We start from the raw sequence: 72,089 nt of genomic DNA on the forward strand, positions 1-72,089 counted from the left end.
CATTCCATCCAGTCTAGGTGCAGAGTAGAAGTGAGGTCTTAGACGAAACAGGCTATCCCATGTGCGCCGGTGTCTAGTTGCGTCTTTAGTTTCCATGGTTACCACAGGTGAGAAGCACATCAAAAGCAGCAAAAATGCAGCTGAAAGTCTTCTGATTGCAAAAACCCTCCATCCATCAGTTGAAGCAACCATTCCAAAGCAATGTACAGAAAACTGCACACATGAAAATCACAATTGTCCTTGGCTCCAGAAGATGAAATGATCTAGCTAGTCAAAACAACTAGCTAGTTGATTGCAGAAGTACTGTAGTTTGGAGAAGTTCTCAAATGTCCAAACCAATTCAATGTTGATGGTGATAAAAAAAGAAGATTTACAGTTGGAGTCGTAAGTTTACATACACCTAGGTTGGAGTCATTAAAACTCGTTTTTCAACCACTTCACAAATTTCTTGTTAACAAACTATTGTTTTGGCAAGTCGGTTAGGACATCTACTTTGTGCATGACACAAGTAATTTTTCCAACAATTGTTTACAGACAGATTATTTCACTTATAATTCACTGTATCACAATTCCAGTGGGTCAGAAGTTTACATAAACTAAGTTGACTGCCTTAAACAGCTTGAAAAGTTCCCAAAAATGATGTCATGACTTTAGAAGCTTCTGATAGGCTAATTGACATCATTTGAGTCAATTGGAGGTGTACCTGTGGATATATTTCATGGCCTACCTTAAAACTCCGTGCCTCTTTGCTTGACATCATGGGAAAATCAAAAGAAATCAGCCAAGACCTAAGATTTTTTTGTTTGTAAAACTCCATAAATCTGGTTCATCCTTCAGAGCAATTTCCAAACCTCTGACGGTACCACGTTCATCTGTACAAACAATAGTACGCAAGTATAAACACCATGGGACCACGCAACCGTCATACCGCTCAGGAAGGAGACGCGTTCTGTCTCCTAGAGATGAACGTACATTGGTGCAAAAAGTGCAAATCAATCCCAGAACAACAGCAAAAGGACCTTGTGAAGATGCTGGAGGAAACAGGTACAAAAGTATCTGTATCCACAGTAAAACGAGTCCTGAATGGCTGCTCAGCAAGGAAGAAGCCACTGCTCCAAAACCGCCATAAAAAAGCCAGACTACGGTTTGCAACTGCACATGGGGACAAAGATCATACTTTTTGGGGAAATGTCCTCTGGTCTGATGAAAATTAAATAGAACTGTTTGGCCATAATGACCATCGTTATGTTTGGAGTAAAAAGGGGGAGGCTTGCAAGCCAAAGAACACCATCCCAACCGTGAAGCACGGGGGTGCTTTGCTGCAGACGGGACTGGTGCACTTCACAAACTAGATGGCATCATGAGGAATGAAAATTATGTGGATATATTGAAGCAAAATCTCAAGACATCAGTCAGGAAGTTAAAGCTTGGTCGCAAATGGGTCTTCCAAATGGACAATGACCCCAAGCATACTTCAAAAGTTGTGGCAAAATGGCTTAAGAACAACAAAGTCAAGGTGTTGGAGTGGCCATCACAAAGCCCTGACCTCAATCCTATAGAAAATTTCTGGGCAGAACTGAAAAAGTGTGTTCAAGCAAGGAAGCCTACAAACCTGACTCAGTTACACCAGCTCTGTCAGGAGGAATGGGCCAAAATTCACCCAACGTATTGTGGGAAGCTTGTGGAAGGCTACCCGAAACGTTTGACCCAAGTTAAACAATTTAAAGGCAATGCTACCAAATACTAATTGAGTGTATGTAAACTTCTGACCCACTGGGAATGTGATTAAAGAAATAAAAGCTGAAATAAATCATTCTCTTTACTATTATTCTGACATTTCACATTCTTAAGGTTAGGAAAAGGGCTAGGGTCAGGGTTATAGCTAAAATGAAACCAAAACAATCTACTTCTAGTCATGGCCCTTCTAGCCCTTCTAGTCATGGCCCACCCCCTGTTGGCTGTAAAAACTATGCGTGTCACACAGAGTTGTGTGCTAGCTAGCTGTCTGCATCGTGTCACTGAGGGACTATGGTAACAGCACATAATGATTAATCTGACAATTTATTACATTCTCAGCAATGTCATCAGCAGCCATCTAGGTTTATACAAATGTTTATGATAAACTGACAGTGTGAAAATGTGGCACCATGTGATCACAAAGAGATGAACTGCCCTGTGGTTAACAGTGAGAACAGTCTAGCAGAGATATGATTGGCGGTTCATTATACAAAAATGGTGGCTTTCCTATCCTGGCCTTAACCACCAGGAAAAACATTTAAAAGTGTCAGATAATGACACAAAATATGTGTTTTTGTTCAAATGTAAGTTTTTTTAATTTTTTTAATATATAGTTATTTTTGTTCATTATTTGACCCCCTTTTCTCCCCAATTTCATGGTATGCAATTGGTAGTTAGAGTCTTGTCCCATCTCTGCACAGACTCGGGAAAGGCGAAGGTCGAGAGCCGTGCGTCCTCCGAAACACAACCCAGGCAAGCCGCACTGCTTCTTGACACAATGCCCACTTAACCCGGAAACCAGCCGCACCAACGTGTCGGAGGAAACACCGTACAGCTGGTGACAGTGTCAGCGTGCATTGTGCCCAGCCCGCCACAGCAGTTGCTAGTGCGCGAACGGACAAGAACATCCCTGCCGGCCAAACCCTCCCCTAACCCAAACGACGCTGGGCCAAATGCATGCCACCACACCGTGCTCCCAGTCGCGGCCAGCTGCGACAGAGACTGGACTCGACCCAGGATCTCTAGTGGCACAGTTAGCACTGCAATGCAGTGCCTTAGACCATTGCGCCACTCAGGAGGCCCCTCAAATTGAAGTGTTTTATTGTTAATAAAACATATGTAAGACAGATAAATTGGCAATCATTTTTACAAATATATATTGAAGAACACGGTCAGTAGCACGAAATTGGGTTGTCCCTCGGGTCATGAGTCAAGGTTAAGTGACATATTTTGAGTAAAACAATATATTTTTGTTCACACTTTAAATGTCATTATGCAAAAGAAAGTATTAACTTTGCATAGTTGACAACTTAAAAAACTAAAATATCAACTAAATATGAACAATCTTTTACAGGGAATAACTGTCCTTCCACTCCATGTCACTAGTGTTACCCTTTATAAAAAACAGTGCTATCCGTGATCCTTAGGACGCCTCTGTAATATTTGTGTTGTGGAGAAATGACCAGGCAGGAGACGGGAGTACAGTTAGTTTTCGTTTAGTCAAAACCTCTCGTGCTCTACAGTTTCCGGGCACACTAGTGCGCATGTGCATTTCCTATTAGGTGTAGTAACGTAACACTGTCGTAATACATCACCGCTTAGTAACAGTATAGTAACTAATATAAACAGATGTAGATCCCAGATACTACAGCCTCTACCCGAAACCATAACCGCTTTACATTTCAACGGGGTAGTATAATTTAGTAGAGTACAGTAGAGTATAGTTTAATTCAGTAGAGTAGATTAAAGTACAATACACTTTACTGTTCTCTACTTTGCACTGTAATGTACAAACCTGGCTGAGACCTCATCTAGAGGGCAGTGCAGACCTGTGTAATGTCCTTCGATTCAGTATGTGGCAGAGTTGAAGTGAGTGTTCCTTCCTCTTTATAATTCATATCATCAGAGCAGCACTGTGTGAAGTATCACTGCATGGAAGGAGAAAGAGAGAGAGAGTCTTCTTCATTTCCTCAACTTACTGCGCATAGGCTGTGTTACTGCCAGATATTCAGTAAGGAGGAGTCCTTTGTCTTCCAGTCTTTGTCTCCACTGAGAGATTTTTCGCTGCTCAGCACCCTGTATTATTTAACACTTGTTCTACGTCTCAAATGGCACCCTATTCCCTATATAGTGCACTACTTTTGACCAGGGCCCATAAGACTCCGGTCTGAAGTAGGGCACTATGTAGGGAATAGGGTGCCATTTGGGACGTCCTGAGCAGTTGGCTGCTGTTAGAGCTGGTCTTGGATTAGTGGAAGGGGAGGGCTGTCCTGCAGGAGGGAGGGGTTAATGGTCAGGTCTCTGTTGAGTTTGCATCCCAATATTACACTTTATATACATCACAGAAGATTGAAATATAACAAAACAGTTTGACATAGAAACACAGAACTTTCGTTGTAAAAAAACTACAAGTCTTTAATTATGACATTTTGAATAATATTAATAACATTCCAACCATGAGATCAGAGGGCGCTTTTGGTCATTGACTGCAGGAAAGGGCTACAGAAACTAAAGAATTGCTGATCAATCATTCTCCACTCTCTCCACAACAAAGGAAAGGATATCAAATTCAGGTCAGCAAACTGTTTTTGTGTTTATGGTCAGATGCTGTTATTTTGCTGCCAGGACTACGCTAAGGGAAATCAAGGTAAATCAATACCTTTCTCATAATAGAGGTATAAATGTAAAAATAAATTTGAATCATAATTCTTTCCCCTTTCACAATTTCATATTACATTAAATACAGGAGGATAGCTCTATTGAGAGTCTAAAGAATGATAAAGCACATTGCAGTGGGTGGCAGTGAAAGGTTGTTGTTCTACTTGTTGTCCTTGCCCTAGGCCAGAGAAGACAGGAGGAGTGCTATGGTCAGGGGTCAAGAGCTGTGGAGAGTGTCTGGAGTCTGGACCACACTGTGCCTGGTGTAAGGAGGAGGTACTGTAAGCTCTTGTAACAGAGGGTTCAGTCATCTGGCCTATTTGCTACTTAAATTATTGGAGTACATTAGTCTTAGAAAATATTTATTTTTCATATAATGTCCAAATAGCATGATACTTTGTTTTACTGTTCTTCCATGATGTGTAGACTTTCATAGAACCAGGTTAGCAGACGTGGGAGCATTGTGACACCCCCAGGGCTCTGCTGGAGAGAGGCTGCCTGGTGGAGGTTCCACAGGCCTCCTGGAGATCCACAAGGTCACCTCCAGACCCCAGGACCAGAAACACCAGCCCAGGCTGGACCCCCACCACTTACCCAGTTATAGCCCCAGAGAGTCCTGCTGCACCTGTGCCCTGGTAGGCCATGTGTATATATAAATTGTATATATAAGTCATTGGTCATTATAGTGACATATAAGTAATACTGTATGTCAGCAAAGGGGACATATAACTACAATGGTTAAATTCCATTATTTTCTAACCATTCTGATGAGACCATGAGTTGTCTATGTAAGTATTGGCTACTTGACTGACTGAGTATCCACCTCAACTCTGACAAGCAGATAGATGTGCTAGGTTTTTCTGGGGGTAGTGTGTGAATGTAATAAGTGGCTTCCTCTTGGTACAGGCGAGCCCCAGACCTTTGAGGTGAAGTTCAAGCGCGTGCAGGACTACCACATAGACCTGTACTACCTGATGCACCTCTCCTTCTCCATGAAGGACGACCTGGCCAACGTCAAGAGGCTGGGGACACACCTGATGGAGGACATGAGGAACACCACCAGCAACGTCAGAATGTGTGAGTGTGTGTGTTTGTTTGTGTGCGCACATGTGCCTGTCTGCGTGCTTGCCTGGCTGCCTGCCTCCCTGCCTGGAGAACTGACTGGGACAGATTTGTATATTCATTACTGTTAAACCGTATATTTTATTATTTCTCTGAAGGCTTTGGAGCGTTTGTGGACAAGACAGTGATGCCCTATATCAGTACCATTGAGGGGATGCTCCAGAACCTGTGTAAAAGGATGGAGTCCTGGCCTTGATCCCCTCCCTTCACCTACCACAATCTCTTGGGCCTCACAGCTGGTGGTGGTGGTGGGGGGGGGGCAGCGAACTCCGGAAACCTTGACTCACCAGAGGGGGGCCTGGATGCCTTGACGCAGGCCGCCATGTGTGAAATAAAGTGAGGTTGGATACACACCCAGTAGGGGGTAGAGCTGCTGTGTTGGATTGTTATGTTGTTTTGTCTGGGTTAGTGTGTTTGTGTTACCTTAACTCCTTTTGGGATCATTTTTAGACCAATGGGCTGTGCTGGCTTTCACTTTGCTGGAGACGGGGAACCTGGGAGCGATCGTTCTGCCCAACGATGGGAAATGTCACCTGGAAAACAATGTGTACACCAGAGGTAACCTCCAGGTACAGCTATGCTCTATCCAGAACCCCTCAATAAACACAATAGGATTTGCAAGTATAACAGAGTTCCTTGAGCTAATTCCTAGGCTAAAACTCAGTGGGATAACACCGCCTTGTAGAGTGCATGCAGGAAACCCTGGTTTGAATCCCATTGGTCACACTAGCATGTCTCTAACGGAAGACTAAATAGTAGTATCTTCCTTTATATTCTTACAGTAGCTAGTGTGAGAGGATATTAGGGAGTGGCAGTAACTCCATGCAGTACAGACTGCAGAAGTACAGAAGACAGACAGAAGTCAACGGCAGTGATTTAAAGGTCAATATCATTTGTAAAGAGGATACTGACAGGCACTTCCTGATTTGAAACAGCTGGGGTCACCATGGAATAATCCTGACAGAGCCTTTTTATCTCCTAAACTAAGTCTGTGTGTTTGTGTCTATGTGTGTGTGTGTGTTATATCGAGCCTCCCTCCACACTGTGCTACTGAGTGTGTTACAGACCATTTCTGTTTGGATAAGTGCCCACCCAGGGTGGGGAATGGACATGTGAAATATGGATCCCCACACTCCTTCTTAAATTGGATTTATTTATCCCTTTTCAGAGAAGGAAATGGAATGTTTGTCTGATAGAGTGGGGGGTAGAGATAGAAATAGAGAGAGTGTACTGTCTGTCTTCCTGTTAGGACTATCCCTCTGTGGCTCACCTTGCTGAGAAGCTGAGAGAAAAAAATATATCCAGATCATCTTTGCTGTGACCGAGGACGTCACACACCTGTACGAGGTATAAACCCATCTTTGTCTCCTCCTCCTCCTCCTCATCCATTCCTCCCTCCCTCCAACCACAACATTACACTAAATATATTTGACAGCACAATACAGTATATATAGTTTAACAGTAACGCTGTATTTTATCAAGATGGATGTAGTGTTGTTTTATTCTTCTGGCAGATCCTGAAGAGCACCTTCTCAAAAAGTGCTGTCGGAACGCTCTCCAACAACTCCCAAAACATCCTGCGTGTAATAGGCATATAACGTAAGTGCAGCAGAATACTCCCTTCCTACACAGGTCATTATTTCTGTGTGTATGAGGCTGCTGACGAACTGCTGACACCTCCTCAGCTACAGAGGTTAACTGTCACACACACATGCACACACACGCACGCACACACACAGACCCACACAAACACACACTCCTCTTCAGCTAAAAAGGTTAACTCTGTTATTGACCCCAGGACCTGACCTCTGAGGTTGTTATGGAGAAGAGTGAGCTGCCTGCAGGCTTCCAGATATCATACAGCTCCCACTGTAAGAACAATGATGAAGAGCTGCTGGAGAGAGAGGACCAGGGAAGGAGGTGCTCCAATATATCCATTTGTGATGAGGTGTGTGTGTGTGTGTGTGTGAGAGAGAGATACATACAGTTGAAGTTATATACACCTTAGCCAAATACATTTAAACTCAGTTTTTCACAACTCCTGACATTTAATCCGAGCAAATATTCCCTGTTTTAGGTCAGTTAGGATCACCACTTTATTTTAAGAATGTGAAATGTCAGAATAATAGTAGAGAGAATTATTAATTTCAACTTTTATTTCTTACATCACATTCCCAGTGGATCAGAAGTTTACAAACACTCAATTAGTATTTGGTAGCATTGCCTTTAAAATGTTTAACTTGGGTCAAACGTTTAAGGGTTGCCTTCTACAAACTTCCCACAATAAGATGGGTGAATTTTGGCCCCTTCCTCCTGACAGAGCTGGTGTAACTGAGTCAGGTTTGTAGGCCTCCTTGCTCGCACACGCTTTTTCAGTTCTGCCCACAAATGTTCTATAGGATTGAGGTCAGGGCTTTGTGATGGCCACTCCAATACCTTGACTTTGTTGTCCTTAAGCCATTTTGCCACAACTTTGGAAGTATGCTTGGGGTCATTGTTCTTTTGGAAGACCCAAGCTTTAACTTTCTGACTGATGTCTTGAGATGTTGCTTCAATATATCCACCATCCACAGAAAAGCATCCCCATAACATGATGCTGCCATGGGATGGTGTTATTTGGCTTGCAAGCCTCCCCCTTTTTCCTCCAAACATAACAATGGTCATTATGGCCAAACAGTTTTATTTTTGTTTCATCAGAACAGAGAACATTTCTCCAAAAAGTATGATCTTTGTCCCCATGTGCAGTTGCAAACCGTAGTTTGGCTTTTTTATGGCGGTTTTGGAGAAGTGGCTTCTTCCTTGCTGAGCGGCCTTTCAGGGACTCGTTTTACTGTGGAGATAGATACTTTTGTACCTGTTTCCTCCAGCATCTTCACAAGGGCCTTTGCTGCTGTTCTGGGATTGATTTACACTTTTCGCACCAAAGTACGTTCATCTCTAGGAGACAGAACGCGTCTGCTTCCTGAGCGGTATGACGGCTGCGTGGTCCCATGGTGTTTATACTTGCGTACTATTGTTTGTACAGATGAACGTGATACCTTCAGGCGTTTGGAAATGTCTCCCAAGTATGAACCAGACTTGTGGAGGTCTACAATTTTTTTCTGAGGTCTTGGCTGATTTATTTTGATTTTCCCATGATGTCAAGCAAAGAGCCATTGAGTTTGAAGGTAGGCCTTGAAATACATCCACAGGTACACCTCCAATTGACTCAAATTATGTCAATTAGCCTATCAGAAGCTTCTAAAGCCATGACATAATTCTGGAATTTTGATACAGTGAATTATAAGTGAAATAATCTGTCTGTAAACAATTGTTGGAAAAATTACTTGTGTCATGCACAAAGTAGATGTCCTAACCGACTTGCCAAAACTATAGTTTGTTAACAAGAAATTTGTGGAGTGGTTGAAAAACAAGTTTTAATGACTCCAACATAAGTGTATGTAAACTTCCGACTTCAGATGTATATCAGGGCTACATAACTATATTCAGGCTATTTTCACATCTCCCGTCTAGGAGAAGTTTAATGGAACCATCACTGCCCCTCCATATCTGTCTGGTACCAGTATGGGACAGTTGCGTGGGGTCATCAAGCCCCAGGGGTATAGTGAGGAGCTGGAGATTTTGCTGAAGCCCATATGTGACCGTCCATGTCAGAGGGACAGGGTTCCACACTGCCCAGCCTGTAGCCATGGTAACAGTGCCCTCGAGTGTGGAGTGTGCAGGTAAGAATCTGTGTCTCAAATGGCATCATATTCCGTATATAGTGCTAGTTGCAAATCCTACCCCATTGAATATGAATGACGAGGTCATCATGTCTCTTACAGTTGTAGGGAGGGGTGTGTCGGAACGTTGTGTGAGAAAGTAAAGCCGGGCAAAGGGGATCATGGGAGACACCTGTGTTGCCATGACAATGCCTCAGAAGAGTGCAGTGGGTATGGGGAGTATGTTTGTGGAAAGTGTTTGTGCCATAATAGCCACAAAAATCCCACATTTCATGCTTACTATGTGCAGTTCTGTGAGTGCAGTGACTTCCGCTGTGACCAGTACCGGGGCTTACCATGTGGAGGTAGGTGTGTGCTCGCTCTCACATCTGACATACAGTTGTTTTCTACTGCTTTACATAGGCAGGTCAACTGTAACGTTGTCTTTGTAATGGTCAGTGTGTGTGTGCAGGTTCATTCGTCTCTGTGATTCAGGGTGGGGCAGGTGTGTGTGTGCCAGTGTCTTCTAGGGTTCAGTAGCAGTGCGTGTGAGTGCCCACTCAGCACGGACAGATGTTTGTCCCATAGCAGCCTGGCCTGTGCAGGGAGGGGCGTCTGCAGCGGCGGTGCCTGTCTTTGCCAGGACGGACGTTACCAAGGGCCCTACCTGTGACCTGTGCCCCACCTGCCCTAGCGCATGCACTGCACACAGGTACGGAGTGGCAGCCAAGTGAACATTAATATCTAACATTTGTAAGAACAAGTGCATAAATTGGAATTTGACTGCAAGGAGAGTTCTACACTCACACTTGACTTTTTCCTACAAGCACCAACATTGCTGATAGCTAATTTATTGAGGAAAATGTTACTTACAATAGCTAGGTTTCCATCCAATTGGCGACAGATTTTCATGTGAATATTATAAAATCTTCATCAAAACAATATGGGCATTTCCCCACCAGAGATGTGTTTCCATCAAAATTACTTGTGGAAATAAAAGGCTGTGCGTGATGACATAGTGCACATACACATGTTGTGGTTCAATTCTCATGTACTGAATAAAAAGTTGGGGTTGGGGTTCCATCACATTTTCAACTCAACTGATGGTTTTCTCACAAAAATTGTTGCGTCACTCTGGTATTGGCACGCGCACTCTAGCCAACAGCTTTGCAGGTACAGCGCGGGTATAGCCTACATGATGAGATCATTATGGACTAAAGAGCGAGATTATTTGTATTTGCCAAACCGCAGCCGAGCATAGATGATCATATCACCAGAATAAGACCATGGACATTTATTGGAAAGGAGCATCAAGCTCAGCACCTTGCACTTTCACCACCTGTCAAGGGATGACGCTGGAGAGGCGAAGCAGGTACGGGGACTCAAACATTTAATATGGAACGGACATAGAACGAGACAGGAACAGCGTGACACACGGGTAACACAGACAAATAACAATCAATGCAGCAGCCGGGAACAGAGCTAGGGAACTGACAAATATAGGGGAGGGAATAAACAGGTGATGTGAGTGAGTCCAAAATCGCTGATGCGCGTGACGAGGGTAGGCAGGTGTGCGTAATTGATGATGGCAGGAGTGCGCAATGCAGGGCAGCCTGGGGGGGAAGAGCGGGAGCAGGTGTGACACCACCCTGTGAAATTCATCATCATTTATTTCATCTGTAGCCTAATAAACTGCATGCTTTCCACACAACATGGACCACACAACATGTCATCGCGTGACGCCAAGTTGACTTTGTTATGATGGTTATTATATCAATATTTGCGCACAGACATTTCTCGCATAAATCATTTTACCGACACGAAAAGAACCCACCTTGTCGAGCGTATTTTGTTTTGTCGACATTTGGAAAGTTTACCAACAAATGTTCTGTTTCCATCAGGCCTGTCGTGACATTTTTATCCGACATGTACTTTACTCGCATGAAAAGGTTGGATGGAAACTTAGTTTATGAGAGCATCTCCTAAATGACAAAAATGTTAAACGTTTACATACAAGTATTCATGAAAGAGAGACACATCAAACATTATACATATAATCACATAGCAATGCAGAAAGAAAAAACGTAAGTGAAATAGTTCCTCAGTCAGGTCAACCATCATGCTTTTCAACTTTGCATCGATCCTACTTTCCTCCCTCCACAGGGATTGCATCCTGTGTCTGGCCTTTTACCAGGGTCTGTCAGAGGAGATGTGCCCACCTGAACCTTACCCTGGTGGGGAAGCAACCTGGTCAGCCTCCCCTTGTCTCTGACCCTGGCCAGACAGAGACAGGGCTTTGCCCACATTCACACAGCCCTAAAGCGAGGTACTAAAACCTATATTGTCAAAGATAATAATCATTTTGCACTCATGAATGTTCACTCATTTGATTGTGGTTAATTTCTCCAGCCCCATACCTCAGTTGTTTACCAAAAAAGTGCTGGGTGACCAGTTTGTTGCTGTTTAAATCCCAGATTTAAAGCCACACTCTGTCATAATTCCTGCTGTTCGAAGGTAATTTGAATTAATGACACACCAATTGCTTCTTCAAAGTGGCAAAAGTGAGGCTGTTGCAATGGGAGGTTGTGTCTTTAATGTTTGATCTTATTTTCTTCCTCCCAGAGTGCCTGTCAGGTGCTGATGTAGTTCTGCTGACTGCAGTGGTGTCTGGGTCCATGGTTTGGTCTCTGTACTGCTCTGCTAACGACTCACCTCCATCCACAACCAGAGAGAGTTTGCCCACTTCCACAAAGAACTGGGAGGGATGACCTGGCTAATTGCGAGTCCTGCCAGCCCTGCTATACCCTCTGACCGCAGGCCCCGTTCCAAATGGCACCCTATTCCCTGTATAGTGCACTACTTTTGACCAGGCCCCCTAGCACTATATAGAGAATAGGGTGCCATTTGGGACGTAGACCTATTCTCAGTGTCTAGCTTGCCCTGATGTGGCTGTAGACACCATGGAGGGTTGGAAGCTACAGGTCAGACGTATCAGGGAAAGTGTTTCACCAGACTCACAAGAATATACAGTACATTAGCTGTTTTGTCTCTTCAATGTCTGTGAATTAGGATTGTGGTGGGAGAAATCATTGGGGATCATATATGTACCGATAGTGTTCCTCTATTCCATTACAGGGTGAGAAGCCAATCTACAAGAGTGCCATCACATCTATTGTCAATCCAAAGTATAAATGATGGACGTGCTTAAACCAACTCAAGAAGTCTACTCACTCTTAGACCCTTGAGCCTGTGATGGGAAAGATAAATCAACACCAAGGGACAATAGAAGAACACACATTAGTTCCTCTCATCATTTCTATTAAGGATGCATTCATTCACCCATGCCACAGGGTGCTCACCGTGTGGACAAATAATACAGATCATTATATATCATCAAAACATGGTGATGAAAAATGTTCATTTGATTAAAAACGTTTGTTACATTAACTTGTTGGAGTAATATACAGTTTATTTCACCTTACGTCGGAATTAGAGAAAGGATGCAGAAACTAAGAAAACAAACATGCAGGTGGCAGGCAGATTAGATTTCATATTTATATTTACAACCATTCACTGGCGTAAAGAGGTGATGTAGGGAGGCCTTTCCACACAAATAGGCGATATGTTACATCTGACTCCATCATTGAACCAGCATCAGTGGTAAGGACCCATTGTCCTCTATAAGTTTTACTATCACGTCTCCTCTCCAAAGTGGAAACTAGCCAAGTAAGTCAGACAGCAAGTCTAAGTCCCTAATGGCACCCTATTCCCTTTATAGTGCACTGCTTTTGACCAGGAACCATAGGGCTCTGGTCAAAAGTAGTGCACAATATAGGGAATAGAGTGCCATTTTGCACGTACCCCAAGTCATCTTCAACTGAGAACATGAATCACCAAGATTAATACAAAACACAAAAAATCATGAATATAATTTGTGATAATGCCAGATGAAATGGAGCAATTATTCTTCCCATCCTTTTTGCATTTTAATGCACTTTCAAACTTTGATTTTATTTTTTGTTTTCCTCTCCTCATAGCCTTTTCCTAGAACGTTTTGGATTTGAAATAAAGTTTTCAGGTACTCAATTTAAATATTGATGATGGTTTATTACACTGTTACAGAGCTGGGTGTTTAAAGAGGTAGCGTCCCACTGCCTGTCAAGCCTCATCCCGCAGAGTTTCACTCATACTTATTTACTTAACCCTTTACTCTCCTGAAAGAAAATAGGGCCTGTACTAGAGTTTCACTTATATGACACCTTAAAAATTATCTGATGTTTTGCCTATTCTTTAAGGCAAAGTCTGATCATCTCTGCTGGGGTTGGAGATGGTACTGTCTTAGGAAAAGCCTCAGTCTGTGTAGCGTGTTTGTGAGCAACCAAGTGTTGAGGTAGCCTGAGAGGGATCAGAGTGTATAGCTGAGCATGGGTCTGTAACTAAGACAGAGTGGCAGCAACAGAACAGGCTAAAGCTTTCAGCCTGACCCACAGACACCACTGGTCAAAAGTAGTGCACTAAATAGGGAATAGGGTGCCATTTGGGAGACACACCGATGTCTGCAGCAGTAAGACAGCAGACTTAGCCTGAACAGCTGTTGTGCTGCTGATATTAGCCTGACTGTGACTGGGATTTTGTCAGGGCGACCCTGGCTGGGTGGTGGTGGTGGAGCCCGCTGGCTGAACCTGCTCAGGGGGCTTGTTGGGCTGGGAGGTGGGTCTTAGAGACTGGGTCGTAGCCTGGTTCCCTGGCTGTCGTCTCTGGTTCTGGATGGTGGGTCTCTGGGTTTGCTTCTTCTCCAGCAGATCTTTCTCCCACTGATGTGTAAATCGACTGTGGCTGGCCCCGGAGCCTGTGCTGCTGGGGCATTGGGAGGATGACGAGGAGGAGGGTACGGAGGCCCGAGACGCCCGCCGCCGGAGGTTCTGGGAGATGGAGCGATGCAGGTTGGTCATGGACGAGGAGCTTGCTGACAAAGTGACCACCCAGGGGTGGTGGAGGGCCTGGATGGCGGTGAGGCGAGATGAAGGGTCCACCCCTAGGAGGCACTCGATGAAGTCCTTAGCCAGGTTGGAAACAGAGGGCCAGGGCTATGATGGGAAGAGGAGAGGAGAGAGGTAATCATTCACACTATGTATACCAGGGGTGTCAAAGTCAAATGGACGGAGGGCCAAATAAAAAATTTAGCTACAAGCCGAGGGCCGGACTGTTCGAATGTTCATTGAAAAATTTTTAAATGACGCATATAGTCTAGTGAACCTAATTGAACCTACTGAAAACCTAACAAATATATTCCAATATGATCAGATAAATAAAGCAATATTTTCTTATGGCTCTGTCAGTAATCTTTAATTTTCAACAGACACAAAAGACAAATTTCCTTTATATAAAAATCCCCATAACATGAACATTAAATGAAAGAAACCGGTATTCAAGGCACCATCAGTAGCCTATATTTTCTATTTTAGCAAAAGTGGGCTAAATTTACTTCAAAGAAAAAAACAATAATAGCAATTTTCTATCATCCACTCAACTGAAATATTTTTAAAATATAATTGGATTGAAATACAATAAAATAAAGTGCAAAAATCTATTAATCAAAAACAACACTTTGTTTAAGGAGAAGTAACATGCAGTGAAAACAAATATTAAACTTTAACTTTTAAACTTGAACTGAGTAAAAACTCTAAATATGTGATTGCACAGTAATGTTCACTTGTTTGAGGTTGAGGGTGATACTTGGTGGTGTCCCATCTTTTCCACAAGTTCATCAATGTTCGGGGTAAGGCTCTGAGCTGAGGAAATCCTCAGAATTGAGTGGAGGTGTTCAGCAGTAAGTCGACTTCTGTGTGATGTTTTGTTCAGGTTCATCAAAGAAAACAGTTGTTCACACAGGTATGTGCTGCCAAACATAGACAACGTTTGAGCAGCCTGGATGCGCAGCTGGGGCATTGTGTCGGGGAGGAAACGGGCGAACTCCGCAGCACCCACTGCCGCATATTTTGCCCTCAGTGCATCATTGCATTGGAGGTCAATCAACTCCATTTGGAGGTTTGGTGGTGAGCTTTCCACGTCAACAGCAAATGGGTTACCGAGCAGTTCCAACCTGCTTTTTTGTGCTTCAAAGTCAGCAAATCGGCGTCGAATCGGCGTTTTCAAATCGGCGTTTTCTGGGCAAACTTCGTCACAAACTTTAATCATGCAGTTTTTGATGAAATCCCCCTCCGTAAATGGCCGGGCTGATTTAGCGATCTCTTCTGCCAAAATAAAACTGGCCTTGACAGCAGCCTGGCCTTGTGATTTGGCTTTTTTGAACAGAGCCTGTCGAGATTTGAGGCCTCGTTTTAATTCCTCTGCCTTTTGTAGCCTTTGTTCCATGTCCATATTCTTGTTTTTGTCCGCGTGTTTCGTTTCATAATGTCGTCTCAGATTATACTCTTTCAGTACCGCCACACTTTCTCCACACAGAAGACACACAGGTTTTCCAGCTACCTCCGTGAACATATACTCCGACTCCCACCTTGTTTGAAACCCCCGGTTCTCAGTGTCCACCTTCCGTTTTGCCATTTTTGATGGGTATCTGAAAGTTAATTTTACTGTGATGCTGACGACTGCTGTGCCAATAAATATTGAAATGAAGCAGCCTACTGCTCGGTGCGTCACCGTTGCATTGTGGGAAATGTAGTATTGGTGCGTGTAAAAGATCTGCGGGCTGCCGGCTTGCTGCGGTCTGCGGGCCGGTTCTAATAATAAATCAAGATCATCCCAGGGGCCGTAAAAAACCTTCTCGCGGGCCGGATGTGGCCCGCGGGCCTTGACTCTGACATATGTGATGTATACAGTAATACGACTTACAGTACAGACCTGTTATAAAGATTAGAAATGAAAGGTCAACTTTCATAATAATTAGCTATCTGTCCTACTGCCCTTATTATTGTAAGTAGGACTTACCTCAACTAATTTACTTTAGACTCCACTGCTCACATAAATTGATGTAATTCTGTCCTTGAGCTGTTCATGTCTATTACTGCTCTGTATTATGTCATGTTTTGTGTGGACCCCAGGAAGAGTAGCTGCTGCTTTTGCAACAGCTAATGGGGATCCTAATAAAATACTAATACCAGATGGTCTATTATACTACATTTCTAAAATAGCAGAGTACATTCTCACTATTCCCTAGATACCCTTAAAGTGTAACAGCCCCTTGATTCGGTGAATCTAGTGTCTAAATACTTGATTGGAAGACAACAGGATGATCTCAAAGTCCTGTTCAATCAAAATTGACACCAACTTCCAGGTATACATCCCAAACTGCACCTTATTCCCTTTATAGTGCACTACATATGGGACACACAGACCAAGATTTGATTACATAGGCCTCTACGAGTGTGTTCCCTGACCTCTGCTGCCCAACAGTTTAGCACAGCTAAATGTCACTGGCTAAATGGACCAGTCTTGGCTGAATTACTTTGAAACCTGAATATGACAGAACTGGATTTAGGTCTATGTGGGAATGGGTCCTAGGATAATTATTATATTTACACTAGCTTCACAAAACAACCCTGCTCCACACCACATCTATGGGGTCTTTCAGTTCATTGTTAATTCAAATATCAAATTATTCCCCTTTGTAATGAATAAAATTACACTCATGAATAGACCGTCATCAACATGCAGTGTCTTTTCAATAAAGAATATATAATCTGTTTAATAAATCAGAATCCTTTTGGCATTCTGTCATAGAGACAATGATCCTCATAATCAAGTTGTTCTTAAAAGTAACCCAAATTGTGCTAAAAAAGCCTGAAGTGCACTCTGACTTAGTAACCTTTGTGTCACCTCTCCACATTCACAGGTGCAGCTGGCAATAATGCAATTGTTTTGGTATTAGAAAGTATAGCATGCTTAGCATCGGCTTGACAACAGTGACAGGTGAAATCCATATTAATAATACATACAGTACCAGGCAAAAGTTTGGACACACCTACTCATTTAAGGGTTTTTCTTTATTTTTACTATTTTCTACATTATAGAATAATAGTGAAGACATCAAAACAATGAAATAACACATATGTAATCATGTAGTAAGCAAAAAAGTGTTAAACAAATCAAAATATATTTTACATTTGAGATTCTTCAAAGTAGCCACCCTTTGCCTTGATGACAGCTTTGCACACTCTTGGCATTCTCTCAACCAGCTTCATGAGGTAGTCACCTGGAATGCATTTCAATTAACAGGTGTGCCTTGTTAAAAGTTAATTTGTGGAATTTCTTTCCTTAATGCGTTTGAGCCAATCAGTTGTGTTGTGACAAGGTAGGGTCCATATTTTGACAAGAACAGCTCAAATAAGCAAAGAGAAACGACAGTCCATCATTACTTTAAGACATGAAGGTCAGTCAATACGGAACATTTCAAGAACTTTGAGCGTTTCTTCAAGTGCAATCGCAAAAACCATCAAGCGCTATGATGAAACACGATCATGAGGACCGCCACAGGAAAGGAAGACCCAGAGTTACCTCTACTGCAGAGGATAAGTTCATTAGAGTTACCAGCCTCAGAAATTGCAGCACAAATAAATGCTTCACAGAGTTCAAGTAACAGACACATCTCAACATCAACTGTTCAGAGGAGACTGCGTGAATCAGGCCTTCATGGTCGAATTGCTGCAAAGGAGCCACTACTAAAGGACACCAATAAGAAGAAAAGACTTGCTTGGCCCAAGAAAAACGAGCAATGGACATTAGACCGGTGGAAATCTGTCCTTTGGTCTGATGAGTCCATATTTGAGATTTTTGGTTCCAACCGCCGTGTCTTTGTGAGACGCGGAGTAGGTGAACGGATGATCTCTGCATGTGTAGTTCCCACCATGAAGCACGGAGGAGGAACTGTGATGGTGTAGGGGTGCTTTGCTGGTGACACTGTATGTGATTTTTTTAGAAGTCAAGGGACACTTAAAATTAAAACTTCTTAGGGATAGGCGACCCATCAACGGGAAAGTTGTAAATCATGCAGAGCCTTGTGTCATGATCGTAGATTTTAGAGAAACAACAAATGTCCGGTACATATAAGTGTCTTATATCGGCTGAAAGCTGAAATTATTGTTAATATAACTGCACTGTCCAATTTACAGTAGCTATTACTGTGAAAAAAATGCCCTGCTATTGTTTGAGGAGAGCTCCTAACAACAAAACACTTTTTTCACCATGATAGGTTTGATAAATTCACCTCTGAAGGTGAAATGTGTACTTACATTCTGAAATCTTGCTCTGATTTATCATCCAAAGGGTCCCAGAGATAACATGAAGTGTAGTTTTGTTAGATAAAATCCTTTTTCATTTCAGAAAAAAGTCCATATAGCATGCACAATCGATTTTGTATTTCCACTGCAAAGAAAGGAATCTGTGAAAATCGAACCCTAAACGTTGTTTCAACCAGTCAAATCACGTCTGTATGTATACCTCAGCGATCCTAGAACGTAACCAGACTTCACTATATCATTAGGGGTGTAGTATATCCTATAGGACACCAAATTTGGTCAGAGAGCGACGCCTTCATGGCACGCCGATAACGCGGGCAGTCTTCACTTGATCGACTGTAACTTTGTCAAATAAGCACCAATCGGGGTCAAACAAAGCTAGCTAGATAGCCAATGAGCTGGGATTTACGGGAGTATCCGGAAACCACGTATTTGTCGCAAAATGTAGCTGTGCGACAGCAAGCCTTTTCCTTTTGGACAATAATGATTAGAATATGGAGAGTTATGAAGTTATGAAAACTGGATGTTTTGCAAATGTTGAACTTATAATATGGCTACTAATACTGGAAAAGCTAAATAAAAGACCATGTATTACGATTTGACGATATTCTTGCAGAAAAATGTAATGGGGCGGCAGGTAGCCTAGTGGATAGAGCGTTGGGCAAGTAACCGAAAGGTTGCTAGATCAAATCCCTGAGCTGACAAGGTAAAAAAATTGTAATTCTGCCCCTGAACAAGGCAGTTAACACACTGTTCCTAGGCCATCATTGTAAATAAGAATTTGTTCTTAACTGACTTGCCTGGTTAAATAAATAAAAAATGTCTTCTTCACGATTTGCCCAAATGTACCTGGGTGACTTTACACTAAATGTCATGTAGTTTGCTCATACTTCAAGTTATCCGTTTGCACACACACTGCTGCCATCTTGTGTACACCATCAGAATTACAACCAGAGTGATGGCTAGATGTGGGACCTTTCTGTTGCATTTCAAAGATGGTGGTAGATTTTTTTTTTTAAATGGTTGTTTTTTTCTTTGTATTTTCTTCTACCAGATCTATTGTGATATATTCTCCTACATTTCCACAAACTTCAAAGTGTTGCCTTTCAAATGGTACCTAGAATATGCATATCCTTGCTTCAGGGCCTGAGCTACAGGCAGTTAGATTTGAGTACGTCATTTTTGGCGAAAATTGAAAAAAAGGGAGCTATCCCTAATTAACCAGCATGGCACCACAGCATTCTGCAGCGATACGCCATCCCATCTGGTTTGAGCTTAGTGGGGCAATCATTTGTTTTTCAACAGGACAATAATCCAACACACCTCCAGGCTGTGTAAGAGCTATTTGACCAAGAAGGAGAGTGATGGAGTGCTGCATCAGATGACCTGGCCTCCACAATCACCCGACCTCAACCGAATTGAGATAGTTTGGGATGAGTTGGACCCCAGAGTGAAGGAAAAGCAGCCAACAAGTGCTCAGCATATGTGGGAACTTCTTTAAGGCAGTTGGAAAAGCATTCCAGGTGAAGTTGGTTGATATAATGCCAAGAGTGTGCAAAGCTGTCATCAAGGCAAAGGGTGGCTACTTTGAAGAATCTCAAATATAAAATATATTTTGATCTGTTAAACACTTTTTTGGTTACTACATGATTTCATATGTGTTATTTCATAGTTTTGATGTCTTCACTATTATTCTACAATGTAGAAAATAGTAAAAATAAAGAAAAACCCTTGAATGAGTAGGTGTCCAAACTTTTGACTGGTACTGTATATTGATTATAATACTTTAATACCTTAATAGCTCAAGAACAAAATCTACAAAATCTACCTGTCGCCTAAACAACCAAGACTCAAACTCATCAATGTCATTCAACAGAGAAAATAATGTCATAAACCCAAAAATAATGACTAATTTCCTTCCCACTAAGCTCTCTCTATAAATACTTTTGAGGCTTTGATTATTTGTAATAGTGTAATCATTTGTTACCTCAGGCTAAGTGCCATTTACTTGTATTATTACTGTCAATGCACAATGCAATGCATGATAAGCTTTTCTCACTTTACTGCTAAGTAGAGCATGATACCTTTAATCAAAATATATCAAACATCTCACTTTAAAATGTTCTTCTGTACAATAAGGGCTACAACAACAACCCAAGGAAAACAGTGGATGAATGAATGTTTCTCTCTTATTCTTAATTCAACCTTGCAAAAGCAGATGAGCCTCGCTCTTCGGGGAAGGTCTCGCTCCTCTCCATTTTAATCCAGAAATGCATTTCTCCTTTTGTGTCTCTCACCCAGTAATGACAATTAATCAACCATGAAATTGACAATTGCAAAACTGTTGCCAGGGAGGTGAATTTAAAGAGAAGCAGGTCTCACTCATAGACACAGTGTACTACACTAGAGAGAACTGAGAGAGATGAAGAGAAAGAAGGAGAAGTCAACTGTCTGTCTGTAACTGAGCAGAAAGTACTGCACACAAAGCACCATAAACATGCTCCTCACAGACTCCCTTCACTGTGTTATTTCACACCTGAGAGAAGCAGTATTTGATTGAGCTCCACAACCACATACCAGTGTTTGCCTGTCCTTCAGAATCATAATGTTCTGACTGATGACTGCTTACAGTGCCTTCAGAAATCATTCATACCCCTTGACTTATTACACATTTTGTTGTGTTACAGCCCGAATTTAAAATTGATTAAATAGATTTTTCTCTCTCACTCATCTACACACAATACCCCATAATGACAAAGTGAAAACAGGTTTTTATACATTTTTGCACATTTATTGAAAATGAAACACAGAAATATCTAATTTACATAAGTATGCACACCCCTGAGTCATACTTAGTAGAAGCACATTTGGCAGCGATTACAGCTGTGAGTGTTTCTGGTTATGTCTCTAAGAGCTTTCCACACCTGGATAGTGCAACATTTTCCCATTTATTATTTAAAAAATACTTCAAGCTCTGTCATATTGGTTGTTGATAATTGCTAGAAAACCATTTTCAGGTAGATTTAAGTCAAAACTGTAATTCGGCCACTCAGGAACATTCACTGTCTTCTTGGTAAGCAACTCCAGTGTAGATTTGGCCTTGTGTTTTAAGTTATTGTCCTGCTGAAATGTGAATTAATCTCGCAGTGTCTGGTGGAAAGCAGACTGAACCAGGTTTTCCTCTAAGATTTTGCCTGTGCTTAACTCCATTCTGTTTATTTTTTATACTGAAAAACTCCCCAGTCCTTAGCGACTACAAGCATAAAGTATTTACCCCCTTGGCACTCCACTGACCTGGAGCCAGTGGGTTTGGCAACGAATACGTAGCGAGGACCAGCCAACAAGAGCACACAGGTCGCAGTGGTGGGTAGTATATGGGCTTTGGTGACAAAACGGATGGCACTGTGATAGATTGCATCCAATTTGCTGAGTAGAGTGTTGGAGGAAAATTTGTAAATGACATCGCCGAAGTCAAGGATCGGTAGGATAGTCAGCTTTACAAGGGTAAGTTTGGCAGTGTGAGTGAAAGAGGCTTTGTTGCAAAATAGGAAGCCGATTGTAGATTTAACTTTGGATTGGAGATGCTTAATGTGAGTCTGGAAGGAGAGTTTATAGTCTAACCAGACACCTAGGTATTTATAGTTGTCCACATATTCTAAGTTAGATGTCCAGAGTAGTGATGCAAGTCGGGCTGGCGGGTGCGAGCAGCGATCGGTTGAAGAGCATGCATTTAGTTTTACTAGCATTTAAGAGCAGGTGGAGGCCACGGAAGGAGTGTTGTATGGCGTTGAAGCTCGTTTGGAGGTTAGTTAACACAGTGTCCAAAGAAGGGCCAGATGTATACAGAATGGTGTCGTCTGTGTAGAGGTGGATCAAATAATCACCTGCAGCAAGAGCGACATCATTGATATATACAGAGAAGAGAGTCGGCCCGAGAATTGAACCCTGTGGCACCCCCATAGAGACTGCCAGAGGTCCAGACAACAGGTCCTCCGATTTGACACACTGAACTCTATCTGAGAAGTAGTTAGTGAACCAGGCGAGGCAGTCATTAGAGAAACCAAGGCTGTTGAGTCTGCCGATAAGAATACGGTGATTGACAGAGTGGAAAGCCTTGGCCAGGTCGTTGAAGACGGCTGCACAGTACTGTCTCCTATCGATGGCGGTTATAATATTGTTTAGGACCTTGAGTGTGGCTGAGGTGCACCCGTGACCAGCTCGGAAACCAGATTGCATAGCAGAGAAGGTACGGTGGGATTCGAAATGGTCGGTGATCTGTTTGTTGACTTTAGAAAAGCAGGGCAGGATGGATATAGGTCTGTAACAGTTTGGGTCTAGAGTGTCTCCCCCTTTGAAGAGGGGGATGACCGCGACCGCTTTCCAATCTTTAGGGATCTCAGACGATACGAAAGAGGTTGAACAGGCTAGTAATATGGGTTGCAACAACTGCGGCGGATAATTTTAGAAAGAGAGGGTCCAGATTGTCTTGCCCGGCTGATTTGTACTGGTTCAGATTTTGCAGCTCTTTCAGAACATCAGCTGTTATGATATAATGGAAAGGTATCAAACACATGAAAAGCAAACAAAATGTGTTTGATACCAGTGGTGTAAAGTACTTAAGTAAAAATACTTGAAAGTACTACTTAAGTAGTTTTTTGGGGGTATGTGTACTTTACTTTACTATTTATATTTTTTACAACTTTTACTTTTACTTCACTATGTTCCTAAAGAATATTATGTACTTTTTACTCCATACATTTTCCCTGACACCCAAAAGTACATTTTGAATGCTTAGCAGGCGGTCACTAAACACATGCTTTGTTTGTCAATGATGTCTGAGTGTTGTTTGCTTAATATAAGGAATTTGAAATGATTTATACTTCTAAGTACATTTTAGCAGTAACATTTACTTTTGATACTTAAGCATAAAAAACAAATACTTTTGTTTAGACTTTTACTAAGAGTAGGATTTTACTGGGTGACTTTCACTTTTACTTGAGTCATTTTCTATTAAGATATTGTCACGTTCTGACCATAGTTATTTTGTGTTTTCTTTGTTTTAGTGTTGGTCAGGACGTGAGCTGAGTGGGCATTCTATGTTGTGTGTCTAGTTTTCCTGTTTCTGTGTTTGGCCTGATATGGTTCCCAATCAGAGGCAGGTGTTAGTCATTTGTCTCTGATTGGGAGCCATATTTAGGTAGCCTGTTTTGTGTTGGGTTTTGTGGGTGGTTGTCTTCTGTCTTTGTGTCTATGCACCAGATACGACCTGAAATACAAGTATATTTTCTTGTTTTATTTTGTACATTTTTCACATAAAAAAACAGTGGCTTTATTAGGTTTGGTGGAAAGGGACAAGAGCCTGAACCATATATCATTGCTGAGGAGAAAGTCAGATTAGGAGAGAAAGGGAAAGGTATTGGGCAGAGGAAGAAGGAGAATAACACTATGTCCCAAATGGCACCCTATTCATTGCCTACATAGTTCACTACTTATAGGGCCCTGGTCAGAAGTAGTGTACTATATAGTGAATAGAGTGCCATTTGGGGACGTAACCTTAGAAGAGAAACCACTACAGGGTCTGGTTTATTGAGCAACATGCTGTTAGCTGTTAGAGAGACAGGAAGATGTGAGGCGTCAGTGACTCGCTTCGCTCCGGCTCTGTTAGCGCCAGGATCCATCCTCACCTGACAAACATATAATTACAACAAATAAAGAAAACGCTAGAGGCTAGGATTACAGCTCTAATGTGATTGTGTGGATAATGCACTCTGAATAATGTAAAACTGCACGCAAGCCTCTCAGACAGTCACTGCTAAAGATTTATTAGCTGCTGTTATGGGAAGTGGAACTCCAGCAGGGATTTTCCATAGCAACAAAGACAACCTTATATAACATTAGTACATACAGTATATACCACTATAATAGCACAGCTATTAAGGCCAATGGAAGAATGTAGCCGGGTGTTTTAAATCAACCAAATAACTGGCCTGCATGTATATTGTAATACCAAACATAAATGACCAGTCAAAGTCTAAATATCAAATCCAGGTGGTAAACAAATTTAAATGTCATGACTCAAGTGGAATATAAAGAGGAGATCGTTTTTCTATATGGACTGCTGAGTTCATTCACAGTCCCCTCACTAGGTGGCAGACTGGGCTAACTATTAGAATCATGCATAGCTCTTGCTGCTAAATCTACCATGCAGATGCTTAGGTCAATATTGTGTGGCTTTTGTAATTTGTTCAAATGCAGAAAAATCACCATGCTAAGGCAAGTTCACAATGAACTCATGCTTGCAGTGAACAGGTTGAGCGATAAGGCTCAAAAAGCCCAGAGGCAACTTCCTCCCCACCCCCTATCCCCCATCCCTCCTCCTTCACCTCTACAGTTCAGTAGTGTATACAGTACATGAGTTTCTACCACACAGCCTGAGGCCAGGGTTGTGACACCTGTGATGCTGTACTGCAGTGGGGGAAGGAGAAGTGGTGTGTGTGCGTGTGTGTGTGCGTGTGTGGCGTCATGCCCATAGGGGGCACATGCCCCTCAGATGTGTCCCGTTAAAACATTTTTGTTGTTGTTTCTCTGTAATACTACTAGCCACCTAGCACTTTTATAAAGTTGGCTTTAGCTAGCCCAGATAGTTTCCCAATCTCCTAACCTCATAACTAGCTACCAATCAGCCATTTTAGGCTATCAATCAAGCTAGAGTAGCTAGCTTGTCTAACTATGTTAGCTGGCATGCCTGCTGGCAAGGTTGGTAGACTTTAGAAAAGCAAGCAATTACTAAATGTACCAAACAACACTCACATTTCTTTCAATCCTTTACCTAGATTTAGCAGAGATGCAGAGAAGCATATTTAGTTTGGTTAAAAAAACACCAGTCAAAAGGATACAGACAGCTCCTATATAATATTAGCTCAAAAGTATTCACTGCAACTAAAGTCACTGCAACTAAATATAAAAGGTACCGGCACCCAAAATGAGTACCGGCACATATAGTTCATTAAGAAATTATTCAGACCCCTTGACTTTTTCCAAATTTTGTTACGTTACAGCCTTATTCTATAATGGATTAAATTTAAAAAAAAGTCTCATCAGTCTACACACAATACCCCATAACGACAAAGCGAAAACAGGTTTCTAGAATTTTTAGCAAATGCATTAAAAATAAAAAACAGAAACACCTTATTTACATAAGTATACAGACCCTTTGCTATGAGACTCAAAATGTAGCTCAGGTGCACCCTGTTGCCATTGATCATCCTTGAGATGTTTCTACTACTTGATTGGAGTCCACCTGTGGTAAATTAAATTAATTGGACATGATTTGGAAAGGCACACACCTGTCTATATAAGGTCCCACAGTTAACAGTGCATGTCAGAGCAAAAACCAAGCCATGAGGTCAAAGGAATTGTCCGTAGAGCTCCAAGACAGGATTGTGTCGAGGCACATATCTGGGGAAGGGTACCAAAACATTTCTTTGAAGGCCCCCAAGAACACAGTGGCCTCCATCATTCTTAAATGGAAGAAGTTTGGATGACACCTGGGCTATCATTCCTCCGCCATTTCCTCCTCCACTCTTTCGCTCTCCTCTCTGTCGCTCTCTATCTCTCTCTTTGTCTTTTTCTCTCGCTCTGTTTCTCTCCCATTCTCTTTCTCGCTCTGTCTCCATTAATCTCTCTTTCATTGTCTCTCTCTCCCTCTCTATCTTCCTATCTCTCTCCCTCTCTCCATCTCTGGCTGGCTCCTCACAATTTACTGTACTGTAGGGCTCCTTAAACGCTTTTAGTGGAGTATGTAAGCCAAAGCTTTATAGCCTAACTGTATGCGCCAAATACTCGCCAATGGCCAAATGCTTTTTGGGAACTTGGCCAGAAAAAGTTCATGGCGATCCACTGTGGCAAAAAGGACAACGTCGAAGTTGAATTCAATGAGAGAAAAGGAGAGTTTAAAATAAAGAGAAAGGAGGGCCATAAAAGTCATGTTTGGGAATGATTTTGTGAAGTGGTAAAAGAGGATTATAGCAGTGTGATTATTGTGAGGCGCTATACACATTCGAGAGTTACAAGACGGGGACTTCAAATATGGCAAGTCAAGGGAACTGTAGCCTACTGTTTAGATGGGTAAATTGATAAAATCCTAACTGAAATCTGGACACTGCGTGTAGGTCTATAACCTCTCACATAGCCAATATAATACAAACTCCTGCAGAATTAAGCATATTTTGCAGTAAAATGATACACCAAATGGACATTTTGACTCGGGAAGAGGAGTGGAGAAATATGATTTCTTTCTTTCAGCATCTTGAGAGAATGAATGTGTGGTTAGGGACTGTCTGTAAAGGCGCTATCTCTATCAGATTCATAAAAGCTGATAGTATTTGAACCATATAAAATATTTGTATTTATTTTTATTTAACCTTTATTTAACTAGGCAAGTTAGTTAAGAACACATTCTTATTTACAATGATGGCCTATCCAGGGCAAATCCTCCCCTAATCTGGACGATGCTTGGCCAATTGTGCGCCGCCCTATGGGACTCCCGATCACGGCCGGTTGTGATAGAGCCCGTGATCGAACCCGGGTCTGTAGTGACGACTTAGACCGCTGCGCCACTCAGGATCCCATAATATGCATCCAAGCAGAACTGAAATCTTATCAGAAACATGTTGGCTTTTTCCCACTGCTTTTAATTTCCTTAAAACCGGCCAAACTGATATCATTTGAACATTTTGCACGAAAAATCTTTCCCATTTTTTTTAGTTATTGCATTTTCTCCCCGGTCCCTAAATGTCTGTTGAGCGAGAGAAGCAGAGATGAAAGAGAACTTTACTGATGTCAACTATATTGAACAAAAATATAAATGCAATATGCAACAATTTCAAAGATTCTACTTAGTTACAGTTCATATAAGGAAATCAGTCAATTTAAATAAATTCATTAGGCCCATTCATCTATGGATTTCACATGACTGGGAATACAGATATGCATCTGTTGGTCACAGATACCTTAAAAAAAAGTAGGGGCGTGGATCAGAAAACCAGTGAGTCACTGGTGTGACCACCATTTGCCTCATGCAGCGCGACACATCTCTTTTGCAAAGAGTTGATCAGGCTGTTGATTGTGGCCTGTGGAATATTGTCCCACTTCTCTTTAATGGCTGTACGAAGTTGCTGGATATTGGCGGGAACTGGAAAACACTGTCGTACATGTCGATATAGAGCACACCAAACATGCTCAATTGGTGACATGTCTGGCAAGTATGCAATTGTTTACAGATCCTTGCGACATGGGGCCATTAACATGCTGAAACATGAGGTGATGGCGGCGGATGAATGGCATGACAGTGGGCCTCAAGATTTCATCATGGTATCTCTGTGTATCCAAATTGCCATAGATAAAATAAAATTGTGTTTGTTGTCCGTAGCTTATGCCTGCCCATACCATAACCCCACCACCACCATGGGGCACTCTGTTCACATCAGCAAACCGCTCGCCCACACGAGCCCATACACATGACATGGTCTGCGGTTGTGAGGCTGGTTGAACGTACTGCCAAATTCTCTAAAATGACGTTGGAGGTGGCTTATGGTAGAGAAATTAACACAAAACTATCTGGAAACAGCTCTGGCGGACATTCCTGAAGTCTGCATGCCAATTGCACGCTCCTGCAAAAGTGAAACATCTGTGGCATTGTGTTGTGTGACAAAACTGCACATTTTGGAGTGGCCTTTTATTGTACCCAACACAAGGTGCACCTGTGTAACAGCACAGCACATTTTCTATCGGCCTATTTGCGAGTTAGGGTCAGGTGCGGGCCTCAAATTTTCACATTATCACAGATGGGTTATTAGCTATTGCAGGTGTGTGGTTGAACAAACAGCTGACCTGCGCATCACTAGTATGCGCGTGTGTAGATTTGTGTGTGTGTGTGTTCATGGATGTACAGTGGCTTGCGAAAGTATTCACCCCCCTTGGCATTTTTCCTATTTTGTTGCCTTACAACCTGGAATTAAAATAGATTTTTGGGGGTTTGTATCATTTGATTTACACAACATGCCTACCACTTTGAAGATGTTAAGTATTTTTTTTGTGAAACAAGCAAGAAATAAGACAAAAAAACTGAAAACTTGAGCGTGCATAACTATTCACCCCCCCAAAGTCAATACATTGTAGAACCACCTTTTGCAGCAATTACAGCTGCAAGTCTCTTGGGGTATGTCTCTATAAGCTTGACACATCTAGCCACTGGGATGTTTGCCCATTCTTCAAGGCAAAACTGCTCCAGTTCCTTCAAGTTCGATGGGTCCGCTGGTGTACAGCAATCTTTAAGTCATACCCCATATTCTCAATTGGACTGAGGTCTGGGCTTTGACTAGGCCATTCCAAGACATGTACATGTTTCCCCTTAAACCCCTCAAGTGTTGCTTTAGCAGTATGCTTAGGGTCATTGTCCTGCTGGAAGGTGAACATCCGTCCGAGTCTCAAATCTCTGGAAGACTGAAATAGGTTTCCCTCAAGATTTTCCCTGTATTTAGCTCCATCCATCATTCCTTCAATTCCTACCAGTTTTCCAGTCCCTGACGATGAAAAACATCTCCACAGCATGATGCTGCCACCACCATGCTTCACTGTGGGGATGGTGTTCTCGGGGTGATGAAAGCTGTTAGGTTTGTGACAGACATAGTATTTTTCTTGATGGCCAAAAAGCTACATTTTAGTCTCATCTGACCAGAGTACCTTCTTCCATATGTTTGGGGAGTCTCCCACATGCTTTTTGGCAAACACCAAACATATTTGCTTATTTTTTTCTTTAACTTCTCACGAGTCACCAACCCTGATCCGGTAGCACCCCCCACCCCCCCCCCCCCCCCACTGAGTAGCATAGCTAGCATAGCGTCACAAGTAACTTGTAGCATCTAAATATCATTAAATCACAAGTCCAAGACACCAGATGAAAGATACAGGTCTTGTGAATAAAGCCACCATTTCAGATTTTTAAAATGTTTTACAGGGAAGACACAATATGTAAATCTATTAGCTAACCACGTTAGCAAAGGACACGATTTTTTTACTCCCAATAGTTTTTTCCTGCGTCAGTAGCTATCACTAATTCGACTAAATAAAAATATATATAGCCACTAACCAAGAAACAACTTCATAAGATGACAGTCTGATAACATATTTATGGTATAGCATAGTTTTTTTTTGGAAAAATGTGCATTTTTCAGGTATACATCACAGTTCTACATTGCAGCTGCAATCTGAAATAGTGCTGACCCAGCCAGAACAATTACAGAGACCAACGTCATATAACGAATTACTCATCTTAAAACATTTCAGAAAAATACACAGCGTACAGATATTGAAAGCCCAACATCTGGTGAATCCAAACAATATTTCAGATTTATTAAATGTTTTATAACGAAAACAAAATGTAGCGCTAAATTAGCATAGCTATACCAGGCAGATTCGGCTAGGCGCCCACGGCCAGTTCACATGCACAACAGATATGATATAACATCGTAAATTGGGTCTTACTATGGCTGATCTTTCATCAGAATGTTGATCAAAGTGTCCTTTGTCAAGATGAGTCGTTGGTTCCGTTCAGAATTGTTCCTTTCCCACTCCATTTAGCACAGGTACTGGTCGAGTGGCACGGATCTCTCAAACGTAAATAAAATCAGACAACGGAACACCACAAAACTCCCGAAAAAATTCAAATAATCTGATTAAACTATATTGAAAAAACATACATTACGATGATCTGGTCACATGTATCAAACAAACTTCGAGACGGAGATAGTTTTCATCCATAATGGCCGCACAACAGAAGACAATCGCAGCTACAAGTCGCACGATTTAGAGAACCGGAAGTTGTCGGTCACGCCAAAGAATTAGCTCTCATTTCACGTCAGTCCCAGATAAACAAGATATTTTTCCTCTGACGTCCTCTTGACACCCAGAGGAAGGCCAATGAGGTGTGTTTCGGGTCATAGGGGGCACGACCATATATAGGCAGAGCGTTGAAGCTGGCATACACATCTTGCTTTTTTCTTCTTGGTCATGGAAAGTGCTGTCAAATGACTTCTGTATCACTCAGAGACAAAATTGAAACGGTTTTAGAAACTAGAGATTGTTTTCTTTCCAATGGTATTATTTATATGCATATAGTAAGAGCAATAATTGAATAAGAGGCAGTTTAATCTGTAGAGCAAATTATGCTAATGGGAAAATAGCACCCCCTGTATTCTCAAGAAGTTAAGCAATGGCTTTTTCTGGCCACTCTTCCGTAAAGCCCAGCTCTGCGGAGTGTACGGCTTAAAGTGGTCCTATGGACAGATACTCCAATCTCTGCTGTGAAGCTTTGCAGCTCCTTCAGGGTTATCTTTGGTCTCTTTGTTGCCTCTCTGATTAATGCCCTCCTTGTCTGGTCAGTGACGTTTGGTGGGCGGCCCTCTCTTGGCAGGTTTGTTGTGGTGCCATATTCTTTCCATTTTTTAATAATGGATTTAATGGTGCTCCGTGGGATGTTCAAAGTTTCAGATATTTTTTTATAACCCAACCCTGATCTGTACTTCTTCACAACTTTCTCCCTGACCTGTTTGGAGAGCTCCTTGATCTTCATGGTGCCGCTCGCTTGGTGGTGCCCCTTGCTTAGTGGTGTTGCAGACTCTGGGGCTTTTCAGAACAGGTGTATGTATACTGAGATCATGTGACAGATCATGTGACACTTAAATAAAGTCCACCTGTGTGCAATCTAACTAATTATGTGACTTTGAAGGTAATTGGTTGCACCAGATCTTATTTAGGGGTTTGATAGCAAAGGGGATGAATACATATGCAAGGCACTGTAAGTGTGTGTGGGTGGTATGAGAGACAGACAGTCTGGTTGCACACACCTGTGAACATGTGATGTATAAGGATGGGCTTCTACAGCTGTTTAATGCAACAGATACAATATATAATTTCCCTAATTTCATAAATATGTTAAATAAAATTCATGAGGCTTGGATTATGATATGGGGGGAAGGTTAATGTTAGGACATATACAAACACACTACCATTATACACTTCCACACTCAATCCCCAGGTGACAGCAGCAACCGGGTATAGATGCTGAGCCAAGCTTTTATTTGCATACAGGTGCTGCCAATTAAGGTGATTCGTCAGTCAATGTCCCAGCTGGCAGAGTCGTGAGGGCTGCTAGTTTTGCTTGGTGGCCATGAGGCCTTTTGTTTGTTTTTGTCTTTAGTTTGGGTGTGCCTTTTTCTATTTTATAAAATTTCTGTTTTTTTCACCATCTGAACAAATAATAATCTGCTTGGACTGGCCGACCAAGAGGTCAAGGAACTGTCCTTGAACCTAAAGTAAGGTAGCAGTATCCTGCGTACATACAGGTAACTGCCAAAATAAAGGAAACACCAACATAAAGTGTCTTATTTAACTAGGCAAGTGGGTTAAGAACAAATTCTTATTTACAATGACAGCCTACTCCGGCCAAACCCGGACAACGCTATGCCAATTGTGCACCCCCCTATGGGACTCCCAATCATGGCCAGAAGTGATTCAGCCTGGATTTGAACCAGGGACTGTAGTGACCCCTCTTGCACTGAGATGCAGTGCCTTAGACTGCTGCACCACTCAGGTCTTAATAGGGTGTTGGGCCACCACGAGCCAGAACAGCTTCAATGCACCTTGGCATAGATTCTACAAGTTCCTGTAACTCTAATTTGGTGTTTTATTGAAGGTGGTGGAAAACTCTGTCAGGCCCCGCTCTAGAATCTCCCATAATTGTTCAATTGGGTTGTGATCTGGTGACTGAGTCAGCTATGGCATATGGCACCATCGCATGAGCCTGAAGCCACAGACTCTGGCCAAACTCATGTTTCTAAAAATGAATTCAAAGGCACTGTAGATGTAGCTTAATAAGGCATTTTTCGTTTAATTTGTATTTAATTCTAATTAAGTCACAGCCGAAATGTGCAATTTATAGACTATAATGATTTAATTAAACGAAATGTTGTTTAAATGCTGAGTGGTTAATGTCCCTGCCAGCCTTGACATAATTTAAATAATATAGCCTAAATAATTCATTTTCATCCTTCTTAGGCTACCTGTCTGGCTCCTGACCTATTTAGAGTGTTTATATGTTGTTTAATACGACACATAGCCTATTTAAAATGATGAGCGCTTCTTAAAGTTTTCTGTTGTTTATTAACATACTTTTCATTCAAATCATATGGTTTGGTTTCAATGCTTCATACCCAAATGGTAGGTCCAGGTAGTCACAAAAATCGATGGCTGTTGGATAAATTGTGATTTTAATGAATGGAATGAATTTGGAGAGGCAGTTTTTTTTCCTTTTGAGCAAGGAGCGTTTTTTAGCGGAACGGTTGGAAAGGACGTGGAGCGCAGGAGCAGTGCGCATGCACCACTCCATGAGAGATGAGCGGGATTTCCGACCGCTCAACTCCGCTCACATACTCTGTGCCCTGTGGATGGGGGCACTGTCATCCTATGGGGGCATAGCCATGGTAGCCAAAATAATGGCCTGCCCAGCATTGTTATACATGACCCTAAGCATGATGTTAATTGCTTAATTAACTCAGGAACCACACTTCTGTGGAAGCACCTGCTTTCAAAATACTTTCTTTCCCTCATTTAATCAAGTGTTCCCTTTACTTTGGCAGTTACGTGTACATTCAACGCCTAGTCGCACACGCTTACTTCTTACATTTATGAACACATCAAATCAGGTTACCGACCATGTAGCTAGGCCTAAGACCCCTAGACATAAATAGTGCGGCAAAATCAGTAGACTAGTTATTCATTTCGTAACCGTTGCAGACAAGGTTATTATACAGCTTAAACACAAATATATTTTCTCAGTTTTACATAAGAAATATTTCTATAAAGCCATAAATATGTGAAATATGTTTTTTGTAATCCCACCCAGGGTTTCAGCCATATCCATTATTCCTTTGGTGGTCTGTCTGGTCAGTGTAGCAGCAGTAAAGATTGGAATAATAGAGCAGACTGAAATGTCAAGCCGCTGCATACAACAGAACGGGGCCATGCTTTAAAGCTCACTGAATAATCCCAGACTGGGGTGTAATCAGCGTGAAAGAACGGACCCAAACCTCCCCACAAACACACCACCACAGAGACTGAGCGTGTGTGTGTGTGTGTGTGTGTGTGAGAGAGCGCTCTAACAGAACTGTTCAAATATCCAGTTCACTTACAGCACGGAGCAGAAAGGAGCAGAGAGGACATGAACGACAAGGCCCTATTTACCCTCTAAGCGTTTTCAAAGAGCTAAATCAAATGGAGACGCCACAACAAACATACGTATCCATTCAAGTGTGTTACCATGCGGATCTGCTGAAGGGGATCAATGGAGACAAACGTCACATGATGGTTCTGAGATGTTCAGTGAGACATTCAGTTCAGTGATTCAGACTATTAGAAATTATCTGGTGAAATAATGATGAGGATATGATGTGTGTAACTGTGTGTGTGTGTGTGTTTATGTTACCTTGTTGAGAGAAATTGTGTGAGAGTGTGTGACAGTGTGTGTGTGTGTCTTCTGCATGAGTGAAAGACAGTGTTTGAAAGTGTGTGATGCGTGGCAGGCAGTGGATGTAGAAGGACTTCACTCAGATCATTGGCCTGCTGCGCACGATGGGACTACATAGCAAAACAACTAAAAAGACAGATGGATCATTCAAAGTAAAAACACATTTAAAGAAGGAAATCTAGGATTTGGATCTCATGGATGGTCAGTCCTTGCACCAATAACTCAGTCTATGAATTGAGAGTGGTTACATTGCTCCAGCCCCATCCCTCTGCTGTTCACCAAAAAAGCAGTGGGGTGACAGCTTTGTTGTTGTTTGAATCCCAGATTTCCCCTTTAAGAAACGCATGATGGAACTCAACAACAACTCACCTCTCCGTGGAAGCTGTACCTTCCCCTGAGGATGGCTCTGTAGAGTCTGGGCCGGCTGTCGTCCTCGAAGGGCATGGAGCCACTGAGTAGGATGTAGGCTATGACCCCCAGGGCCCACATGTCCACCTGGCAGGAGTAGGGCATCCTCAAGACCACCTCTGGGGCCATGTACTCTGGCGTCCCACAAGTGGTCGTCATGGACCAGTCTCTTCTACCGCCACCTCCTCCATCCCCTCTTCCATCTCTTCCACTGCCTTTTCCATCACTTCTATCACAGCTGCCCTTACCATCCCTATTTGCTACCTTACCACCTGGAACTCCACCCAGACTTCCACCCCTTCCACTGCCTCTTCCAACTCCACTATATCCAACTCCATAGCCTCCAACTCCACTTCCACTGCCCATTCCATCTCCATCTCCACTTCCATCCTTACCCCCTCCAGGGTCCTTGTTCCCAAAGCTGGCCAGCCCAAAGTCAGTCACCAGGAGGCGTGAGTCGGCTCCAGGGTGGTAGTACAACAGATTCTCAGGTTTCAGGTCCCTGTGTGTGATGCCCAGAGAATGAAGATACCCCACCCCGGCTAAAGTCATCTGCAGGGCTCTGGTGGCATCACGCTCGGTGAAGTGGCCCTTAGCGATGACACGGTCGAACAGCTCCCCGCCCGTGGCCAGTTCCAGAACCATGTAGACCCTCTGGGGCGACTGGAACACCTCCACCAGCTGCACCACATTGAGGTGGCTGACCCTGCGTAGCACCCCCAGCTCCGAGTCACACACCTCTCGCCCTTCCCTGGCCTCCACCTGCAACAGGTGTTGAATTTCAGTTTATAAAATGACACACAATTCTGAATAGTTTGACAACTGATATTACTGCACTTTTAATTTGTTGGTATAAATGCCCTTACTAATGTTGCACACTTCCTTCTCCTTCTGTTTCTCTCCTCATGAACATTCACTGTCCCCCTACCTCTTCCCTAGGTCTACTGGAAGAAATAAGTTACAGACCTCCATCATCTTGATGGCGAAGGGTTGGCGGGTGGCTCGGTGCTCGACGCGTACCACCCGGCTGAAGCTCCCCCTACCGATCAGGGCCTTGATATCATACCTGGACAGAGAGGGCAGGAGGGAGGAGAAGAGAAAAGGGTGAGTGGGAAGTAGAATAGTGTTCTGTTCTACTGTATTCAACTCTAGTGAGGTGAGGTCTTCTATGGGAGATAAATATGAAATATCATAGAATGTGGAGTCGTCATCATCACCAACAACATTAGCAAATTAATTAGTCTAAGTACCTACAATGTATTGGCACTGATTTATATTGCTACTACTGATCTTCAAACGTTGACGATTTGTATACAGTTACCTTGCTGTGACTCTGGGATCAAACTTCGCCTTGTACTTGGCCACTTTGTTGTGCCTCTGCCCATCCTGGCCCGTCGGCAGTAGAATGCGTGACGGCGCCTGTGTACCCGTAACTCCACTGCTCTGAACAACACTCCAAAAGTCTTTCTGCGTCCCTTTACACTTCTGTAGCTCATCGTCTAACTCTTTTCTTTTGTGACTGTAGCCCACTACCGACTTCACGAAGCTCACGTAACCGTTTTTAACCGAGCTTTCAGGCAGCACTTTGGTGCTTCCGCAGCCCATTACTAAAGCGCAACTAAAGAATGCATGAAGAGAAAAGTGACAGTTGCTGCTTGCGTAATTCGGTGCGCAAAGAAAAACGTACACAATCTTAACAGACTCGATCAGCAGCAACGTCAACTTTAACCTGTACTATAATACACATAAACGGCTAAATTGGTAAAAAGACGTCTAGAAGAGTGAGTGAGCAGGTGAAGGCAACGCTTAGAATGTGTGAATGGATGGATTCACTGAAAAGGATTTTCTCGCCATTCTGTCACGCAGGTGCATAAGGTGCGGATGCTCTTCCACATCAGTCAGTTGCCAAAGATAACACGTCAGTATGAGTTGTTTTGAAGCTTTTGACATTCTTTCACTGAGCTCGTCAAAGTATAATTATCTCCGTTTGTCGAAAGAACTAGGCTATCCGCTAGAACTAGGCTATTTCTATATTATTGCCACCCACCCTGGCCCGTGATGCTGGTTGATGACAGAGTAACCTACCATAGGCCTATTCTAGCTTTCATCTTCTATATTTGTCAGTGTGTGGTGTCTGTCTGCAGTAGCGGTGCGTGGGCAATATAACTAGGGAAGCAAAGCCAGAAAAAAATGCCATATTACAACCTATGTGTAATTGCGTTGTTATCTCTATAACCTGTTAGTTCATATGCCTTGTGACCCTGATATATACCTAAGGCTGAGACAATAAGAAGACACAGTGGCAGAATAAATTCAACCACACCTTTGTTTCATCACAAAACCAGAGAGCAACCTCTGTCCAATGAAGTCCACAAAGCATATTGCATGTAACAAACAGTTACACGACCTACAGTATGGTCTAGCAAGTTAATGTTTCTGACATTTTCAGACTGCTAAACAACTATTGATTTAGAACCACAGAGAGTAACTGCAATTTAGTCCAATCAACATAAGCTAAATATGATGTGGCTGTCTATGGTTCTGATTTGTGTGTGTGTGTGTGTGTGTGTGTGTGTGTGTGTGTGTGTGTGTGTGTGTGTGTGTGTGTGTGTGTGTGTGTGTGTGTGTGTGTGTGTGTGTGTGCGCGTTCATGCAAGTAGTAAAATCATGTTGATTCACAATAGAAATGCCAATGCCATCCTCTTTCATGTTGACAAATTCTATATGACTGTCATACAGTACATGCTTTTATTTTTTGTTTCCTAGGCTACCTGGCTAAAATGCTTTCTAGCTAGTCGAGCTTCCTTTCATGGGAAATGTTAGCTAGTTAACTTTCTACATCTAGCTACATATTGAACTTCCATCCTCTCATTCCAGGGGCACAATGTATTTTACGGTTGGATCAGAATCGCCATTATAATCATTGGCCAGTAAGGAGAATTAAGTAAAACCACAACTCCAAATCCCTATCCCCATTCATGGTTAATTTAGGAAAGGGACAATTTTAGCTAGCTAGCTAGCCACCACAGGACAACAACACAACCAGATGCAGCAATTCAAGTTGTGTCTGTCAATTACAAATTTCTCTGTGATAGGAGTGAAGCCAAATCCAAACTGACTTCCCTTGACACTTTTTTTTGGTGCACCAGTACCATTCACAGTTGCGCTCACTCAGTTTAGCTCAACGCTGATTGGCTAGTATACTATTTTTATCAAGGGAGTCCAAATGCTTGCTGGCTTCCCTTCCATTCAACGCTACGGGTGGCAACAATGTCATACTCTTTATGACCAGACAGCTTCAGATAGATGGCCTACACATACAGAGACAGAGGGCGCTGTTTTGCTCACTCGGATGCTTTCTCTGGTGAGATTCAGTACATTCAGCCTCTTGCGAATTGAAGGAAAATGATGAAAACACAGAGAGATGAAAGATAAATGATTTAATATATATATTTTAAATTTTTTTGGTAAATATTGTGGGGAAGCATGGCTTTCCTTGGCATCCATGAATACACGCCACTCTCTGTCTGTCTGGCACGTCCATAGCACATAGACCAGGGACCATCAACTAGATTCAGCTGCGGGATGATATTTTTCTTGAGCAGATGGTCTGGGGACCGGAACATAATTACAAAAAATGTATAGACTGCAAATAAACTGCAAGAAGCTCAGACAGATGACTAAAACAATATCACTTCAAACCTTGCTTACATTTGGAAACAATCACATATATCTCTCTATTATGCATGGTAATACATTGGAACAGATTTTCAACATTAAAATCACTTGGAGCTGATTTTCTGGCCTTTATGCAGTCTTATGTCAAACAATTCAAATGTTTTTGCTCAGAAAAATTGGGAGTCCAAATAAAATGGCTGCCAGTTGGGGAACCCTTACATAGGCCGATATGACTGCAACGTCATCACCATTTCTGTTTCCAAATTCAGACACCAGGTTGTGATGTCATTCCTTGTGTGAGCCTTCCTTCCTCCAACCTGCTGTTTCAGACCCATCCGGTCAGTCTATATTCTGAATTATAATAACAACTGAGTCATAATTGAGTAGTAGTGATTGTTGAGTTGCAACAGATGCATTCCCCCATTCTTGTGTCACTAGTGTCAAGATTTATGACAGGTTCTTTAACTAGTATAGGATACCAGTTAAACTGCCTTCAGGTGCACAGGTGATGATCAACCCCATTTATGCTATTCTCTTTACTCTCTTTTTCAGATAAAAAGTTTCACAACTTGAAGACAGATATGGCAACACCTGCAAATCTGCTACGACTGCTGCTCTACATGGCATTGGAACCTTTGAGGAGGTGACAAAAATAGAGGTTTGTTCCAGTGTTTATTTTGTGTCACACACACACACACACAGACACAGAGTGTAGTCTCAAGCCAACAGAGGATATACATCAGATCAGCAGCGAGGCGGTAAATCGTCCTTCAGAAGGCCTCTTCAGGGAGTCAGCCGTTAAGTCTTATCGAACCACTATCTGATTACTAAAAGGCTGTGTCCCCTGTTACAGATGAACCACAACGTGTGTGTGGTGTTGTTAATGCAGTTGGCTGTGTGTGTGTGTGTGTGTGTTGGTAATGCTGTTCACTGCCTGCCGCATGCCTGCTTCCTGCCTGCCGCATGCCGTTGAGTCCTTGGGAGAGTAAAGTCATTATAGAGTAGATGGGATGGGAAACACACACACACACACACATTATGGACTGTAGGGATGGGAATCATTAGTGGAGAGGAGTAGTGGTAAGAGCACTTTTGCTCTGCATTCAGTTCAGTAAGTCCCTTCATTGCTCTTATTATGGTTGGATGATGTAGAATTGAATAGTAATTTGTTTGTCCATCTTGTAAAGGAAATTGTTTTTTTTCTCAGCTCTCAGTAGCAATCACTCTCAGAATGCACAGTAATAGACACAACACACCTCCTGGAAAGTGCACAGAGATCATTTTGTGACAATAGGGAATTTACATTTACATTTAAGTCATTTAGCAGACGCTCTTATCCAGAGCGACTTACAATTGAATTGTGAATGTATTCAAAAATCATGACGCTTGTGATTTTTGCTTTGAAAATGAAATGCGTTCAGTTTGACATTGATTGTATAACTACACCCCCAGAAGAGGACGCTACATACAGTACATTGATTGAAGCTTGAGGCAATGCAAGCTATTAGGATACAGTGCCTTTGGAAAGTATTGAGACCCCTTGACTTTTTCCACATTTTGTTACGTTACAGCCTTATTCTAAAATTAATTAAATACTTTTTTCCCCCTCAGAAATCTACACATAATACCCCATAATGACAAAGCGAAAACAGGTTTTTAGAATTCTTTGTACATTTAAAAAAAAAAAAAACATAAATACCTTATTTACATAAGGATTCAGACTCTTTGCTATGAGACTCGGCATTGAGCTCAGGTGCGTCCTGTTTCCATTGATCATGCTTGAGATGTTCTATGGTAAATTCAATTCAATTCAAATGCACATTTGTGGCCTGCTGGAGGTCATTTTGCAGGGCTCTGGCAGTGCTCCTCCTTGCACAAAGGCGGAGGTAGCGGTCCTGCTGCTGGGTTGTTGCCCTCCTACGGCCTCCTCCACGTCTCCTGATGTACTGGCCTGTCTCCTGGTAGCGCCTCCATGCTCTGGACACTACGCTGACAGACACAGCAAACCTTCTTGCCACAGCTCGCATTGATGTGCCATCCTGGATGAGCTGCACTACCTGAGCCACTTGTGTGGGTTGTAGACTCCGTCTCATGCTACCACTAGAGTGAAAGCACCGCCAGCATTCAAAAGTGACCAAAACATCAGCCAGGAAGCATAGGAACTGAGAAGTGGTCTGTGGTCACCACCTGCAGAACCACTCCTTTATTGGGGGTGTCTTGCTAATTGCCTATAATTTCCACCTTTTGTCTATTCCATTTGCACAACAACATGTGAAATTTATTGTCAATCAGTGTTGCTTCCTAAGTAGACAGTTTGATTTCACAGAAGTGTGATTGACTTGGAGTTACATTGTGTTGTTTAAGTGTTCCCTTTATTTTTTTGAGCAGTGTATTTCAGGTTTTTATTTGTAATAAATTAGCAAACTGTCACGTTCCTGACCTATTTTTATGTTATTTTGATTATGTTTAGTTGGTCAGGGCGTGAGTTGGGGTGGGCATTGTATGTTGTGTGTGTTTTGTTTAGTCTATGGGTGTTGTATTGTGTATGGGATAGATAATTGTGAGGTTGTCTAGTTATGTCTATGGCTGCCTAGATTGGGTCTCAATCAGAGACAGCTGTCATTCATTTGTCTCTGATTGGGAGCCATATTTAAGGTAGCCATAGGCAGTAGGCTTTTGTGGGTAGTTGTCTTGTTTAACGTTTGTTGCTTGTCTGTGCACTTGCGTTATTTAGCTTCACGATCATTTGTTGTTTTTTGTTTGTTTGTATAGTGTTTTCGTTTCATGTTCATCTTCGTTCATTTATTAAAAGAAGATGGCTTATTTTCCTCATGCTGCGTTTTGGTCCGAATCTCTTCCACACGATCGTGACACAAACATAAAAAAAAAAACAGTTTTTGCCTTATAATTATGGGGTATTGAGTGTAGATTGGTGAGGGGAAAAAACGATTTAATCAATTTTAGAATAAGGCTGTTACGTAACAAAATGTGGAAAAAGTCAAGGGGTCTGAATACTTTCAGAATGCAATGTACATGGCAATATTTTAGTTTAAAATGTTGTTCTCCAAACTGTTGAGGCTGTTAGAGTAGTACCACTTTCAACTGACCAAAATAAATCATACAAACTTCCCAAGTGTGAATTTCATAAAAGAAAACAAAAAGTATAGAATAAAGTCAAAAGAAGCCCTGGTTTGTGATAAGAAGTTAATGGTATTTCATATCAGCATGTACAGTGTCCACAATGCACTCCCTGCGACTGCAGAACCCGCATTCAGAGCCCGAAGTTGTGCCCTTGTGACACGCACACACACACACACACACACACACACACACACACACACACACACACACACACACACACACACACACACACACACACACACACACACACACACACACACACACACACACACACACACACACACACACACACTTTCAGTCTTTTTCTACTCCCTAAACACAGCAGCCTCCTGTTCACATTAGATAAGAGGTATTTTCCGAGAGGCAGATAAAATAAAATTGTGTTTATCAATCTCTTAGATTTGTTCTACCATCCGTGGTGAGTCAAGCCCCTCATAACCCCCTTCATCAATAACTAACCATTTGCAGTTTAGTTGTATTATCTCACTGATGAATTAAACCTGTCCTTGATTAATCACTGGAACACCACTCTGTAATTGTTGTTTTGCAGCAAAGAAGTTAGCGGCGAGAGAGCAGGGAAGTATACACAGAGCATGTTTGCTTATTATGAGCCGTTCAGAGGAAAGAAGGAAGAGTGGAAGAGATCAATGTTTTGGATAACACTTATTTTTCACACTAGTGAAACTTGATCAAAAACCTTTGATACAATCCTGGGGAATGGTGTAATGTTACACTTCCATCGCCATTCCAGAAGCTATGCAGGGAACAATAAAGAAGGTGCTGTGGAGAAACACAATGCATGCGTCCCAAATGACACCCTATTCCCTTCATAGTGCACTGCATTTCACCAAAGCCAATAGGGCTCTCGTCAAAAGTATTGCGCTATATAGGGAATATGGTGCCATTTGGGATGAACACAATAGCAGAGAAACAAAATTAATTACATTGACTAGTGAGGCGAGCGCTGGGTTTGTCAGAGGCAGAGAGTGGAGGAGGAGGATGCTGTGTCTGCATCCCAAATGGCACCTTATTCCCTATCTAGTGCAATACTTTTGACCAGAGCCCTATTGTACATAGTGTACTATGTGTCCTGGTCAAAACTAGTGCACTATAAAAGGAATAGTGTGCCATTTGGGATGCATATTGTGTCTTCTAAAGGCAGGATCCTAAGGGACGACTGACGGATACTCCAATTTTCTTTAGACTAGTGCCCCCACACGCACACACACACGCACGCACCCACGCATACATGCACACACACACACACTGCCCGCTGCTACTACTGTCCCAGCCAAAGCGGAGTAGAAAGGACAGCAGATAAATTGGTTGTAATGTCTTGATTGAACAAAGCATGAACACTGTGCAAGTTGGCAAAATTGGATTCTGGTGACGGATTCTGTCATTGGTTCGCCATGTTCAGGTTAGGCTATGTCCAGTCCATCTGTCAGTCTATAGACTCGCATAATGAACATGGTTTCTTAATTGCTTTTACATCAGGCTAGAGTTAATAGCAAGTGATGGTGTAAGGTCATTAATTAGATTTGATAATTACTCAGATTATGAATTTGAAATATACAGTGGGGCAAAAAAGTATTTAGTCAGCCACCAATTGTGCAAATTCTCCCACTTAAAAAGATGAGAGAGGTCTGTAATTTTCATCATAGGTACACTTCAACTATGACAGACAAAATGAGAAAGAAATATCCAGAAAATCACATTGTAGGATTTTTAATGAATTTATTTGCAAATTGGTGCAAATGGTGGAAAATAAGTATTTGGTCAATAACAAAAGTTTATCTCAATACTTTGTTATATACCCTTTGTTGGCAATGACAGAGGTCAAACGTTTTCTGTAAGTCTTCACAAGGTTTTCACACACTGTTGCTGGTATTATGGCCCATTCCTCCATGCAGATCTCCTCTAGAGCAGTGATGTTTTGAGGCTGTTGCTGGGCAACACGGACTTTCAACTCCCTCCAAAGATTTTCTATGGGGTTGAGATCTGGAGACTGGCTAGGCCACTCCAGGACCTTGAAATGCTTCTTACGAAGCCACTCCTTTGTTGCCCGGGCGGTGTGTTTGGGATCATTGTCATGCTGAAAGACCCAGCCACGTTTCATCTTCAATGCCCTTGCTGATGGAAGGAGGTTTTCACTCAAAATCTCACGATACATGGCCCCATTCATTCTTTCCTTTACACGGATCAGTCGTCCTGGTCCCTTTGCAGAAAAACAGCCCAAAAGCATGATGTTTCCACCCCCATGCTTCACAGTAGGTATGGTGTTCTTTGGATGCAACTCAGCATTCTTTGTCCTCCAAACACGACGAGTTGAGTTTTTACCAAAAAAGTTCTATTTTGGTTTCATGTGACCATATGACATTCTCCCAATCTTCTTCTGGATCATCCAAATGCTCTCTAGCAAACTTCAGACGGGCCTGGACATGTACTGGCTTAAGCAGGGGGACACGTCTGGCACTGCAGGATTTGAGTCCCTGGCGGCGTAGTGTGTTACTGATGGTAGGCTTTGTTACTTTGGTCCCAGCTCTCTGCAGGTCATTCACTAGGTCCCCCCGTGTGGTTCTGGGATTTTTGCTCACCGTTCTTGTGATCATTTTGACCCCACGGGGTGAGATCTTGCGTGGAGCCCCAGATCGAGGGAGATTGTCAGTGGTCTTGTATGTCTTCCATTTCCTAATAATTGCTCCCACAGTTGATTTCTTCAAACCAAGCTGCTTACCTATTGCAGATTCAGTCTTCCCAGCCTGGTGCAGGTCTACAATTTTGTTTCTGGTGTCCTTTGACAGCTCTTTGGTCTTGGCCATAGTGGAGTTTGGAGTGTGACTGTCTGAGGTTGTGGACAGGTGTCTTTTATACTGATAACAAGTTCAAACAGGTGCCATTAATACAGGTAACGAGTGGAGGACAGAGGAGCCTCTTAAAGAAGAAGTTACAGGTCTGTGAGAGCCAGAAATCTTGCTTGTTTGTAGGTGACCAAATACTTATTTTCCACCATAATTTGCAAATAAATTCATAAAAAATCCTACAATGTGATTTTCTGGATTTTATTTTCTAATTTTGTCTGTCATAGTTGACGTGTACCTATGATGAAAATTACAGGCCTCTCTCATCTTTTTAAGTGGGAGAACTTGCACAATTGGTGGCTGACTAAATACTTTTTTGCCCCACTGTATGTGATGTTACGCTCGCTGTCCTCAAACTCCCTGTCATAAATGAACCAAGGTGCAGCGTGGTAGGCGTACATTTTCTTTATTAAATAAATGTTCCACCAAAAAATCAATAAACAACTCAACGAACGTAAAGCTAGGAGTGCAACAACCTGCAACACAAAAGACAAGATCCCACAACAGAAAGTGGGAAAAAGGGCTGCCTAAGTATGATTCCCAATCAGAGACAACGATAGACAGCTGCCTCTGATTGGGAACCATACTCGGCCAAAAACAAAGAAATAGACAACATAGAATGCCCACCCCAAATCACACCCTGACCTAACCAAATAGAGAAATGAAACGGCTCTCTAAGGTCAGGGCGTGACATGTGAAGAGATCATTACTCTATTCCTGGTAAAACAATGTTGGATAATGGTTGACTCTGAAAGGCCTCCCAAAATAAATCACCTCTGAAAACATTTTCCCCTCAAAAGATCCATCTATGTGAATAATTTGATGTTTCCCCTTCTTATTCTGCCATTAAACTGCTCTGTTTAGAACCTGACCTTTAGTGTGTGGGCTCAGATGGAAATATCAGACGAAACTCTACCATTACAACAGTGCAAAACATGCACAGCTGCTGAAAAACATAGTTGGTCACATTTCCTTGCTATTCTCTCTGCAAATAAGTTATATTCTTGTATGTTACCTGCACAATTATAGCGCTCACACTGAAAACACAAGATGTCTAGTTGTTTAAAAAAGACAAGAATTTATCCACATTTATTCCCATAGCCCAACAACATATACTGTAGAGCCATGCCCCACATAATCTAAACATTATCAAGACGTTACAAAGTAAATCAAGGAAGGAGGCTGACATTAATCGAGCTCTATCTTCCAATTTTAGGCCACAGAATAGTCTGCTGAGAATATTCAATTTGAATACAGTAAGTGATAGAGTGCCTGGTGATTGAACTCCTGCTAATCTAATGTCTGTATCACACATCCATCAAGCCAGCGACAAACTTATTTAAACTGTGTTTTTTTCCTGAAGGATCTGGACATTCCACTTCTTAAAAATACCATGTTTAATTTAAAATTGGGGCCTGTTGAATTACTCATTAAGTTGCTATGCCCTGAATCATCTCTAAATGACAGATAAAATGATCATGGAGGCCATATTTATGGGACAAGTCATGAAAAGAGGACTTGATGTCTGGTGTTTTTTAAATTTAGCACTTAGCAGAATGGACAGCTTTTATTTAATCACAACAAATTAATAACCTGACATGAGCCGGAGAACAAGGCTGACATTGTACTTATTCCTAACCAATTGTGTTTTTTTGTTTGTTTCTTTGTGTTTGTAACTTGTTTTTTTACTTATTTTGTATATAATGTTGCTGCTACCGTCTCTTATGATCAAAAATAACTTCTGGATATCAGAACTGCGATTACTCACCACGGACTGGCAGAATCCTTTTCTTCCATTAACGAGTCTGACGTGAATGATATACTGCTTCCCCGGGAACAGGCCCAGATCCCCGTCATTTGCGTGAAGAGAAGGTGGAGAAAAAGGGTCCAGAGGGCGTGCTGCCTTCTGAGAATTCATAGGCGATCAAAATAAACTCCCACTTCCTTCCATTCTGCTAGCAAACGTGCAATATTTGGAAAATAAAATCGATGACCTACGCGGAAGATTAACCTACCAACGGGACATTCAAAGCTGTAATATCTTATCTAAGGAAGTCTCAAGGTTTTGCTCGCCTGAGATAGAGTATCTCATGATAAGCTGTAGACCACACTATTTACCCAGAGTTTTCATCTGTATTTTTCGTAGCTGTCTACATATCACCACAGACTGATGCTGGCACTTAGACCGCACTGAATGAGCTGTATTCCGCCATAAGCAAACAGTAAAATGCTCACCCAGAGGCGGCGCTCCTAGTAGCCGGGGACTTTAATGCAGGGAAACTTAAATCCATCTTGCCAAATTTCTATCAGCATGTTAAATGTGCAACCAGAGGTAAAAGAAATCTGGACCACCTTTACTCCACACACAGAGACGCATACAAAGCTCTCCCTCGCCCTCCATTTTACAAATCTGACCATAATTCTACCCTCCTGATTCCTGCTTACAAACAAAAATTAAAGCAGGAAGCACCAGTGGCTCGATCAATAAAAAAGTGGTCAGATGAAGCAGATGCTAAGCTACAGGACTGTTTTGCTAGCACAGACTGGAAAATGTTCCGGGATTCCTCCGATGACATTAAGGAGTACATCACATCAGTCATTGGCTTCATCAATAAGTGTATCGATGACGTAGTCCCCACAGTGACCGTACGTACATTCCCCAACCAGAAGCCATGGATTACAGGCAACATCCGCACTGAGCTAAAGGGTAGAGCTGCTGCTTTCAAGGTGCGGGACTCTAACCCGGAAGCTTATAAGAAATCCCGCTGTGCCCTCCGACGAACCATCAAACAGGCAAAGTGTCAATACAGGACAAAGATCGAATTGTACTACACCGGCTCTGACGCTTGTTGGATGTGGCAGTGCTTGCAAACCATTACAGACTACAAAGGGAAGCACAGCCGAGAGCTGCCCAGTAACATGAGTCTACCAGACGAGCTAAACTACTTCTACGCTCGGTTCGAGGCAAATGACACTGAAACATGCATGAGAAAACGAACTGTTCCCGAAGACTGTGTGATCACACTCTCCGCAGCCGATGTGAGTAAGACCTTTAAACAGGTCAACATTCACAAGGCCGCAGAGCCAGACGGATTAACAGGACGTGTACTGCGAGCATGCGCTGACCAACTGGCAAGTGTCTTCACTGACACATTTGACACATTTTCAACCTCTCCCTGTCCGAGTCTGTAACACCAACATGTTTTAAGCAGACCACCATAGTCCCTGTGCCCAAGAACACTAAGGTAACCTGCCTAAATGACTACCGACCCGTAGCACTCACGTCTGTAGCCATGAAGTGCTTTGAAAGGCTGGTCATGGCTCACATCAACACCATTATCCCAGAAACCCTAGACCTACTCCAATTTGCATACCGCCCTAACAGATCCACAGATGATGCAATCTCAATTGCACTCCACACTGCACTTTCCCACCTGGACAAAAGGAACACCTATTTGAGAATGCTATTCATTGACTACAGCTCAACGTTCAACACCATAGTGCCCTCAAAGCTCATCAAAAAGCTAAGGACCCTGGGACTAAACACCTCCCTCTACAACTGGATCCTGGACTTCCTGACGGGCCGCCCCCAGGTGGTAAGGGTAGGTAACAACACATCCGCCACGCTGATCCTCAACATGGGGGCCCCTCAGTTGTGCGTGCTCAGTCCCCTCCTGTACTCCCTGTTCCCTCATGGCTGCACTGCCAGGCATGACTCCAACACCATCATTAAGTTTGCCGATGACACAAAAGTGGTTGGCCTGATCACCGACAACAACGAGACAGCCTATAGGGAGGAGGTCAGAGACCTGGCCATGTGGTGCCAGGACAACAACCTCTCCCTCAACGTGATCAAGACAAAGGAGATGATTGTGGAGTACAGGAAAAAGAGGACCGAGCACGCCCTCATTCTCATCGACGGGGCTGTAGTGGAGCAGGTTGGGAGCTTCAAGTTCCTTGGTGTCCACATCACCAACAAACTAACATGGACCAAGCACACCAAGAGAGTTGTGAAGAGAGCACAACAAAACCTATTCCCCTTCAGGAGACTGAAAAGATTTGGCATGGGTCCTTAGATCATCAAAAGGTTCTACAGCAACACCATCGAGAGCATCCTGACTGGTTGCATCACTGCCTGGTATGGCAACTGCTCGGCCTCCGACCACAAGGCACTACAGAGGGCAGTGCGTTCGGGCCCAGTACATCACTGGGGCCAAGCTTCCTGCCATCCAGGACCTCTAAACTAGGCGGTGTCAGAGGAAGACCCTAAAAATTGACTCTAGCCACCCTAGTCATAGACTGTTCTTTCTGCTACCGCACGGCAAGCGGTACCGGAGCGCCAAGTCTAGGTCCAAGAGGCTTCTAAACAGCTTCTACCACCAAGCCATAAGACTCCTGAACATCTAATCAAATGGCTAACCAGACTATTTGCATTGCCCCCCCCCTCTTTTACACTGCTGCTACTCTCTGTTGTTATCATCTATGCATAGTCACTTTAATAACTCTACCTACATGTACATATTAACTCAACTAACCGGTGCCCCTGCACATTGACTCTGTACCGGTATCCCCCTGTGTATAGTCTTGCTATTGTTATTTTATTGCTGCTCTTTAATGACTTGTGACTTGTTTTTGTTATTATTACTTGTTTTTTTTTAAACTACATTGTTCTTTAAAGGCTCGTAAGTAAGCATTTCACTGTAAGGTCTAAACTTGTTGTATTCGGCACTTGTGACTAATAAAATGTGATTTGATTTGATTTTAACTTTTACTTGTGCCCTTTGAAATATACTGGCATATACAGTACCAGTCAAAAGTTCGGACACACCTACTCATTCAAGGGTTTTTCTTAATTTTTACTATTTTCCACATTGTAGAATAATAGTGAAGACATCAAAATGATGAAATAACACATATGGAATCATGTAGTAACCAAAAAAGTGTAGTAGCCACCCTTTGCCTTGATGACAGCTTTGCACATTCTTGGCACTCTCTCAACCAGCTTCACGAGGAATGCTTTTCCAACATTCTTGAAGTGTCACGACTTTCGCCGAAGGCGGTCCCTCTCCTTGTACGGGCGGCGTTCGGCGGTCGACGTCACCGGCTTTCTAGCCACCGACGATCCATTTTTCATTTTCCATTTGTTCTGTCTTTGTCTAATCACACCTGTCTTCACTCAACCAATTACTTGTTTATTATTTAACCCTCTGTTCCCCATGTTGTGTTTGTGAGTGATTGTTTATTGTAATTTGGTCCGTCTTTGTGGGCTTGGTATGTTACTTTGTATATTTGTCTTTTTGAGTAAATACGTTGATTACTCATATCTGCTGACCTGCGCCTGACTCTCTACACCAGCTACACACAGGTCCTTTTTCATGAAGGAGTTCTCGCATATGCTTTTCCAATGGTGCCCCAAATTCCTAAGGAGTTAATTGTTACATGATTAATTTAATTGAGTAACAATTAAACATAGTTAGTTGATAAAATAAATAACAGTCATCAGATTAATGATAGCCACGTCACCACACAACAGTCTTGAAGGAGTTCCCACATATGCTGAGCACTTGTTGGTTGCTTTTCCTTCACTCCGCAGTCCAACTCATCCCAAACCATCTCAATTGGGTTGAGGTTGGGTGATTGCGGAGGCCAGGTCATCTGATGCAGCACTCCATCACTCTCCCTCTTGGTCAAATAGCCCTTACACAGCCTGGAGGTGTGTTTTGGGTCATTGTCCTGTTGAAAAAAGTATGATAGTCCCACTAAGCGCAAACCAGATGGGTGGTGTTGAATTCTAAATAAATCACTGACAGTGTCACCAGCAAAGCACCCCCACACCATCACACCTCCTCCTCCATCATTCATGGTGGGAACGACATATGCAGAGATCATCCATTCACCTACTCACAAAGACACAGTGGTTGAAACCAAAAATCTCAAATTTGGACTCATCAGACCAAAGGACAGATTTCCACCGGTTTAATGTCCATTGCTCATGTTTCTTGGCCCAAGCAAGTCTCTTGTTATTATTGGTGTCCTTTAGTAGTGGTTTCTTTGCAGCAATTCGACAATGAAGGCCTGATTCACGCAGTCTCCTCTGAACAGTTGATGTTGAGATGTGCCTGTTACTTGAACTCTGTGAAGCATTTATACGGGCTTCAATCCGAGGTGCAGTTAACTCTAATGAACTTATCCTCTGCAGTAGAGGTAACTCTGGGTATTCCTTCCCTGTGGCGGTCCTCATGAGAGCCAGTTTCGCTATGATTATGGATTTGTGTTCGGTCCTGACCAACCAAGTTTGGTCTTATTTAGTGGTGAAGCTCATTAAAATAATAGCCGGTGTTTAGAATAATTCCCAAATATGCAAAGGAGGATATTGCATATTTCTACCTTTGTGTACCTATTTAGGACACATCCCCATGAAGAGAATGACATTCATATCCATAATTATGTACTTTTTCTGTAGTACAGATCAGGGACCCATGGTGAACGTCTATGTTTCAAGTTTGGACATCAAAGTACAGCACAGTAGAGCTCAGTGGAGTACAGTAGAGTACAGTACAGTACATTATAGTCATGTATAGTAAAGTTCAGTACAGTAAAGTAGAGTATAGTTCATTACAGTACATTATAGTGTACTCAACTCTAGCGTACTCTACTGTGCACTGTACTGAACTCTATTCCACTGTACTTTACTGAACTATACTTTTCTTTTCTGTACTCCACTGTGCTCTACTGTATTGTAATGTGTTGTACTGTACTGTTCAAATCAATCATGGATGTCTATGTTTGGGCCAAGTGAAGGCCGGTCCAGATGTCTGTGGACGTAGAAATCAAGGCTGGTCCGGATCGGACCAAAAAATTATGTCTGTGGGCGTCTGGTGTCGGTCGGTGCTCAGTGGGTGAGGATGCTTGTTATAGTAAATGGAAAGAGAGGGGGCTCATGGGTAAGTGTCAGTAAGAGCTGGAAGAGGTGACATTAATTGGAAAGAGAGAGGGAGAGGGACATGGAAGGGTTGTCCAGACTTTTCACACTCTTGCTTTGACCATCAGCTGAACATAACAGTCTGCCAGTGGAAGGGAGTTCAGGAGCAGGTGACCCAACTGTGGTTTGCGGCTACTAGGATTTCCCATTGTAGCCAATTAAATTGCAGAGATTCCGTGACAGATTTTCTGAAACTCTGTTATCGATTTGGTAACTACATTTCAAGTTTTAAACAATTTATAATTCATAAGCTAAGTTGATATCAGTAAAAACACTACAACTAATTGATGTGTCTACCTTTACTTGTTACTTCTGTGAACTTTCATTATCCTCCCTCATAAGGGAGAGAAATTAGAAAATATCTTGAAGATACGTGGGTTTTTAGTAACGGAATTTCAAGGCACAAGGCAATATTTTCTTGAACTTCCAGAAAGCAGAATAAATTATTCTAAACTAAATATGTGTTGATATTAGGTGGCAGGGGTCAACTTCAACATGATTGTGTCTTGATGTATTTCTAATATCTTTTTAATACTTTTTTTCAGAAGAAATCAAAGCCTTTGCTTATTCCACATTTTTTTGGATAGAAAATGGGAGAAAAATGAAATATATACCTCAATGAATTTTTTTTTTTTTAGGCTCTTAGCTTTCATTTGACACCCAATTTGATATGTTCCTATGATCTTCACATATTAGTGCTCATGGGTTCTTTTACATGGAAATGACCATAACAAGATCGTCAGTTTCTCCTGATGCTCAAGGCAATACAATCTTGGAGAGTCATGCTTCCAGGAAGGGATTAGGATCCCGGACACACGCACACACAAACGCGGGACACACGAACACACAAACGCAGGATACACACATCAGCACCCTCACACACAAATAACATATTACACAAACAAATAGCTACAAACACCACATAGATGGAAGATATGCAGGTCGCATCATCACAGAACATCTCTTCCATAAGAAATATACCTACAGTACGTCTTCCAAGAAATATTCTTGTCTACTGCTGCCATTGAGTTTCATTTTAAATTGGAACCCATTCCTATTGACTCGATGGGTGAGGCCTTATGGGCCTTGATCAAAAGTAGTGCATTATATAGGGAATAGGGTACCATTTGGGATGCAGTCAGGGTCAAGGATGAGCAGTCCAGGGGGAATATGATGATACGATGGCACTGAGACATGACTATGGACACTGCGGTGGTGGATGGCTCTCTCTCTGTCTCTGTTAGTGTAGTGTTCGTGGAAGCATTAGAATACCATCACCCTATAGCCTGGAGTTGCTCAGCTTCTCTCTACTATTCATTCTCTCTACTATCTCACTGTGTTATTCAGTCTGACTAAGATGCAGTTACTGAGTTTTACTGTGCATGTTTCCACACTGTCAAGCAGAAAGCCACATATTTTGTTAGACACTTCTGTTCAATAATTGACTAATTTATAGATAATTAATTGGCAGTTGTTTAATCATTCCATGGTTGAGTTTGTCAAGTTAATGAAATGATTACTATAGTATTTTTTCTGACATCACAGCTGACATTGATATTCATGGTACACGACAGGAGAGTGACATGACAGAGAGATTTAAAAAATGTCTTCCAGACTTATAGAAACACACACACACACACACACACACACACACACACACACACACACACACACACACACACACACACACACACACACACACACACACACACACACACACACACACACACACACACACACACACACACACACACACACAAATCCCCTCACCCCCTCCCACACGCACACAATAATATCCCCTTTGCACTGCACCAACAGATGCCGAGGCCTTTCTAAAGCCACAGCAAAAGTCATTTGATCTGTGGTTCCATGTGTCAAAGTGTGAATGCTAACCTTTCACAATGACAGGACCATAGGGGGAATCATGGCATAGATAGAGGATCATCTCTTGCCGTGGCCTCGGGTTAGAGTCAGAGACAATGGCTGTGTCCTAAATTGCGCCCTATGGCACCCAGAGGCCTATGGTCCCTGGTCAAAAGTAGTGCTCTATATAGGGAATAGGGTGCCATTTGGGACGTGCCCAACAGGGCAAGCCAACTCATCCCTGCAGGCTACAACAGAGAATATTGTGGGAGTTTATCTCTTTCGGTCAACATCAATCTACCCTGTGGGTGTGAATAAATGGATGGATGCTGCAGTGCTGAACTATCAAGGGTTACTACTATCAACAGGGACCATATGAAGACAGTATTGTATTGTATGTGCAAAATATGCTTTTGGCCACAAGAGATCCCAGTAAGCAAAATGACGTTGAAAAGGCATCTGAAAGATTTTAGGTTCTGAATGAATGGTGAAAAGGCATATTTTGGCCAGAAACAAAGAACTTCCTTCTGAAACTCGTCAGTCTATTCTTGTTCTGAGAAATGAAGGCTATTCCATGCGAGAAATTGCCAAGAAACTGAAGATCTTGTACAACGCTGTGTACTACTCCCTTCACAGAACAGAGCAAACTGGCTCTAACCAGAATAGAAAGAGGAGTGGGATGCCCCGGTGCAGACCTGAGCAAGAGGACAAGTACATTAGAGTGTCTAGTTTGAGAAACAGATGCCTCACAAGTCCTCAACTGGCAGCTTCATTAAATAGTACCCGCAAAACACCAGTCTCAACGTCAACAGTGAAGAGGCGACTCCGGGATGCTGGCCTTTCTAGGCAGCACTCTGTCCAGTGTCTGTGTTCTTTTGCCCATCTTAATCTTTTCTTTTTATTGGCCAGTCTGAGATATGGCTTTTTCCTTGCAACTCTGCCTAGAAGTCTACAGCTGTAAGGCACTCTTTTCCCTCTTACTAGCTCTGACTTTTGCTGATAGCTACTTTATTGAGGACTGTAAGTGGCTCTGGATAATGTTACTTTTTATGCAAATGTTAGATTATTTCATTTGTCAGTATTAGGATTTAGTAGTCTCCCTCCCTTTATTCAGATGAGAATGATACTACTGACACTCATGTTTAAGTAACATTTTCTCAACAAAAAAAATGAAAATGCAGACGCCAGTGAGAAATGGTGTAGTGTTCACATTTTGTGCAAGGTTTTTATTGATTTGTGTTAAGCCCTTTCGAGACAGTTCTCTCTTTGTGCATTGTCTCACGCTCCTTATGCCCTCAGCACCGCCAGACAATCTACTCAAAGACTGTGTCTCAAATGAATAGGTTGCCATATTGTACAAAGTAGTTTTCTTTGGTGATACCTAGCACTATGTAGTGTGTACAATACCTTCTATGGAAATTACAATCTAGTATGTCTAGTGTCTACAATTGAGGAGGTTGTAATGTCAATTTAGTTATCTAGATATCTTTATAACATTTTATATGGATACTGTAACTAACACCCACATATTTCCGCATTTAACAGATTTTTTTGTGATACCTTACACTAATGGTGTGTGCAATACCTGCTATGGGAATTGCAATCCGGTGTGTCTAATGTCTTCAATTGAAGATTATTTAGTTATCTAGATACCTAGTAACATTGGATATGGATACTGTAGATAGCTAACACTCACATACAGTTGAAGTCGGGAGATTACATACACTTAGGTTGGAGTAATTTAAACTTGTTTTTCAACCACTCCACAAATTTCTTGTTATCAAACTATAGTTTTGTGCATGACACAAGTCATTTTTCCAACAATTGTTTACAGACAGATTATTTCACTTGTAATTCACTGTAACACAATTCCAGTGGGTCAGAAGTTTACATACACTAAGTTAACTGTGCCTTTAAACAGCTTGGAAAATTCCAGAAAATGATGTCATGGCTTTAGAAGCTTCTGATAGGCTAATTGACATCATTTGAGTCAATTGGAGGTGTACCTGTGGATGTATTTCAAGGCCTACCTTCAAACTCAGTGCCTCTTTGCTAGACATCATGGGAAAATCAAAAGAAATCAGCCAAGACCTCCGAAAAAAATTTGTAGACCTCCACAAGTCTGGTTCATCCTTGGGAGCAATTTCCAAATGCCTGAAGGTAGCACGCTCATCTGTACAAACAATAGTACGCAAGTATAAACACCATGGGACTATACAGCCGTCATGCCACTCAGGAAGGAGACGCGTTCTGTCTCCTAGAGATGAATGTACTTTGGTGCGAGAAGTGCAAATCAATCCCAGAACAACAGCAAAGGACCTTGTGAAGATGCTGGAGGAAACAGGCACAAAAGTATTTATATCCACGGTAAAACGAGCCCTATATCGACATAACCTGAAAGGCCGCTCAGCAAGGAAGAAGCCACGTCTCCAAAACCGCCATAAAAAAGCCAGACTATGGTTTGCAACTGCACATGGGGACAAAGATCATACTTTTTGGAGAAATGTCCTCTGGTCTAATGAAACTGTTTGGCCATAATGACCATCGTTATGTTTGGAGGGAAAAGGGGGAGGCTTGCAAGCCGAAGAACACCATCCCAACTGTGAAGCACGGGGGTGACAGCATCATGTTGTCGGGGTGTTTTGCTGCAGGATGGACTGGTGCACTTCACAAAATAAATGGCATCATGAGGAATTAAAATGATGTGGATATATTGAAGCAACATCTCAAGACATCAGTCAGGAAGTTAAAGCTTGGTTGCAAATAGACTTCTAAATGGACAATGACCCCAAGCATTCTTCCAAAGTTTTGGCAAAATGGCTTAAGGACAACAAAGTCAAGATATTGGAGTGGCCGTCACAAAGCTCTGACCTCAATCCTATAGAAAATTTGTGGGCAGAACTGAAACAGCGTGTGCGAGCAAGGAGGCCTACAAACCGGACTCAGTTACACCAGCTCTGTCAGGAGGAATGTGGCAAAATTCACCCAACTTATTCTGACATTTCACATTCTTAAAATAAAGTGCTGATCCTAACTGACCTAAGACAGGGAGTTCTTACTAGGATTAAATGTCAGGAATTGTTGAAAAACGGAGTTTAAATGTATTTGGCTAAGGTGTATGTAAACTTCCGACTTCAACTGTATTCCTCATCCAACTGATCAATTGTACTTGTAATTTCCAATTAAGATACTGTTCCCAATTCTTTCACAACCAGTGGTGTGTATGAAAAACAAGATTAAGAAGAAGGAATGTGAGTGACTCACCTAACAGATCATCTTAACCGGACCGTAACATTCATTTAATAAGAAAGGGGGAAAACAGGAATCTTTGATATAAATAGGAGTGTAGAAGATTTGATGCCATGATAAAAGTTCTTGTGATTGATTAAATTTGATGTAGAGCAATTAACAGAAATTAACAATTTGCATTTTAATAACATTATTATCATCAGTTAAATGAATGCATTAGTCTTGATTAGTTTGGTATCAGTATGACAAGTGCGGCTCAATAGAGTGTGATTACACTAATAGAAGTGGAAGAGACGAGAGCTTCAGCGCTGTGACAGATAGCAGGCAGAGATATGTAGGAGAGAGAGGGGGCAGAGAGGGAGAGGAAGAAGAGAGAGAGGGAAAGAGAGAGAATGTGGCTGGAGTCTCTAGTCTACACAGGAGGAGTTAGACAGAGTCAGGCACTGCAGGAACAGACTGAGAGGTTAGCCTACATGGAAATGCCACAATGTCGCATCCTCAAACTGTTTCCTATACACATGCAGTACCATTCAAAAGTTTGGACCCACATTTCAAGGGTTTTTCTCAATTTTTACTATTTTCTACATTATAGAATAATAATAAAGACATCAAAACTATGCAATAACACATATGGAGTCATGTAGTAACCAAAAAAGGGTGAATATTATATTTAAGAATCTTCAAAGTGGCCACCCTTTGCCTTGACGACAACTTTGCACACTCTTGGCATTCTCTCAACCAGCTTCATGAGGTTGTCACCTGGAATGCATTTCAATTAACAGGTGTGCCTTGTTAAAACTTCATTTTGGAATTTCTTTCCTTCTTAATGCGTTTGAAACAATCAGTTGTGTTGTGACCAAGGTAGAGTTGGTATACAGAAGATAGCCCTATTTGGTAAAAGACCAAATCCATATTATGTCAAGAACAGCTCAAATAAGCAAAGAGAAACGACAGTCCATCATTACTTTAAGACATGGTCAGTCAATCAAGAAAATTTCAAGAACTTTGAAAGTTTCTTCAAGTACAGTCGCAAAAAACCATCAAGCGCTATGATGAAACAGGAAAGGAAAGGAAGACCCAGAGTTACCTCTACTGCAGAGGATACATTCATTAGAGTTAACTGCACCTCAGATTGCAGCCCAAATAAATACTTCACAGAGTTCAAGTAACAGAAACATCTCAACATCAACTGTTCAGTGGATACTGCGTGAATCAGGCCTTCATGGTTGAATTGCTGCAAAGAAACCCCTGCTAAAGGACACCAATAAGAAGAAGGGATTTGCTTGGGCCAAGAAGCACGAGCAATGGACATTACACCGGTGGAAATCTGTCCTTTGGAATGATGAGTCCAAATTTTAGATTTTTGTTTCCAACCACTGAGTAGGTGAATGTTCTCTGCATGTGTGTTTCCCTCCGTGACGCACTGAGGAGGTGTGATGTGTGGAGGTGCTTTGCTGGTGACACTTTCAGTGATTTATTTAGAACTCAAGGCACACTTAACCAGCATGGCGACCACAGCATTCTGCAGGGATAGCCATCCCATTTGGTTTGCGCTTAGTGGGACTATCCATTTGTTTTTCAACAGTACAATGACCCAAAACACACCTCCAGGCTGTGTAAGGGCTATTTGACCAAGAGGGAGAGTGATGGAGTGCTGTATCAGATGACCTGGCCTCCGCAATCACCCAACCTCAACCCAATTGAGATGGTTCGGGATGAGTTGGACTGCGGAGTGAAGGTAAAGCAACCAACAAGTGCTCAGCATATGTGGGAACTCCTTCAAGACTGTTGTGTGGTGACGTGGCTATCATTAATCTGATGACTGTTATTTATTTTATCAACTAACTATGTTTAATTGTTACTCAATTAAATTAATCATGTAACAATTAACTCCTTAGGAATTTGGGGCACCATTGGAAAAGTTGTTTAACGAGTTACTATCTCTTGACTTAAATTCTAAAGATATATTGATATCTCTTACATCAATAACAGTCAATTATCAATTATTACCTCATCAGTCTCATTCTGAACATCGCATAATCCTTCGATCCACAAGAACCCTAGCCCTTCTGAATATTCAGTACTACACAAATTGATTTAATCATTTCTTTACTAACTAACTAAATAATAACACAGAATACACATACAGACTTACATGAAATAAAAGTCCCTAGTGGACTGACAAGATATGATGGCTTGTTACACATATGGAGAGGGAGGGGTAGATATAGAGAGGGAGAGACAAAGAGAGACAACAATTGGATACATTTGGAAGCTACACTCATGAAAATATTAATACTTAGCACCCTAACCACTTCTCATTTGGATTAGAAATGTAATATATGTATTTACGCGTAGCTGTCCTTGATGACTCCTATGGTGAAGTTGCAGATGTATCTAAAGCTCTGGTTTATCCACCAGAGGTCACAATGTTGTTTGTAGAGCTTCTCTGGTGGTGGAGTGTTTATTAGACAGATACTTCAGATGTACCAACGGTTGTCTGTGGGGATTCTAGGATTATGCGATGTTCAGAATGAGACTGATGAGGTAATAATTAATAATGGACTGTTATTGATGTAAGAGATATCTATATATCTTTAGAGTTTAACACTTGTGCATTCTTAACATTCTGTATACTCCCCTTGTTCTAAGTGTCAATGTCACGATCGTGTGGAGGAGAGATGGACCAAAACGCAGCATGTGGAAAATAAGCCATCTTCTTTTATTTTTACTACGAAGATGAACATGAAACGAAACACTATTACAAACTATACAAAAACAACAAACGACCGTGAAGCTATAAACGTAGTGCACACACACAGGCTACAAACGTTCAACATAGACAATTCCCCACAAACAGCTAAAGCCTATGGTTGCCTTAAATATGGCTCCCAATCAGAGACAACAATAACCAGCTGTCTCTAATTGAGACCCAATTCAGGCAACCATAGACTTTCCTAGATACCTACACTCAACCATAGACACAGCTAGACTACTATACTAAACAAACCCAACTACTCTAATAAACCCCCTAAACCTTACAACCACCCTAGACACTACAAAAACCACATACATTCCCCATGTCACACCCTGACCTAACCAAAATAATTAAGAAAACAAAGAATACTAAGGCCAGGGCGTGACAGTCAAAAATGACCCACCTTCACTAAACCCCTAAAATAAAGCAGTTGAATAGAATTTTAAACCCCAAATCTATTTTGCATGAAGAAAAAAACCCGTCGTTCATCACAAACTTTGTGAATATCTGGGTTTTCCCTCTTCACAATGCAGAAAGACTGCATTTAATCAGTGGACACCACTCGTTTTTAGTACAACACACTTGTCATAATTGTTTTTCTTAACTAAAGTAGAGGTTTATTAATATTATTATTGCTAAAGGTACTGCATAGGTGTAAACATAACATTTTTAGCAAGAGATAGCACTTGTATAGCCTAAGAAAGTAGCAGAAATGTGCATAAAATAGTTTTGAATGCATTTTATTGAAGGGAAACAATAAAAGTCTTGAACTTTTTTGACAACATAGTGATATATTCTTATATACTGTACAATGAGGAATTCAACTACAGAAGCCGAAGAACACCAACACAATACGGGGGTGCATCATGTTGTGGGGGTGCTTTGCTGCAGGAGGGACTGGTGCACTTCACAAAATAGATGGCATCACGAGTGTAATATTTGTGTTGTGGAGAGATGACCAGGCAGGAGACGGGAGTACAGTTAGGTTTTGTTTAGTCAAAAAACCCTCGTGCTCTACAGCCCCCGGCACAATAGTGCGCATGTGCATTTCCTATTAGGTGTATTAACGTAACACTGCCGTAATAGATCACTGCTTAGTAACAGCATAGTAACTAATATAAACAGATGTAGATCACAGATACTACAATGAGGAGGAAAATTATGTAGATATATTGAACCATCATCTCAAGACATCAGTCAGGAAGTTAAAGCTTGGTCACAAATGGGTCTTCCAAATAGGTATTGGAGTGGCCATCACAAAACCCTGACCTCAATCCTATTGAAAACTGAAAAAGTGTGTGCGAGCAAGGAGGCCTACAAAGGATGCCTACAAACCTGACTCAGCTCTGTCAGGAGGAATGGGCCAAAATTCACCCAACTTATTGTGGGAAGCTTGTGGTAGGCTACCCGAAACATTTGACCCAAGTTAAACAATTTAAGGCAATGCTACCAAATACTAATTGAGTGTATGTAAACTTCTGACCCACTGGGAATGTGATGAAAGAAATAAAAGCTGAAATGAATCATTCTCTCTACTATTATTCTGACATTTCACATTCCTAAAATAAATTGATGATCCTAACTGAACTAAGACAGTGAATTTTACTAGGATTAAATGTCAGGAATTGTGAAAAACTGAGTTTAAATGTATTTGGCTAAGGTGTATGTAAACTTCCTACTTCAACTGTAAGTGTGTTTGTGTATTCTGTGTTATTATTTAGTTAATTAGTAAATAAATGATTAAATCAATTTGTGTAGTACTGAATATTCGAAGGGCTAGGGTTGCGGATTATGCGACATTCAGAATTAGACTGATGAGGTAATAATTAATAATTGACTGTTATTTATGTAAGAGATATCTATATATCTTTCGAGTTTAAGTCGGGAGATAGTAACTCGTTAAACAACTTTTCCCTTGGTGCCCCAAATTCCTAGTGAGTTAATTGGTACATTATTAATTTAATCGAGTAACAATTAAACACAGTTAGTTGATAAAATAAATACCAGTCATCAGATTAATGATAGTCACATCACGACAGTTGGAAAAGCGTTCCTCATGAAGCTGGTTGAGAGAATGCCAAGAGTGTGCAAAGCTGTCATCAAGGCAAAAGGTGCTACTTTTTAGAATTTAAAATTTGTTTAAGGACATGATTCCATATTTGTTATTTCATAGTTTTGATGTCTTCACTATTATTCTACAATGTAGAAAATAGTCAAAATAAAATAAAAATCCTTGAATGAGTAGGTGTGTCCCAACTTTTGACTGTTACTGTACATAAATTTAAAAGGCAGCTGGGCTTTGGGTCAGCTGAGCCATGAACATGACCAACCTAGAGGTCATGAGCCTACACAGTTTAAATATATAAAACCAGTGGGGGATTGTTGACACTAAAGGCCAATAGAATCCACCTTGGTGGAGAGAAAAAATGATTTACAGACTACCCCATAGAGGACCCAGTTCACCCGCAGTCTTTTGCTTTCCTACAGCACCTCTATTATCCCCCCTGACAGTTTTGTACATACACACACACTTAAAATACCACTTGGGGTAAGACAAATATTTAAAACTAAGAGTGTACATATTTAATTAAGGTACCTCCCCAAGTGCCTGAGCTTAGGTAATTCATTTTGTCAAAAGGGAGGCACACACTAATTCTCCATACTGATTACCATCAATTTATTAATGGTTTACATGGGGAGATAAGACAACTGGAGCCTTGGATTAGCATTGAAGGTGTCTTACATCTACTCAGGCAATGCCCAGGACAGCAAGAAAAATGACATTTTTATCCCAGGGAACTGAATAGATTTTTCTCTGACCTCGGCTAAGTGGGAGAAGTAGGTTTATCTTATTACACCACTGAGATTATCTGTGTCCCAAGTGGCACCATATTCCCTATGTAGTGCACTACTTTTGAACAGGGCCCAGTGCACTATATAGTGAATAGGGTGCCATTTGAGACACATACAGTGTCTACTTCCTGGTTTAGTTTGATCCAACAGCAATAATCAATTAATAATTCATGGCTGCACCAGTCCTCCCACTGTCATCTGCACCTCAAATAATTATAGAGAAGTGGGTTATCATTGTCGACAGACATTGCAGGTATGTATGTTCCTAATGTATGATCTGCTATTCAACCATTCATTATGATCTATAGAAAGTGTTTATCCTTTAGTTAGGCATTACTGTTCATGTTTTCATGGAAGATAATGGTGACATTTCGATGCATGTGTGTATATTTTTACAGTAAGGTGTTTGAATGTGTGTCTCATAGAATTAAATATAGAACTAGGGATTTATAGGATCTCTGTGGTGCCTATTCATTTCTGTACATGTCTTTATAAGGATATGAGACAATGACCTACAGTTCCTTCATAAAGTATTCACATCCCTTGAATTTTTCAACATTTTATTGTGTTACAGCCTGAATTTAAAATTGATTAAATGTTGATTTTGTGCCACAGGCCTACACAAAATACCTCATAATTTCAAAGTGGAATTATGTTTAAAAAATATATTTTTTATAAATTACATAAAAATTAAAAGCTGAAATGTCTTGAGTCAATAAGTATTCAACCCCTTTGTTATGGCAAGCCTAAATAAGTGCAGGAGTAAAAATTTGCTTAACAAGTCACATAATAAGTTGTATGGATAGTGTTTATTCCTTAAGAGTCCATTGACTCACCGTTGCGTCAATCTAAGTAACATAATAAAGAAATCCCCATCAAAATCCGTCAATTTAAGCTAGAGATACTGTATCAGCATGGGCTGCATGTCTATCCACTGCAACCAACTCTGGCGGCCTTACGCATCTCCGGTGGTGTTTGTCACACCACAAGACATCCTGAAAATCTGTGTTTTCACGAAAACGTCGGTAACATCCGAACAGTTTGGCCAATATACTATTATGACCACGGGACTCGTTTGAAAGTAACCCATACAAACGAATCAAAGTATGGAGGTAGTTTTGTGCCCCAAAAAATAAGGGGTTAAATATGTGTAAAAACAAATATATACAGTGCCTTCGGAAAGTATTCAGACCCCTTTTGTCATTATGGGGTATTTTGTGTAGATTGCTGACGATTTAAAAAAATGTAATCCATTTTAGAGTAAGGCTGTAATGTAACAAAATGTTGTTATATCAAGGGGTCTGTATACTTCCCGAAGGCACTGTATATATTTGTTTTTACACATATTTAACCTCTCTAGGGTATGTGGGACGGTAGCGTCTCACCTCGTCAACAGCCAGTGAAACTGCAGGGCGCCAAATTCAAAACAACAGAAATCCCATCATTAAAATTCCTCAAACATACATGTATTTTACACCATTTTAAAGATACACTTGTTGTAAATCCAGCCACAATGTCCTTTTTCAAAAAGGCTTTACGACGAAAGCAGACCAAACGATTATGTTAGGTCAGAGCCAAGTCACAGAAAAACACAGCCATTTTTCCAGCCAAAGAGAGGAGTCACAAAAAGCAGAAATATAGATAAAATTAATCACTAACCTTTGATGATCTTCATCAGATGATGCAACCGCTGTGTCAGATTTCAAAAAAACTTTACGGAAAAAGCAAACCATGCAATAATCTGAGTATGGCGCTCAGGCGACAAATCAACCCAAAGACATATCCGTCATGTTGGAGTCAACAGAAGTCAGAAATAGCATTATAAATATTCACTTACCTGTGATGATCTTCATCAGAATGCACTCCCAGGAATCCCAGTTCCACAATAAATGTTTGTTTTGTTCGATAATGTCCATAATTTATGTCCAAATACCTCCTTGTTGTTTGCGCGTTCAGTACACAATCTAAACTCACGACGCGCGGGCAGGTCCAGGCAAAAGTTCAGACGAAAAGTCATATTACAGTCCGTAGAAACATCTCAAACTAAGTATAGAATCAATCTTTAGGATGTTTTTAACATAAATCTTCAATAATGTTCCAACTGGAAAATTCCTTTGTCTTCAGAAATGCGATGGAACAGAGCTCGCTCTCACATGAACGCGCATGGTCAGCGCATGTTCAGCTCATGGCAGACCTTACTCAATCCCCTCTCATTCGCCCCCACTTCACAGTAGAAGTATCAAACAAGGTTCTAAAGACTGGTGACATCTAGTGGAAGCCTTAGGAAGTGCAACATGACCCAATTTCCACTGTATCTTGGATAAGCAAACAGTTGAAAAACTAAAAACTTCAGATTTCCCACTTCCTGGTTGGATTTTTTCTCTGGTTTTTGCCTGCCATATGAATTCTGTTATACTCACATACATCATTCAAACAGTTTTAGAAACTTCAGAGTGTTTTCTATTTAAATCTACTAATAATATGCAAATCCTAGCATCTGGGCCTGAGTAGCAGGCAGTTTACTCTGGGCACGCTTTTCATCCGGACGTGAAAATACTGTCCCCTACCGTAAAGAAGTTAACACCTTATTATTTTATTAAAAAATGTATAATTTTTTGGGAAAATGTATTAGAAATAAAAAACAGAAATACCATATTCAGACGCTAAGCACACTGCCAAGACAACGCAGGAGCGGCTTCGGAACATGTCTCTGAATGTCTTTGAGTGGCCCAGCCAGAGCCCGGACTTAAACCTGATCGAACATCTTTGGAGAGACCAGAAAATAGCTGTGCAGCAATGCTCCCCATCCAACCTGCTAGAGCTTGAGAGGATCTTCAATGAAGAATGGAAGAAACTCCTCAAATACATGTGTACCAAGCTTGTAGCGTCATACCCAGAAGACTCGAGGCTGTAATTGCATGTTTTTCCTTTTTCATTATGGGGTATTGTGTGTGGATTGATGAGGGAAAAAAACTATTTAATATATTTTAGAATAAGGCTGTAGCCTAACAAAATATGGAAGAGGTCAAGGGGTCTGTATACTTTCCGAAGGCACTCCCCCTTTTTTCCTCCAAACATAATGATGGTCATTATGGCCAAACAGTTCTATTTCTGTTTCATCAGACCAGAGGACATTTCTCCAAAAAGTATGATCTTTGTCCCCATATGCAGTTGCAAACCGTAGTCTGGCTTTTTTATGGTGGTTTTGGAGCAGTGGCTTCCTCCTTGATGAGCAGCCTTTCAGGTTATGTCGATATAGGACTCGTTTTACTGTGGATATAGATACTTTTGTACCTGTTTCCTCCAGCATCTTCACAAGGTCCTTTGCTGTTTTCTGGGATTGATTTGCACTTTTCGCACCAAAGTACGCTCATCTCTAGGAGACAGAACGCGTCTCCTTCCTGAGCGGTATGACGGCTGCGTGGTCCCATGGTGTTTATACTTGTTTATACTTATACTTGTTTTTACAGATGAACGTGGTACCTTCAGGCATTTGGAAATTGCTCCCAAGGATGTACCAGACTTGTGGAGGTCTACAATTGTTTTCTCTGAGGTCTTGGCTGATTTCTTTTGATTTTCCCATGATGTCAATGCAAAGAGGCACTGAGTTTGAAGGTAGGCCTTGAAATACATCCACAGGTACACCTCCAATTGACTCAAATGATGTCAATTAGCCTATCAGAAGCTTCTAAAGCCATGACATAATTTTCTGAAATTTTCCAATCTGTTTAAAGGCACAGTCAACTTAATGTATGTAAACTTCTGAATTGTGATACAGTGAATTATAAATGAAATAATCTGTCTGTAAACAATTGTTGGAAAAATCACGCGTCATGCACAAAGTAGGTGTCAGAGGACACATGTCACTCGACCTTCGCCTCTACCGAGTCCGTACGGGAGTTTCAGAGATGGGACAAGACTGTAACTACCAATTGTATATCACGAAATTGGGGAGCAAAAGGGTAAAACATTTTTTTTAAACATTTGGCAAAGAAGTGAACTTCATGTCCTGAATATAAATTGTTATGTTTGGGGCAAATCCAACACAACACATGACTAAGTACCACTCTTCATATTTTCAAGTATGGTGGTGGATGCATCATGTCATAGTTATGCTTGTCAACGGCAAGGGAGTTTTTTAAGATAAAAATCAGTGGAATTGAGCTACAGTAAGCACAGACAAAATCCTAGAGGAAAACCTGGTTCAGTCTGCTTTCCAACAGATACTGGGAGACAAATTCCCCTTTCAGCAGTACAATAACCGAAAACACAAGGCCAAATATACACTGGATTTGCTTACCAAGACAAGATTGAATGTTCCTGAGTGGCCTAATTACAGTTTTGACTTAAATCGACATGAAAAACTATGGCAAAATTTGAAAATGGCTGTCTAGAGATGATCAACAACCAACTTGACAGAGCTTGAAGAATTTTAAAAAGAATAATCTGCAAATATTGAACAATCCAGGTGTGCAAAAGTCTTAGAGACTTACCCAGAAAGACTCACAGCTGTAATCTTTGCCAAAGGTGATTCTAATCAAGATTTAATCACGATATATTCGTGTTTTATGACTTATTTATTTTTGACATATGTTAAAATTTTTCTTACACTTTGACATTACAGAGTATTTTGTGTAGATCGTTGACAATTAATTACAATTACATCCATTTTAATCACACTTTGTAACACAACAAAAGGTGGAAAACGTCAAGGGGTGTGAATTAGAGGTCTTCACAGATCCACCTGTACCTGAATACGTTATGTTGAAGTACTGAAATTCCAACAGAAGAACGTTGTTTCTTAACGTTCTCTGAGTGTTCTGAGAACATGACTTTCTATAGAACCATGAGGAAACCTGTATAAAACATTTTGCTGAAGTATTGAAATTTCCACAGAAGAACATTGTTTTTGACATTCTCTGAACAATTTGAGAACATTTGTTTAAATAGAACCATGAGAAAACCCATAGGAAATGTTATGGGAAGGTTGTATGCAAAATAACCATAGGACAACCACGCTGTCCCCAAGCTCTAAGAAACATATGGTTTTCAGAACGTTATGTGCTAGCTGGGTTCTATGGTTTATATTTCTGTGGCCACAAAACAACAAGCTGTTCGATATTTGGCACGTGTGTTGCCCAAATTCAGTCATTGTTCAGACGGGAGTAATTATATAATTTTGGAAATATTATTTAAATTTATCGGGGGTGCTGCAGCCCTTTCAGCACCCCTACGGCTATGGGTCTATCTGTAGATCTTTGCACATGGATGTCCGGTTGCATGTCTACATTGAAGTGAACATATCAGTATGAAATGCAATCCTGTATGGTGTGTTGGTGAAGTGCTGAGGTGTGTGTGCGTGTGTGTCCACCTTTTTGGGTCGATGGATATCTGATGTCTTATCGGTACTGACTGGCTATACAGACAGAATCTGTGTATCAAATGGCACACTATGCCCTGTATACTGGACATGTAGTACTCTACAATGGTGTGCTCCCCAATGGGCTCTGGTCAAAAGTACTGCACACAATAGAGGAATAGGGTGCCAATTGGGACACATAGCCAGAGCTTCCTCTGAAAGGTTCATCTTCACAGGAAGAAGCAGAGGGCTGGGAATACCTTTCTTTTGAATCAATAAACAGTGTAACCAAGTATTTCACAACCCATTCCTGTGGGGCATTCACTGTGACACAGGCTGAAAATCTGCCATGACACGAGACCAGATAAAAAAGAAAAGAAAACTGCTTTGGTATAAGGCAACCTTTATTGATATACAGTGGGGAAATCTAGATTTATTTCTGTGGTCATTTACAGTTGAAGTCTGAAGTTTACATACACCTTAGCCAAATACATTTAAACTCCGTTTTTCACAATACCTGACATGTAATCCTTGTAAAAATTCCCTGTCTTAGGTCAGTTAGGATCACCACTTTATTTTAAGAATGTGAAATGTCAGAATAATAGTAGAGAGAATTATTTATTTCAGCTTTTATTTCTTTCATCACATTCCCAGTGGGTCAGACGTTTACATACACTCAATTGGTATTCGGTAGCATTTCCTTTAAATTGTTTAACTTGGGTCAAACGTTTCGGGTAGCCTTCCACAAGCTTCCCACAATAAGTTGGGTGAATTTTGGCCCATTCCTCCTGACAGAGCTAGTGTAACTGAGTCAGGTTGGTAGGGATCCTTGGTCGCACACACTTTTTCAGTTCTGCTCACAAATTTTCTATCGGAGTGAGGTCAGAGCTTTGTGATGGCCACTCCAATACCTTGACTTTGTTGTTCTTAAGCCATTTTGCCACACCTTTGGAAGAATGCTTGGGGTCATTGTCCATTTGGAAGACCCATTTGCAACCAAGCTTTAACTTCCTGACTGATTTTTTGAGATGTTGCTTCAATATATCCACATCATTTTCCTGCCTCATGAAGCCATCAATTTTGTGAAGTGCACCAGTCCCTCCTGCAGCAAAACACCCCCACAACATGATGCTGCCACCCTCGTGCTTCACAGTTGGGATGGTGTTCTTCGGCTTGCAAGTATCCCCCTTTTTTCTCCAAACACAGTGATGGTCATTATGGCCAAACACTTCTATTTTTGTTTCATCAGACCAGAGGACATTTCTCCAAAAAGTATGTTATTTTTCCCCATGTGCAGTTGCAAACCGTAGTCTGGCTTTTTTATGGTGGTTTTGGAGCAGTGGCTTCTTCCTTGATGAGCGGCCTTTCAGGTTATGCCAATATAGGACTCGTTTTACTGTGGCTATAGATACTTTTGTACCTGTTTCTTCCAGCATCTTCACAAGGTCCTTTGCTGTTGTTCTGGGATTGATTTGCTCTTTTTGCACCAAAGTACATTCTTCTCTAGGAGACAGAACGCGTCTCCTTCCTGAGCGGTATGACAGCTGCGTGGTCCCTTGGTGTTTATACTTGCGTACTATTGTTCGTACAGATGAACGTGGTACCTTCAGGCATTTGGAAATTGCTCCCAAGGATGAACTAGACTTGTGGAGGTCTACAATTTTTTGTCTGAGGTCTTGGCTGATTTCTTTTGATTTTCCCATGATGTCAATGCAAAGAGGCACTGAGTTTGAAGGTAGGCCTTGAAATACATCCACAGGTACACCTCCAATTGACTCAAATTATGTCAATTAGCCTATCAGAAGCTTCTAAAGCCATGACATCATTTTATGGAATTTTCCAATCTGTTTAAAAGGCACAGTCAACTTAGTGTATGTAAACTTCTAATCCACTGGAATTGTGATACAGTGAATTATAAATGAAATAATCTGTCCGTAAACAGTTGTTGGAAAAATGACTTGTGTCATGCACAAAGTAGGTGTCCTAACCGACTTGCCAAAACTATAGTTTGTTATTAAGACATTTGTGGAGTGGTTGAAAAACGAGTTTTAATGACTCCAACCTAAGTGTATGTAAACTTATGACTTCAACTGTATATCATTATTGCTGTTCAGGAGGTGCGGCTGGTTAAATCATTGAGCCAGAGCACCCAGCACGACAAAATAAATTGATTCAAAAGGGTGAGGAAATTTAATGGATACATTCAGTAAAATGTTTTGGACGGGCAGGAAATGTAGAGCAGTATATTATTAATTTCTCTCTACAAGGACAGGTTTTCTGCTATCAGTGGATTGCTTATACAAATGAGAGATTTATTCTCAACAATAAATAATGTGCATTATCACCTATGGTCTGTCCATCAACTTGATGATGTGCCCGGTGTGTCATGACAATAGGTTTCAAACCAGCCTAAACAGCCCTACACACCACATGCAGCCTCTTGTCTACACATCATCAAGCTAAGCTGTAGTAAGATTAACACAGTGGCCCATTTAATTGTTGAAAACAGTCCCCTACCATTCTATTCAAGTCTGTTATGAGAGAGAGAGAGAGAGAGAGAGAGAGAGAGAGAGAGAGAGAGCATAATAAATGCCTGCCTTTTTATTGTTTGTGATTTTCTCTCATCCATTTACTGTTAGTCTCCTCAGGTGGCGAGAAATATTAATTTTCTGAGCTGTTTAAACACACCGCTGGAGGCAGGAAGGTCTAAAGCTGTTGTCATGGTAAACATTAGCCTCCTAAATTACTCAATGATCCTTTAATGAGATCTCCACCCCCCACCACTGTCTCCTTGTGACAGCTGCCGGCCAATAATCAGGTTGTTCTGCAGGGAGCGGTCCTCTGCAACAAATTAAAAAGTCTGTGTCGCAAATTACACCCTATTGCCTACATACAGATGTAGGATCTTAATTTGAGCCAGTTTGCTACAGCAGGATAACAATCCTGCAGCAACAGGAAATGTGAATTATTATGTGGATTATGATTAATGTAGAAAGCCAGTATGAGGGTTTGCGCTCAGGCTATAATGAAAGGTGGCCGGTGCATGGTGAGTGTACACAACAGTACAAAAAACGTACAAGGTCCAATTCCTCAATAAGCCCTTGGGGGTGTAAAGTTTTGAAGTAGAAGATCCATTGGGTTTCGCACTGGAGAAGGCGCTCATTCATGTTGCAGCATCTGCGGCTTGAGCAAACACGGTCAATGGCACAGAACTTAAGATCTGTCACAGCATGATTAGCCTCATGAAAATGTCTGACCACTGGTGATTTTAGGTCATTTCTTTAGATGGCACCACAATGCTTGTTGATGCGTAACCGTAGTTGTCTGCGCGTAATGCCAGTGTATTGCAAGCCACATGGACAAGACAGTAGATACACTACATTGTTAGATCCACAGGTAATGAACCTATTGATGGTGTATTCTTTATTTGTGATAAAGATCTGAAGGTGTTGCACTTTTTAATACCTGTACAGGCCGCACAATTGCGGCAGGGGAAGAAACCACAGGCTCCAGATGCTCCTGAGGAGATTTTGATGAGTCATACATGTCTGTGTGCACCAGCATGCCCCTTAGGCTGTGGTACCTAGAATGAGTGAACAGGGAGAGATCATGAAACACATCAGAGCCCACAGTTTGCAATACATGCCAGGGTTGTCTAATAATGTTTTTAATGTCAGAGCTTTAAGGACTGTATGCGGTACAGCACACCACAGAAAAGTAGTTTTGTTTGTTATTGTGTTTGCCTTGTAATGTGTCACGTCTGTCCATAGCCCGGACTTTATCAAGAGCAGAGTCCAAACTTACTTTGGTGTAACCTCTGTGATGGAAATTCTAGTACAATTGATTTGCTTCCATGATAAAATCCTCATTTCAAATGCAGATGTGTCTAATGCGTAAGAATTGGCTGAATGGCAAGCCCCTCTTCAAAGAACCAGGGGTTGTAGCTTGACGTGTGAAGGAAGCTGTTTTTATCCACCTGTTTGACATAGAGGGTAGTGTAAAATGAATTGTCATAAATCACATATGTGTCTAGAAAATGTATCTTGGCAGGGTCACATTCCAAACTGAAGTTAATAGAATCAACTAAGTCATTGGCATACTGATGGAATGTGTCCAGTTTCGTTTTAGTGCCTTTCCATATGATACATACATCATCAATATAGCGTTTGTAGAACATGATATTATCAGAAAAATTATTATTAGAATGGATTTATTTATCCTCAATGAGGCCCATAAAAAGGTTGGCAAAAACTGGGGCCAAGGTAGCGCCCATCGAAGTACCTCAAAATTGTAGATAGTGATCCTCTCCAAACAAAAACTTTTTCTTGGTCAATATCAGCCCAGCCCTTTCATACAGGAAGTAGGTGGGAGGACTACGGTCAGCTCTAGAGTCTAAAAAGTAACGTGAAGCCTCCAGTCCAATGTTGTGGGGAATGTTGGTGTACAAGCTAGTTAAGTCCATAGTTACAAGAAAGTACGCCTATCATCCTTGTTCAGCTTTAGTTCAGATAACTGATTGATGAAATCACCCGTGTCTCTTAGGTAGGAAGGTAGCTTCGTAACAAGAGGTCTGATGTGGAAATCAATTAAATGAAACAAAGGCTCGGTTAGAGAGCCATTGCTTGCCGCAATCGGACGTCCAGGGGGAAACTCCTGGTAATCCTTGTGTGTTTTTGGTCAAATGTACATAGCGGCCTTGGTAGGCCGCTTGTTGATGAGGTAGCCCCGCTCCTTGTCAGTCAGATAGCCTGCCTCATGAGCTCTGCTGAGAAAATAATACATTTTGGTTTTATACACACAGGTAGGTCACCTTTGAGTTTGCAGTAAGAGTCCGTGTCAGACAATTGTCTATGGATTTCTCCATCATAATCAGATCTAGTCA

The 72,089-nt window shown here is 41.6% G+C and overlaps 1 protein-coding gene and 1 pseudogene across 1 annotated transcript; one reads left to right on the forward strand and one right to left on the reverse strand.

Moving 5' to 3' along the window:
* The first annotated feature begins 2,690 nt into the window (after positions 1-2,690).
* Positions 2,691-9,952, forward strand: LOC139582335 (integrin beta-1-like; annotated as a pseudogene).
* Positions 9,953-11,080: 1,128 nt separating this feature from the next.
* Positions 11,081-36,068, reverse strand: LOC139582337 (serine/threonine-protein kinase H1-like). The gene is made up of 4 exons (XM_071412325.1): positions 35,785-36,068; positions 35,430-35,529; positions 34,425-35,225; positions 11,081-14,305 (listed from the first exon to the last, which is right to left on the reverse strand). The coding sequence occupies exons 1-4, from the start codon at positions 36,066-36,068 to the stop codon at positions 13,853-13,855; spliced, it is 1,638 nt and encodes a 545-aa protein (XP_071268426.1). The 3' UTR covers positions 11,081-13,852.
* Between the last annotated feature and the right edge of the window lie 36,021 nt (positions 36,069-72,089).

This window comes from Salvelinus alpinus, chromosome 8 (genome assembly GCF_045679555.1).
Source record: "Salvelinus alpinus chromosome 8, SLU_Salpinus.1, whole genome shotgun sequence".
Classification (NCBI taxonomy): Eukaryota; Metazoa; Chordata; class Actinopteri; order Salmoniformes; family Salmonidae; genus Salvelinus; species Salvelinus alpinus.

Excerpts from the sequence above, each read along its gene's own strand:
- LOC139582337 (XM_071412325.1), bottom strand. The coding sequence starts at position 36,068 with ATGGGCTGCGGAAGCACCAAAGTGCTGCCTGAAAGCTCGGTTAAAAAC. Across the intron at positions 35,226-35,429 it reads TCGCCATCAAGATGATGGAG|GTGGAGGCCAGGGAAGGGCG; the intron begins GTCTGTAACTTA and ends CACCTGTTGCAG. Across the intron at positions 14,306-34,424 it reads GGTACAGCTTCCACGGAGAG|CCCTGGCCCTCTGTTTCCAA; the intron begins GTGAGTTGTTGT and ends TTCCCATCATAG.